Genomic DNA, 71,337 nt, shown 5'->3' with positions numbered 1-71,337 from the left:
AAGAGTGTGCTTCCACGGAGCACCCAACAAGGCATCTCTCCCCAGGAACCTCCTGCGGAGGCTTTTCGAGGACCTAAATGAGACCTTTCTTGAATTGTCCCTGGAGGATTATTGTTCAATCCCTATATGTGTGGACCTACTTTTCATATAGTTTTTCATTGAAAATTTTATATATAGTATTTCTATTTTTTTAGACCTGTTTTATAAAAAATAAATGTTTACATGTTTATAGCACTTACCGCCTGATCCTTCCCCTGATTCAGAGTCCGGGTTAACGGCCGGGGAGGGTTGGTAGGGGATCTCTGTGAGGGTGATGAAGAGATCCTGGCTGTCAGGGAAAGCGGTTTTGTGTTCGCTGTCGCCTGCGCCGTCCTCCACAGACCCTTCCTCATCTTCACCATCGGCGAACATCGAGGAGGAACTGTCCAGGTTCACTATGCCATCCACTGAGTCCACGGTCACTGGTGGGGCAGTGGTGGCAGACCCACCTAGAATGGCATGCAGTGCCTCGTAGAAGCGGAATGTCTGGGGCCGGGCTCCGGAGCGTCCGTTTGCCGCTCTGACTTTTTGGTAGCCTTGTCTCAGGTCCTTGATTTTCACGCGGCACTGCATTGCATCCCGGCTGTATCCTTTCTCTATCATTGCTTTGGAGACCTTCTCATAGGTCTTTGCATTCCGTTTGTTGGAGCGCAGCTCCTACAGCACAGACTCCTCGCCCCACACACTGATCAGATCCAGGACTTCCCGGTCTGTCCATGCTGGGGACCTCTTTCTATTCTTGGATTGGCCGGACTCCTCTGCTGGAGAGCTCTGCATCGTTGCAGGTGCTGCGGAGCTCGCCCTGATGTCCAGCCAGGACGTCAGATTCAAAGTGCCCAGACAGGAAAATGAATTCAAATTTTCCCGGGTCATTTCCTGTGTGGCTGGTCAGAGAATCCAAGCTCGGACTGCTGTCCAGAGCGTCAACAGAGTGGTGCACTGTGGGATAGCTCCCGGAGCTACTAAGTTCGATTTGCATCCACACCTAGCCTAATTCGAGCTAGCCATGTCGAATTTAGCGTTACTCCACCTGTCGGGGTGGAGTACCAAATTCGAACTAAAGAGCCCTCTAGTTCGAATTAAATGGCTTCCTGGTGTGGACGGTTGAGCGGTTAGTTCGAATTAAGGCTGCTAAATTCGAATTAAAGTCCTAGTGTAGACCAGGCCTAAGTCCAGCCCCCTGCCTTCACTAGCAAGACCAAGTACTGATTTTGCCCCAGATTCCTAAGTGGCCCCCGCAAGGATTGAACTCACAACTCTAGATTTAGCAGACCAATGCTCAAACGACTGAGCTATCCCTCCTCTGAAACAGCACATGTGGCCCCGAAGAATTGCTGGAAGTCTCCCCAATGCTGGAGCGGGAGCTTCACCTTACCCTTGAAATTGCAAGTGTCCACCATAAAATGGTGAAGCTCATCCCGCAGCACAGTGCGGGATGTTGTTGTGGACCTATAATAATCCTCAGACTGGGGCCCCGTTACAACCCTGTAGCCCACGGTGCTTCGTCTGTACTGATGGTGATGCACAGCCTGTCTCTATCTCCAGAAAGGGAAAGAGAGCTGAAGGGAGAAGAGCAGCCCCTAAACGGTCAGGGAGGGGAGACAAAAAAAATGACCCCCTGAGATTCGTCCAAGAACAGGGGAAATGAGAAAAACCCTGGGTGGGAGCAGTATGGAAGATACAAAGGTGAGTAGGGCTTCTCTCCCCCTGCAGCTCGGTCTCAGGGCAGCCTGAGCTCAGGGCTTCTTCTCCCATTCCACCTGGGGGTCTTCCCTTCCCCGGCAGCTCCTACTGGGCTGGAGACTTGAACTCCTGCTAGCTGAAGCTAAGCAGTCTGGATTCAGGGCTTCTGCTGAGATGCATCAGATGCTGATTGCCATGTTCTGTTCATTCCCTCTGAAGCACCTGGCACTGGGCACTCTCAGAAGACAGTCTTGCTAATGGGCTTGCAATTTCATGTGCCAGTTCCTTTAATATTTTTGGATGAAGATTATCTGGGCCCCCCAATTTAGTCCCATTAAGCTGTTTGAGTTTGGCTTCTACCTTGAATGTGATAATATCTACCTCCATATCCTCATTCCCATTTGTCATCCTACCATTATCCCTAAGCTCCTCATTAGTCTCACTAAAGATCGAGGCTTTTACCCGGTATGGCCATTCTGATCGTCTTCTTTAGACTCCAGATGTATCTGCCTCCTGCTGTAACCCACTATACCCCATCCCCCTCTCAGAGCTGAGATAGATCCCAGGAACCTGATGGTGCCTCTCTCTCCACAGAGTTAGTAACAAAGTAAGAATAAATATTAAAATATTAACACTAACCAGTGTCCTTAAGTGACTTGCCATAAGATGTGAGAACACATTGGTTTTAGAGATGACTGGGTCGCAGCTGTCTGTCCAGTAAGAGATTCAGGGAAGTGGCCTCATCACCAGCTCTGCACAGAGCTCAATCTGAGAGCCAGAGCACAAGGAGGAAACATTTAAGTCTCTTTATGAGTAAAGAGCTGGAGCAGCCTGCCCCGGATCTGTTTGGTCCTCGCCCCGTAAATGATGGGGTGGAGCACAGGGGGCACCAGCAGGTAAACATTGACAATAAGAACAAGGAAGTTCCGGGGCACATTGTGGCCAAACCGCTGCGTTAGAGAGGAGAAGAAATCTGGGATGTACAAAGCTGAGATGGCACAAAGATGAGAGATGCAGGTCCCAAAAGTTTCCGCCTGGGGAGGCGGAAGATGGCCCGGAGGATCAGAGTATAGGACACGGTGATAAAAACCACGTCCATTCCAATCTCAGAGAAAAGATCAAACAGGCCATAGTAACTACTGATGCTGATGTCAGCGCAAGCCAGCTTCACCACAGCCATATGCCTACAGTAGGAGTGGGGGATGATGTTGGTTCTGCAGTATGGCCACCGCCTCGCCAGTAAGGGATAGGGTAATGTGAGTATGCCACTGCGCAGCACCACGGCCAGGCCTATCTTGGCCACAACAGAGTTTTTCAGGATCATAGAATGTCTCAGGGGATGGCAGATGGCCACATAGCGATCAAAAGCCATGGCCACAAGGATCCCAGACTCCATCGCTGAGAAGGAGTGAACAAAGTACATCTGGGTGAGGCAGGCACTGAAACTGATCTCCCTGGAATTGAACCAGAAGATGCTCAGCATTTTTGGTACGGTGGATGTGGACATGACCAGGTCAGTGATCGCCAGCATGCTGAGGAAATAGAACATGGGCTCATGGAGGCTCGGCTCCCTCTTCACAATGAACACGATGGTGAAGTTCCCCAACATGGCTATGGCATACATGGCACAGAAGGGAATGGAGATCCAGATATAGGCTGCCTCCAGGCCAGGAATGCCAAGTAGGATGAAGGTGGAGGGGTTGGTGAAATCGGTTCTGTTAGAATCTGACATGGCGTAAGAGAGAAGGTGTCCAACTCTGAGGCATAAGGGTGTCTTCTGCATGTACTGTATGTTTCCCTGACTTTCTGTGTGTTCCCAGGGTCTTGGGTGATGGTTACAGTAGAAATGCCTGAATGGAGAGAACATTAATATGAGAGACTGCATGCAGTAGTGGAGACTGTTCCCATGGGAGAAGCAGATTGATCGCTCTTCACACACTGAAAAATTACATTTTTATTATTCAGAAGAAATAAGTATGAACAATGACCCTACTCAATCTAATTCCATATTTTATGGTGCTCCCTGAGTTAATAAAGAATCCTGTGGCACCTTATAGACTAACAGACGTTTTGCAGCATGAGCTTTCGTGGGTGAATACGAAAGCTCATGCTTTCTTCGGATGCTAGTGGAAATTTCCAGGGGCAGGTATATATATGCAAGCAAGAAGCAAGCTAGAGATAACGAGGTTAGTTCAATCAGGGAGGATGAGGCCCTGTTCTAGCAGTAGAGGTGTGAAAACCAAGGGAGGAGAAACTGGTTCTGAAGTTGGCAAGCCATTCACAGTCTTTGTTTAATCCTGAGCTGATGGTATTCACCCACGAAAGCTCATGCTGCAAAACGTCTGTTAGTCTATAAGGTGCCACAGGATTCTTTGCTGCTTTTATAGATCCAAACTAACATGGCTACCCCTCTGATACCTGAGTTAATAGTTCCTACACTTTGTGGTGGGGGAACCTGAAGAGGGACCAACAGGAAACACAAGTGTGGATACTGGTTATCTATCATTGTTCCTTTATGTAATGAGAGCCAGGCTAGGGAGTCCATACTATAGTGAGTTCTCCATTCATCCAGTTGCTCGAAATCTGAGAGTGGAAAAAACCAAACTTTTGGGATGACATGTGCTGAGAGAAACATCCCAACTAGAACATACCTCAGGGAAAAGACCTGGGCCCCATTGACAGCAGCTCAAGAGAAACACCTGCTCATTCGCAGCAGTGGACAAAACAAAAGAATGTTCAGATCCCTAAGATATGGGATGGAGCATAACATATTTGGGAATGTGCTCAGTTTTAGTCACCCAGTCTCTATTAAGGATATAGCATATATAAAAGGGATTTCCAAGACAGGCTTTGAGAAGGCTGCCATATGCAAACAGATAGAAAAGTCGGGGACTCTTTAGTTTACACAAGGGACAAAGATGAGAGCATATGCTATAGGAGAGGAAAATAAAAATCGAAACTGATTTATGTTCAAATGGACAGTTCCCAACCAATACTATCGATAGACACTTAGTGCTCCAAGAGGACTAATTCCCCAAAGCTGAGGAAAATTGTCAACAAAATTGTCTGGGAGGAAAAATTTAGACAGAAAAATATGAATGAAAATTGGTGATTCTTTGATGACAGTTTATTAGATAATGGAAAACTCATGATTCCACAGTCAACAAAGTGAGCAACTTTGGGTAAAACCCAGTTCAGTGGGAAAGTGAAGGCAGCAGTTGGGAGGGGGAAAATAATACGTAACAAATTGGAGAAAGGGAAAATAGATAGCTAAAAATAGAGTTCGGAAGTTATGAAAATTGATCAGGGACGTTAAGACATCAGGGAAAACTCCATGTTTGGCATGGCTCTGGATCACAAAAAGGAGGTTATTAGGTATGTTAACAACAAGAGAAATCCTAGAAAAGTTTTATGTCAATTCCTGTGTTAAATGTAAAGTATTAAAAAAAAAGAGAAAGTTTTTTTTATAAAAGAATTTACAAGATTAAGAAACAATGGAAAAGATGGTATGGGATTAGTTAAAAAAAATCTAGAAATGCAAGTAATGCCAGTCACCAACAGAGTTTCTGCAAAACAGGTCTTGTCAAATAAACCTGATTTAATCCTTTTATGAGAGTACGCATTGATTGATCAAGGGAACAACGCAGAAGCAGCACACCTTGATTTCTCAGAGGCATTTCATTTAGTAGGGGAAAATATTGAGTTAATAATATTAACACTCTGCAATATCATGTAAAACATGGACTGAAGGCTGGTTAACTGATGGATCTCAGAAAGCTGTAGTCAACAGGCCTTTTTTAAGTAAATGTGGCTGTTTGTAGTGGGGTTCTGTAGGGATCAGTTCTAGGCCGGATGCTATTCAATATTTTCATCAATGATCTGGAAGGAAATAGAAAATCTGTGCAGATGACCCAAAGATTAAACCCAAAGATTGGAGCATTTGGAAAGTGGGTCCCATGTAAACAAAATGTTTTAATACAGGCAAATGTGAAATGATCCTCCCAGAACAGGCAATGCAGGCCCGACCCACAGGCTAGGGCACTGCATAATGGAACTCAAGGACCCTGAAAAGGATTTAGGGGGCATTGTGGACAACGAACTCATCATGAGTGTAGAGCAGGACACTGTAGCATAGAGGGATGATGTGGTGCTCAGATGCATAAAGAGGGAGTGGTGAGTTGGAGCAGGGGAAGGATTTTACTTCTGCACATGGGATTGGTGGAACAAACTGCATCCAGTTCTGGGGTTCACATTTGAAAAAAAAAGATGTTGAAAACTTAGAGACGGGGCAGAAAAGAGCAACAGAAATGATTGGAGGATAGAGAAAAAGCCAGAGTGTTAGACATGAAGGTGTATATCTCTTTAACTTATCAAAATGATGATCAAGCGGAGACTTTCATGGGGAAGAAACCATGGATAATAATGGGCTCTATAATCTACCAGAGAAAGGCTGAACAAGATCAAAGGGCTGGAAGCTGAAGCCAGGCAAATTCCATCTAGAAATTAGGGCCAAATATTTAGCACTGAGGGCGATTAAACATTGTCAGGGCCGGCTCCAGGCACCAGCCAAGCAAGCTCGTGCTTGGGGCGGCAGATTCCAAGGAGCGGCTTCCGCCCAATCTTTTTTTTTTTTGCTTCGTCGCTTCGGCCGCCCCTGCAGGTTTTTTTCTTTTTGCTTTGCTGCTCCAGCCGCCCTGTAGGGGGCGGCAGCGCAGAGGAGAGGCGCGCCCTGCTGGGAGCGGTGCCAGGTCTGTAGCAAGCTCTGCAGGGCAGACCGCGTCCTTCCCTGCCCGCCCACCGGAGCACCGCAGAGCCCTCTTGGCAGGCGGCGTGGCGGGTGCCCTGCTGAAGGAAGCCCTGACTGCCCCCCTGCTCTCTCTGCCCCCCGCTGCCCAGGGCACATCTGCAGGGCTGGGAGTCCCCCGGCACCTGCGCTCCATCTGCCCCGCAGGTTTGTTTCCCCCCCTGCCCCCTTCGCCGCTCCGGCCGGCCCGCAGGTTTGTTTGCTTGGGGCGGCAAAAAAGCCAGAGCCGGCCCTGAACATTGGGACACACTGAGAAGGGAAGTGTTGGATTCTCCAATTCCCCATGTTGGCAGATCCTGACTGGATGATTTTCTGGAAGATCTGCTTGAAGGTGTTGTCAGAGCGGTACCGGTGTGGTGCTCTGCTGTCTCCTTGTTGATATCACTCGGCTGCGTGTGTGAGTCCCTCTGTGTGCTGTCCCAGCTCTGCAGAAGCTGACACAGCAGACCCGACGAGAATCCCCAATGACCACAGAGTCCAGTAAGATGCAAAGCCACATCGGGCTAGGTTTATTGCGACCTCGGACACAATTGCAGTTCCCTGTAGGTTTCTTAGCCTAACTCAGGGCATACTACGAGAAAGTGCCTCTTGGCAAGGACCCGGCTTAGTGGCGGGACTTTCCACTCCCCCTACGGCCGGACAAAGGCACCTCCCCAGGGATGCATTCTTATACACCGATACAAACAAGTTACACATCACACCTGACGTATTGAGGTACAACCTCTCTACGTAGCAAGTTACAACCCTTCTACGTATTAAGGTGCCGCCTTCTACCTTGTACATGTTGGTTCAAAACAACTCTATTCATCATTTTACCCTTTTGCCTCTGTCATTGGGATGGGTCGGCCTGTCCTCCTGTTATCTATGGAATGTTTTAGTATAATATGTTCTAGTACTATGTTTATTTTTTGGTATGCTAGGTGAATATGTATTTCAGCATCAGCCCTTTTCGTGCCAGCTTCTGTGAACCAAGCCGGCCTCTGGCTCACAGCTTAACTTTGCTTTTTGTTAGCAAAGTCTTGTTCATTACTTCAGTTCAGGCCTCAGGCCTCATACTAGGCCTTTATCAGGGCCTGCACTTACTACAGAAGGGTTGTTTACACTTAAAATGCTACAGCCATGCTGCCATAGTGCTTCAATAGAGACACTAATTACAGGGATGGAAAGGGGTTCTCCCTGAGCACAGGTACTCACCGAGAGGTGGTAGCTAGGTCGATGGAAGAATTCATCTCATGCTGTCTACACCAGGGCACAGATTATCCAACAAGTTCTTGGAATGTATTGGAGACAATTTTTTGTTGCAGAAGCTGGAGAAAGCAACTAGGACAGATGCTGTTGTAAACCTGATTTTGACATATAAGGAGGAACTGGTTGAGACTTTGAAAGTGGAAGGCAACTTGGGGGAAAGTGATTGTGAATTGATAGAGTTCATGAGTCTAAGGGGAAAAACAATAGAAGACAGACATTTTTTTTTAATTGGAGATAAACCAATCTCCTAGAACTGGAAGGAACCTTGAAAGGTCATTGAGTCCAGCCCCCTGCATTCACTAGCAGGACCAATTTTTTGCCCCAGATCCCTAAGTGGCCCCCTCAAGGGCTGAACTCACAAACCCTGGGTTTAGCAGGCCAGTGCTCAAACCACTGAGCTATCCCTCCCCCATTAGTAATATGGAGCAAGAGCAAACTATCTCACTATGTAGGAAAGAGAGGCAGTATGGCACGGGACCACAGTGGCTTATCCAGGAGATCTTGAATGATCTAAAAAACAAAAAATGATCCAACAAAAAGTGAAAACAAGTTCAAATAACAAAGGAGGAATATAAACAAATAACACATGTTTGGAGGGGCAAAATGAGAAAGGCCAAGGCACAAAACTAGATCAAACTAGGTGGAGACATAAAGGGTAACAAGAAAACATGCTACAAATTCGTTAGAAGCAAGCGGAAGACTAAGGACAGGGTAGGTTTGTTACTAAACAAAGAGGAAAAACAATTAAAAAATGTGGAAATAGCAGAGGTGTTTAATGGCTTCTTTGTTTTGGTTTTCACCAAGACAGTTAGTGGTGTTTGGACACCTAACATAGAGAATGCCGGTGAAAATGGGTAGGTTCAGATGCTAAAATAGGAAAAGAACAAGATAAAGGTTACTTGGACAAGTTAGATGTCTTCAAGTCACCAGGGCCTGACAAAATGCATCCTACAGTACTCTGAAGGAACTGACTGAGGAGGTATCTGAGCCATTAGCTTTGAAAAGTCATGGTAGACAGGGGAGATTCCAGAAGACTGGAAAAGAACACATATAGTGCCTATCTATAAAATGGGAAATAAGGGAAACCCAGGCAATTACAGACCAGTCAGCTTCACTTCTGTACCAGGTAATATAATGGAACAAATAATTAAGGAATCAGTTTGTAAACATCTAGAAGACAATAAGGTGATAAATGACAGTCAGCATGGATTTGTCAAGAACAAATCATGTCAAAACAACCAGATTGCTTTCTTTGACAGGGTAACAAGCCTTGTGGATGGGGGCAAGCAGTAGATGTATTATATGTAGACATTAGTACGACTTCTGATACAGTCTCTCATGATCTTCTCATTAAGACACGAGGGAAATACAACTTAGGTTGAGCTACTATAAGGTGGGTGCATAACTGGTTGTAAAATCACTCCCAGAGAGTAGTTATCAATAGTTCACAGTGATGCTGGAAGGACATAACAAGTGGGGTTCCCCAGGGATCAGTTCTGGGTCCCGTTCTTTTCAATGGCTTATTCAACGGTTTAGATCATGGCATGGAGAGTACACATTAAGTTTTCAAATGATACCAAGTTGGGAGGGATTGCAAGTCTTCTTGAGAATCGGATAAACATTCAAAATGATCTGGAAAAACTGGAGAAAAGGATGATTAGGGGTCTTGAAAAAATGACCTATGAGGGAAGACTGAAAGAAATGTGTTTGTATAGCTTGAAAAAGAAAAGTCTGAGGGGGGACATGATAACTGTTCTCAAATACCTACAAGATTGTTACAAGGAGGGAGAAAAGCTGTTCTCCTTAACCTCTGAAAGAAGACAAGGAGCGATGTACTTAAACTGCAGAAAAGGCAGTTTAGGTTGGACTTTAGGAAAAATTTCCTAACCGTCAGGGTGGTTAAACACTGGAATAAATTGCGTTGGGAGGTTACGGAATCTCCATCATTGGAGATTTTTAAGAGCAGCCGAGACAAACACCTGTCAGGGATGATATAGATGGGGCTGAGCCCTGCATGAGTGCAGGGAATGGACTTGATAACCTCTTGAGGTCCTTTCCAGTTCTATGATCCTATGAGTCTATCGTATAGCTATATCTCTCTGGGGTGTGGATTTCTTTTTTTGCTGTTTCAAAAAATGGAAATGCAATTTTAACTTATATCAACAGAAGTACAAGAAGCAAATCACGGCATGTGATAGTATTTCTCTACTCTGTGCGGGTTAGGTCTCAATTGGAGTAATGTGTTCAGTTTTGCTCACCAATGTATTGAAAGGATGTAGAGAAAGTGGAAAGGTTCCATAGACAAGTAACAAATGTTATGCAAGGGATGGAATGCAAACTGTGTGAGAAAACCTAAGAAACCAGTATGTTTACTTGGAAAAGAGGAGATTACTGGGGGACAGGATAGTGGTCTTCAAACACTTGAAAGGCTGCCATAAAAAGGTGGCGGAAAGTTTTTCTTTCTTACCACAGAGGGTCAGGACAAGAGGCAATGGGTTCAAATTCCAGCACAGCAGATTTAAATTAAATTTCAGGAAAATCTTCCTAACTTTAAGTACAGGACGCAAATGGAACAGACTCCCAGGGAGTCATGGAAGCTCTTTCTGTGGAGGTTTTCCAAAGTCTTGTGAATAGCCATCAGTCTTAGATGACTAAGACAAAACAAATCCTGTATCTTGTCAGGGGGATAGACTAGTTGTCCTTTGCGTTCCCTGATAACTCTATAGCTCTATCATTCTATGATGTAAAATCCTAGTGTAGACCCGGCCTTAGTCACACATATGTCTTTTGGCTCAATCCAGAGGTAACTGAGTGAAGTTTAATGGGCCTGTGTTTTACAGCAGGTCAGACTGGATGATCAAATGGTCCTTTCTGACCTTAAAGCCTATGGATCTATTGATAAAGAAAGTAGATCAGGCATTTATATTTAATGTGTCTCATAAATGAACAAGGGAATATTTAGTTAAACTGAAAGTCTGAACATATAACACTGAGAAAAGGTAATTGCTACCATAATTCCTATTTGGCCTGTAGCACTCCTTGCTACCGGCATTATTGGAGTGAAGAGCATAGAAGAATGGGATTCACAAAAGGATTGGCTTTGTAGATGGTGCTGGTGGCATCACCTATAGTTAAGACTGTCTGACACCTTTCATTAGAAGACCTCTTTTTAAGTTGCTTATACGTTTGCCAAATTTTAGGTATTTAGACTGAAATTTCCCTTGCTGGGGTCTGCTTCAATCAGAATTGTTTTTTTGAAAGTTTCAGGCATAACAGTTCAGCCAACTTTTCGAATGAAGTTAGGAGAAAGTATGTGTTACCCATGTTTTTAAAAAATCTCATTATTGTTCAAGTGAGAAGCCCTAGTACCTCCAAGCTTTCTAGCAGATAAAAGTCAGGTAAAACCCCCGGTCTCTCTGCCCCATTAACAGACAGAGCCCTGAAATGCAAGAGGAGGGGGTGACAGTGTCTGTGCATTAACACACAGTTGGTTTCTGACATCTGTACTCAGTTCTTGCTCCAAGGGGAATTTTGCCTCACTGGGGCCTGAGCAAACTATGGTCTATTGTATTGCACATCTACTAACATCTTTCATACTGAAGGATTCACTGTGCCACTGAAATGCACCACCTTGGGTCTGGAGGCCATCAGGCAGGATGAGGAGGGGTGCACAGAAATCAGTGACATTTGGCCAGTGATTCTTTAGCAAACTCATCACTTATGGCAAGGGCCCTGGGATGTGTCACAGTTGTGCAGAGCGGAAAGGACCACAGACTTACTCTCTATCCTACCACATCAACATTGCACAGGGTTTGTCAATCAGGTGAGCTCCTCAGCGAGAGATGGGTACCTGTGAATTCTGAGATGGAAGTGTCCTTCCTAGGAATCGCCCTCAGGTATCCGTGACCCACACCTCTCTCAACCCAGCTTCATCAGCAACATCCCATGCCAGGAGCCGACATAGGCGTGTGCACAGTTTCTAATATAGCTCTGTGCAGTCCCAGGGGGTTCGTTCAGCCTCTAGAGGACAAGGGAGCATCTGAATGTAAACAGGCTGTAGACAAGCATGTCTCCACTTCTATGCTAATTATCCAGCTTTAGGAGTAAACAGTAATTAAGGAACCTTCCCAAAGGGAGATGAAAACTCATTGGCTCTGTGCTGAGTCAGAGAGGAATTGGCTTCTGTGTACATTTGTGTGCATATATTTAAAAATTATAATTGATGAGTAAGAAAACTAGGGATAATGCCTAACTCTCCAGAGGATCTGATATCCTGTAAATTGTCAGGATTCAGAGAGATCTGGAGAAAGTTGACTAAGAGGAGACACAAGCGATTACAGCAAACACATGGGGCTCTCGCTAAGGGATCAGAGATCAGTACTTCTCATCAGTAACTATCATTATACTGTGCAGCACTTTTTATTGATAGATCTTCAAAACACCTAGCAAAGGAAAGTCACTATGAACCATCCCCATTTCACTGAGCAGTAAACTGAGGCACGGGGAGACATGACTTGTCCAAGGTCACACAGACACTGACTGACAGAACCCAAGTGTCCTGACTTCCCTTCCATACCCAGGGTCTCTCTGTCAGTAAGTGACCACATGACAACAGGGAAATGGACTCCCAGTCTTGCAGAGCCTGTTCACTGGGGCAGAGGGGGCGGGGAAGGAATTCCCTGGGTGTAACCTGGAACTGGGGACCACCAAGCCCTCTGGCAAACCAGTCTAGGCCTCCTCTCACAGTGTGAGGCTGTGACAACCTGCAATCCTCTCAGGTCTTGCACTTACACAGCCATACACAAATGAAAAAACAACGGAGAGTCTCCAACCAGTTCCCCTCAGCTCCCCAGCCTAGGACCCAAGAGTTGTTCTGTTTTGCCCGGGCCAAAAGCCTGAGTGGTATACATTTATTTCCCAGTCTGCCCCTCCCTCAATGTGGAGAGGACAATACATCAGCCGAGCAGATTTCCCTTTTACATTTCAAACAACATCATCTAGTAAGTAAAAAAATATCAAACAGATTTATTAATTACAGAAAGATTGGATTGTTTACGTGATTGTAAGTAATAGTGTAAAGAACAAAGTTGAAATCTGGGAAATAAACAAAGTCACAATCTAAGTCTATACACTAGAAAGGCTTTGAATCAAGCAGTGTGTCACCCTGATGGTACAAACAATCCACCAATCTTCCATGCACAGGCTGGAAATCCCTTCAGCCTGGGACCACAGCCCCAGTTCAGTCCCAAGTTCTAACGTATTTCGTGTTGAATTGTTTGGGGAGTGAGGCCAAGTGAGGATGTCGCTTCCACATTTTATAGTTTCTGCCAGGTAGAGGGAGCTTCATTATCCCAAGCAAAAGCCCCCAGGACAGTTACTGGAAAAGAACAGCCGCAAGATGGAGTCCAGCGTCACAGGAGCTGGTCACATGCCCTTGCATCCTTTCAGAACTTTAGGAACAAAAATGATATATGCATACAATTAAGGTAATCATAGTCAGCAAATCATAATTTTCCATTGACATCTTACATGACATATTTTATATACTTTGTAAAAATCACATCATAATCATATCACCATGGTAAATATGGTGAAGGCAGGATGTTGCTTTGGGGAACAGAGAATCACACCTCCCCCCTTAGTTTACTGTAGGGCTATTAGTCACTGACTGATTCAGAAGCAGTATGTTCAATGCTCCTCACTTTTTGACCCTACAACTCCCAAGTTTTGCAAACATAGTCGGGGCGGCTCCAGGCACCAGCACACCAAGCGCGTGCCTGGGGCGGCAAGCCGTGGAGGGGCGGGGGGGTGGCCTGCCAGTCCCTGTGGGGGCGGCAGTCAGGCTGCCTTCGGCGGCATGCATGAGGGAGGTCTGCCGGTCCCGCAGCTTTGGCAGTAATTTGGTGGCGGGTACACCGAAGGCGCGGGACTGGAGGACCTACCACAGGCATGCTGCCAAAAGCCGCCTGCCTGTCGTGCTTGGGGCAGCAAAATACATAGAGCCACCCCTGATTATTGTGTTATCCACAGGTGTTCTTGCAAACTTTCATGTGCCTTTCAACACTTTGTACATGAGCCTGTGATCTCAAAAGTCAGCTAGTGTGCTTTCTGTGAAGCATTGTTAACCATTGTGCTTTTTTGACTGGTGATAACTCAATACAGATATTCATCAATGCCATAAGGTGTTGGGCCTCAGTTTCCCCCTCCAGACAGCAGACCAGGTTTATTATCATTTCCCTCCTCTGACAAGCTTGGAGCCTGTGAACTCCTAGTATGGCCAAAAGCTTTCCTCCAAAATAATGATTCAACTTTTCATATGTTTACCATCAGTACTAATTTTTTTGTCAGAAGATTTACCATTTGAATTTTGAGATTTAACAACACCAAATCTTTTATCACAAGTAGGCATTTCCAAATATTTTTTATATCTAACGCCTTGTGTTTGGATAGTTTGGTTTGTTCAATACCCGTTGTGTCTTCCAACTCCTTCCTAAACCTTAACATGTGTTTAGCTACTGGTTTTCCTTTCCCCTCAGTGTGTCCTTCAGTAGGAATCTCAATCTAAGATCATCTTTGGGGTCTTGGTATGCCAGGGTCCGACGAGATAAAGATGTAAGGGGACTTCCCATGTTGGCTAGCCCCGTGTGGCGTTCCCTCCCAACCCCAGGGTATGGCCATGCAAAAAATCTACCCTTTCTTCACTTTGGTCACTGACTAACGTGGAGGCAGAATGTCGAAGACCCTCCTTAGATTTTGAACATATAAATCCCAAGTTGCAAATCATTGTAATTGAAGTGTTAGCCACAAGTGTTTTTGTAAAGTTCTGTGTACCTTTTAACACTTTGTAGATCAGCCCTGTGATCAAAAGTCTGAAAATGTGTGTGACGTTATTAATATAACCTGTGACCGTATAAGTCATTGTTGCAACCACTGTTTGTATATTTGCAGCAAATATTGTACAAAGGTCGTTGTGTGAGGTGTCTATGGAAAGGTTATGATTTGCTAATTATGATTATGATATCTCTCTGTGTGTGTATCATTTTTGTAGTTGATATTATGAATATTGGCTCTGTACTTGTATATCGGTGTGTTTTAATTCTGAAGGAGCCTTGGTAAAGCATTTGGTCAGTTTCTTGATAAAGGAATGTGCAAATTAAGTGCCCAGTCAAGAAACACTTAACTGACAATGGGCCCTGGAAGACTTCAATCCACATAAGAAGTCTTCCTGGGGCTATTCAAGATAGCACATGAGCAATGGCTGCTGCCTGTAAAGAACTGAGTCATGCACGGACATGTGACTTGCCCACGTGACTCCAAACTGCATTTTCCTGTAATTTTCCACAGTAAGAACAAAGAGGTTGTTACACCTGGAAGAGGCTATAAAAGGCTGATGCCTCATCTCCATCTGGTCTTCAATCCTGCTTCTGACCTGCGGAGGGACTTTGCTACAAACTGAAGCTCTGAACAAAGGACTGAATGACCCATCCCAGCGGGGGATGTTCGAGAGACTTGATTTGAACCTGCAGTTTATTCCATCACCGCTACAAGCCTGAACCAAGAACTTTATTTATACAGATGGTTCATACAATCAAACGTGAGTTAATAGGTTTTCCACCCATCTGAGTTTTACCCAGAGAGTCGACTTTTTGGCTTCTGTGTCTGGGTGCCATTTAGGGTTGCCAGGTACCCGGTTTTCAACTGGGAAGTCCAATCAAAAAGGGATCTGGCAGTTACTACTGGGACGGCAATGGTTCATTAATCCACTGCAGCTCGTGCTCACCTGTGGCCACCTCGTACTGCAGGCCCTCTCCTTGTCAGACAGCAATAGCTTCTGTCCCAGCCCCGGAGCAGAGGGATCTCAGCTGGGCAGAGGCACCATTTGGGAAGTTAGGGGTCTCTAGCCCACCTGAGTTTCATACCTGCGGCCTGCTCACAGCCCAAGCCTTAGCCCCAGATGAAGCTGTTCCTTGCAACACAGCTTGAGTGTGATATGGGATGAGTTCTGTGCTTCTCCCAGTTTCTGCCTTTGGGGCAGGGAGTTTGTTTATAAACAGAGGCAGGGTGATTACAATAACAAAAGGCTCGTCATTAAATTAAATTAAGGCCCTTTATATAGTCCTGAAAGTGTTACCAGGCACTCCCACTAAAAGAAAGGAAACAAAGGGTAGCAATAAATCTTGAAAATGGACAGAGGTATATAGTGGTGTCCCCCAGGGTCTGTACTGGTCCAGGGCTGTTCAACACATTCATAAATGATCAAGAAAAGTGGTAACTAGTGAGGTAGCAAAATCTGCAGATGGTATAAATTAATAAAGATCGTTCATTCCAAAGAAGACTCTGAAGAATGGCAAAGAGATCTCACAAAACTGGGATAAGGGGGAACTGAATGGTAGATGAATTTCAGTGTTGATAAATGCAAAGTAATGCACATGGCTAAATATAATCCCAACTATATACACCAAATGATATTGTCTAATTTAGCTGCTACCCATTAAGAAAGAGATCGTGGAGTCATTGTGAATAGTTCTCTGAAAACATGTGAGCAATGTACAGTGGCAATCAAAAAGCTATGAAAATGTTCAGAATCATTAGGAAGGGGATAGATAATAAGACAGAAAATATCATACTGCCTCTATAAATCCAATATACATCCACAGCTTGAATACTGTGTGCGTATCTGGTCCCCCCATTTCAAAAAAAGATACATTGGATTTGGAAAAGGTACAGAAAAGGGTAACAGAGATGATTAGGGGTATGGAACAGCTTCCATATGAGGAGAGATTAAAAAGACCAAGGCTCTGCAGTTTGGAACAGGAATAACTAAGATGGAATATGATAGAAATTCTGTAAAATCATGAATGGTGTGGAAAAATTAGATAAGGAAAAAGTATTTACTCCTTCACATAACACAAAAACTAGGGTCACCCAATGAAATTAATAGGCAGCAGATTTAAAACAAACAAAATAAAGTATTTCTTCACAGTCACCCTGCGGAATTCTTTGCCAAGTGATGTTGTAAAGGCCAAAACTATAACAGCGGTCCAATAATAACTATATAAGTTCATGGACAATAGGTCCATTAATGGCTATTAGCCATGATGGGCAGGGATCCAGCACCATGTTCTGAGTCCCTAGCCTCTGTTTTCCAAAAGCTAGGAGGGGATGACGGGATGAATCACTTGATGATTCCCTGTTCTGTTCATTCCGTCTGAAACATCTGCTATTGGCCACTGTCGGAAGACCGGATACTGGGCTAGATGGACCAATGATCAATGGCCGTTCTGATGCTCTTATACAGACCCCACATTGCAGCCCAGTGGGCTAGCTTGTTTTATTGTATTCACTGCTTTGCATTATATTCAGCAGCTTTGATAACTGAAGGGGGGGGGGGGGACGTAGCTCCCTTTTATGGACATCCAGCCAGCCAGTAGCTATAAAATCCCTCTCAGTAGTTGTTCTGTACTTGTTTCCTGTAAAGGGTTACAAGTCTCACTGCTGTGCATAGGAACAAGGAAGTGAGTGGGCACCTGGCCAAAAGAGCCAATGGGAAGGCTAGAACTTTTTACAATTGAAATAAGACTCCCCTTTTGTCTGTCTGTTGTTGTTCTCGGAGAGAGGCAGATAGGGCTGCAGTTATACTGTAAGAAGCTTTGGGCCAGGTATAAAAAATCATCTGTATCATACCTGGAAACTCCTCATCTGAAATCCCAGATATGTAAGTAGATCAGGAAATGTCTAGGAAGACGCGATCGGATTTCTATCCTTTTATTTCTTTATGGTTTGTGGACTCCTCTGTGCTAACTCCAAGTGCTTTTGTTTTGCTTGTATCCTTTAAGCTGGACCTCAAGAACATTATTCTTGATGCTTAATCCTTGTAAGTGCTTTTTTTTTAATTTAGCAATAGCCTGAGTTTTCAGATATAATTACTTTATTTTTGTTTTTAATAAAATTTACGTGTTTTAAGAACAGGATTGGATTTTTGTGTCCTAAGAGGTTTGTGAACATGTTGTTTAATTAGCTGGTGGCAACAGCTGATTTCCTTTGATTTTCTTTCTCAGCTCTTCCCTGGGGGGTGGGGCGGTGAAAGGACTTGAGGGTACCTCACAGTGCAGAATTCCCAAGTGCGCCTTCCTGGGTTCTCAGAGGGACTTTGCACTTGGGTGGTGGCAGCATCCACCAATCCAATGTCAGGAAAAGCTGTAACCTTGGGAGCTTAATACAAGGGTGTGACGGGTTGGATCATGGAACCCCGCCCCCCCCTTTGGAGCTGCCAAGACTACCTCTGCCTCTGCTTTCCCTGCCAGCTTGGGGCCCCAGCACCCTGCCTTGCTGAGCCAGACACGCCCGCCTGCTCCAACACAGACCCAGGGTGTTTTAATACCTGGGGGAAGCAAACAGCCGTGCATCTCTCTCTATCAGTGTCATAGAGGGCGAACAATTAATGAGTTTACCTTGTATAAGATTTATACAAGGTACAACGGATTTATTTGGGTTTAGACCCCATTGTGAGTTAGAAATCTGAGTGTTAAAGACAGGAACACTTCTGTGAGCTGCTGTCAGGTAAACCTGCAGCTTTGGGGCGAGTAATTCAGACCCTGGGTCTGTGTTGGAGCAGACGGGCATGTCTGGCTCAGCAAGACAAGGTGCTGGGGCAGAAGTAGTCTTGGCACATCGGGTGGCAGTTCCCATTGGGGGTTCTGTGATCCAACCCGTCGCACAGGGAAATAATTTTTAGAATCCTTGTGGGCCCCCACCTTCTGCACTCGAAGTGCCAGCGTGGGGATTCAGCCTTGACAGCAGTAATGCATAGAATCATAGAATCATAGAATCTCAGGTTTGGAAGGGATCTCAGGAGGTCATCTAGTCCAACCCCCTTCTCAAAGCAGGACCAAACCCAACTAAATCATCCATGCAAGAAACGGACAAACCCATATCCTGTAAGGCATTAGTTTCAGCTAATTAGCATACAGCTTGAAGCCTACAAACTTTAAACTGATAAACTTTGCACAGATACACGGCCCCGCAGAAAATCTCAACTATCTGGGGAGCTGAAAATAGAGTTTAAGGTGAAGTTTGGACCACGGATACATGATTCAACCACAGAAGTGTCCTGGAAATGAACTGACATACATAACAGGTATATGAGATACATCTCAGGCTAGCCTGCTTGCTTGCTGATATATCTTTTCGTATAAGTTTCTTATGGGTTTGATTCTTTGTATCATTATTATAGATTTATAGGTCTATTTTAGAGTATATTTTGGCTGTAACACAAGGGACCTGCAGTGTGGTGAGCTAAGGCAAAGTTAGGGTACATATGTTTCGGACCTTTCACCAAGATAGATAATGATGAGCTAAAGCATAAGGTCCATATTATGGCTGTGACCTTTAAAATAGAGGATGCTTTGAAGTAGGCTGGCAGTAGGATGGGCTTTCCTAAATCCATACGCTTTTAAACTTAACAGATACACTACAAGCTGGAACTTAGAAAGAACTGAAAAAAACACTTAGGACAAAAATAACAAATGTAATACGAAACCACAAAACGGCCATGGTAACAAACTGACATCTGCGATAATAAGTTAAAATCATTAATATACTAACCTTTAGGAAAAAGACACCCCAACGTTAGTAAGATGAGGAAATACAAACACAGAAAAAGAAAAAAATCCCCAACTGAATATGCATCAAACAGAATCACATCAGCGTAACATATTGTAAAAGTGGCGTTACAGCCTAGGCCGGTAGGAGAAGGAGATGTTGTCCGTAGGAGGTGTCAGAATGATAGCCACTGGCCATGATGGGGAAGCTGATGGTAATGAGGAAGGTGATGGCCAACATTTCAGGTTGTTGTACAGGAGAAGGTGTGAGTATATGGATGTGCAGATGTACATTCTGTAGTGTCTCTATCTACCTTACTGAGCCGGGGTGTTTGTGACTGTGCTAAATGTATTAATAAAGAATATTTGTAAAAAATAAAGAATTCCTATAGCTTGAGTGTTGCAACTGCGCACAACTGGGTTCTTGACAATATAATAATTTGAATAATACCGGGCCTGATCTTGGGGCAAGAATCTGTCAACCCACAAAATGATATTTGGGGACTCTTAAATAATCAATATTATTAATATATAATCCAGAGATCAGGCAACAAGATGTATCTGCCCCTTGCTGTAACCAACTTGTCCCCACTCTCCTCCCAGAGCTGAGATAGAACCCAGGAGTCCTGATAGGGTCACTATCTCCACAAAGTAACTAAAGAAGTAAGAACTTACATTAACATTTTAAAGCTAACCAATGTCCCTTAAGTGATTTGCCACAGGATGTGAGAACAACTTAGTACTAGAGCTGAGTGAGTGTAATATATATTTTATTTTATTTCTTTGTTACAGGAATTAGACACAGTGCTCCTGTCAGCTGATTGCTCAGCTATCTGCCAAAAAACTAGAGTTTTCAAAGGTCTAAGTAGCCCCTGGAATCACAGCTAAAGTTGCCACCCCCACCAAAATCTGAAATGGCTCCTTTGTAGCTGGGGTGGGGGAGGGAGGTGGAAATGATCCAGCGAGTGACAGGGGGGAGGGGAATAGAGGAGCAAGTGATAAGCGTGGGGGCCTTGGGGTGAAGAGGAAGAGCAGGGGCAGAGCCTTGGGAGAAGAGGTGGGGCAAGGGGTGGGTCTTCACGGGGTCCAGTTACCAGCAATTAGAAAGGAGGCAACCCAGTGAATTGTAAATGGGCTGATTCCCCAGTCTGTCATGCTGACACAGCACAGTAGTATCAGGAAAGGGTTTACTGTCTCTCTGACTATTCAACAAGTGATTCAGGAAGAGGTCCCAGCATCATGTCCCTTGTGAGCTCTGCACAGAGCTCAATCTGAGAGCCAGAGCACCAGGAAAAAGGTTTAGGTCCCTTTATGAGTAAAGAGCCGGAGCAGCCTGTCCCGGATCTGTTTGGTGCTCACACCATAGATGATGGGGTTCAGCATGGGGGGCACAAGAAGGTACACGTTGGCCATGAGAATGTGGAAATGCAGGGGCACGTTGTGGCCAAATCGGTGCGTGAGGAAGGAGAAGAGACCTGGGATGTAAAAGGCTAAGATGACACAGAGGTGGGAGCTGCAGGTCCCAAAAGTCTTGAGCCGGGCGTCCTTTGTGGGGAGGCTGAAGATGGCCCTGAGGATCTGGATATAGGAAACAGTGATAGAAAACACATCCAGACCCATCACCAAGAATGCCACAGAGAGGCTGTAGTAACTACTGACGCTGATGTCGGCGCAGGCCAGCTTCACCACGGCTATGTGCTCACAGTACGAGTGTGAGATGATGTTGGTTCTACAATATGGCCACTGCCTCGCCAGGAAGGGATAGGGCAGTATGAGCATGCCACCACGCAGCACCATGGCCAGACCGATCTTGGCCACCACAGGGTTTGTCAGGATGGTGGAGTGTCTCAGGGGATGGCAGATGGCCACGTAGCGATCCAAAGCCATGGCCACGAAGATCCCAGACCCCATCGTTGAGAAGCAGTGAATGAAGTACATCTGGATGAGGCAGGCACTGAAATCAATCTCCCTGTAATTGAACCAGAAGATGGTCAGCGTTTTGGGCACGATGGATGTAGAAAGGACCAGGTCCGTGACTGCCAACATACAGAGGAAATAGTACATGGGCTCATGGAGGCTTGGCTCCATCTTCACAATGAACAGGATGGTGAAGTTCCCCAACACGGCTATGGTGTACATAGCACAGATGGGGATGGAGATCCAGACATGGGCTGCCTCCAGGCCAGGAATGCCCAGCAGGATGAAGGTGGAGGGGTTGGTGAAGTCAGTCATGTTGGAATCTGACATAGAGTAGAGGAGAAGGTGTCCAACTCTGAGGCAGAACGTTGTCTCCTGCATGTACCCTATGTTCCCTGGATTTCCTGTATGTGCCCAGGCTCTAGGGTGATGGTCACAGTACAAATACCTGGATGGAGAGACAATGTTAATGTGAGACATGACATGCACAACTATAGGCTGCTCTCATGGGAAAAGCAGTTTGGTCACTGTTCACACACTGAAAAAATGACATTTTCATTATTTAAAGAAATAAAATATGAAAAATTGACCCTACTAATGCCAATTCCATATTTTATGGTGCTCCATGAGTCGATAATTCCTACACATCTGGGAATGTTTAGTTTAGAGCAGAGAGAAAGAAGGGGGTATATGATTGAGGAGAACAAAGTAAAAGAATGGAACATATCACATTCCAATGGAGAAAGAGAAAACAGTTCCCAACCAGTGCTATCTATAGACCCTTACTGCTCCGAAAGGGCTAACTCCCCAAAGCTGGGGCAAATTATCAGCAAAACTGCCTGGGAGGAAAAATTTAGACAAAAATTTAGAATGAAAATTCTTCAAGAAGAGTTTATTAGATAGGTAAAATGCCACATTTCCACCGTCAAGAAAGTGGACACCTTTACCTAAAAACCCAGTTCTGTGGTAAAGGGAAAGGAATAGTTAGGGGGGAACAAACAGTATATACAAATGGGGAAAAGGGAATAGAGACAGCGAGCAATACAAATTGGATGTTATGAAAATTGATACGGGATGTTAAAGACATCAGGGAAAATCTATGCCTGGCAAGGCTAAGGATCACAAAACGGAAGTTACTGAAGTACATTAAGAACAAAAGAAATTCTTGAAAAAGTTTAGATCAATTCCTAGAGAGTGAAAGGAAACTTTTTAATGTAGCTGAAAAGTTCGATGTGTTCATGAAATAGCTGTGTTCTGCATTTGGAAAGAAGCGGTATGTGGTACCCATATCACATGAGGTGATGAAATACTTTCCAGTCCATCAGCTGTCAGGGAGGATGTTTAACAGCATCTACAGTAGGACTTCAGAGAGACGAACACCAGAGTTATGCACTGACCAAACAACCACACATCTCACTCGGAACCGGAGGTACGCGAACAGGCAGCAGCAGAGCCAGAAAAAAAAAAAAAAAGGCAAACTCAAGACAGTTCTGTGTTAATTTTTTTTAATACTTTAAATTTAAGGGCAAATTTTAAAAAATTGAAGCTTAGTAAACAATGAAAAAGCTGGTAGGGGATTTTTTTTAAAAAAAGTCTAGGAATATGATTAACGCCAGTCAACAACATGGTTTATGAAAAACATGTCTTGGCATATAAACCCAACATTGTCCTTTAATGAGCGTATATGTTTGGTAGATCAAAGGAACCATGTAGATGCAAGAAACTTCAATTTTTCTCATGCATTTGATTTAGTAGTGGAAAATATTTAGATAAAAACTGAACACTGCACAATATCAGTAGGGCGCACATAAAATGGATTAAAAATGGGCTGACAAATCTCAGGAAGCAGTTGTCAATGGGCCATTGTCAGTGAATGTGGCTGTTTCTAGTGGGGTTCTTCTAGGTCTGATGCTATTCAATATTTTCATGAAAGATATGGAAGCAAATATAAAATCACTGCAGATAACATTTGTGGACAACTCAAAGATTGGCAGAGTGTGTGCAATGAGGAGACCAGGGCAGGCAGACAGATTTATCAGGAATATTTGGTAAGCATGGCCCATGCAAACAAAATATTTTAATACAGTCACATGCAAAGTGATCCTCTGGGAACAGGGAATGCAGGCCCGAACCACAGACTAGGGCACAGTATTATGGAACGCAGGGACCCTGAAAAGGATTTTGGAGTCATTGTGGACAATCAACTCAGCGTGAGCTACCAGTGTGATGCTGTGGCCAAAAGGGCTAATGCGATCCTTGGATGCATAAACAGGGGAATGGTGAGTTGGAGCAGGGAAAGTATTTTACCTCTGCACATGGCATTGGTGAAACCGACTGTGTCCAGTTCTGGGGTCCACATTTCAAAATGGATGTTGAAAAATTGGAGAGAGTGCAGACAAGAGCCCCCCAAATGAGTGGAGGCTGGAGAAAATGCCGGACAGTAAGAGACTTCAAGAGCTTCATCTATTTATCTTTAAAAAAAAAAAAAACAATCAAGCGAGATGTTCCTGGTCAGAAACAAATGGGTAATAAAGGGCTCTTTAATCTAGCTGAGAAAGGCAGACCAAGACCCAGGTGAAAATGACGGCCAGATTTTTAGCACAGAGGGAGATTAACCATTGGAACAAAATGCAAAGTGAAGTGGTGGATTCTCCATCTCCTCATGTCTGCAGATCCAGACTGGATGCTTTTGTGGAAGATTTGCCTGAGGGCTCGTCTACACTTAAAATGCTACATAGTGTTTCAGTGTAGACACCACTTACACAGACAGCAGGGGTTATCCTGTCAGCATAGGTAGTACACCCCCCCCTGAGAGGGGGTAACTAGGTCAATAAAAGAATTATTTCATTTACCTCATGGTGTCTACACCGGGGTTAAGTTGAAATAGCTTCACCTCTGAGGGGTGTGAATTATTTTGCTGTTGCAAAAAAGGAAAAAGCAGTTGTGGGTTGCATTAACAAAGGCATAGAATGTAAGTCACGGGAGGTGAGAGTATTCCTCTACTCAGTGTTGGTTAGGTCTCAGCAGGAGCATTGTGTCCAGTTTGGGTCACCACTATATAGGAAGGATGTAAAGAAACCGGAAAGTATCCAGAGGTGGCAGCCGAAGATGGTCCAAGGGATGGAATACAAACCAGATGAGCAAAGACGGAGGGAACTGGATATGTTTAATTTGGAAAAGGGGAGATTGAGGGGGACATGACAACAGTCTTCAGCTACTTGCAAGGCTGCCATAAAACAGATGGAGAAAAGTTGTTCTGTCTCACCACAGTGGGTGGGACAAGAGTCAATGGGTTCAAACTACAGCACAGCAGATTTAGATGAAATCTGAGGAAAAAACTTCCTAACTTCAAGAACAGGAGTACAATGGTACAGATACCCCAGCAGGCCGTGGAAGCAGCTTCACTGGAGCTTTTCCAAAGGGGTGTGGAAAGCCATTAGTGTTGGATAACTAAGACACAACAAATCCTGAATCTTGGCATGGGGCTAGAGTAACTGACCCTTGCCATCTGTTCTCTTTGCGTTCAATATTCCTCTGCTCAGTCCTTATTAGGTCTCCATGCTTTCCATCAAGTAACAGTCAGAGCCCTGAAATGAAAGAGGAGGAGGTGACAGTGTCTGTGCATTAAAACACAGCTGGCTTCTGCGACGTTTACTTATTGGCTACTCCATGGGGAGATTTACCTCTGTGGGGCCTGAACAAAGTATGGGCTACGGCCTCTGAATTTGGTCTTGTGTCAGTGGAATGCAGCCACCTCGAGCTGGAGGCCATCAGACAGGGAGGAACAAGAAAGAGGGACATATTTCCTCATGATACTGGTGCAAACTCATCCCCTGTGGCCAGGGAACTGGGATGTTTAATGGCTGTGCAGAGCAGAAAGGACCACAAAATTACTCTCTATCCCATCATTCCCACCTTGCACTGGGTTTGTCGAGCAGGTGAGCTCCTCAGCAAGAGATGGGTACCTGTGAATCCTGCGACGGACGTGTCTTCCCTGGGAATCCCCCTCAGGTAGCCGTGTCCCACACCTCTCTCGCGAGCACATCTGCAGCCACATCCCATGCCCAGAGCCGACACAGGGGCGTGCACCATTTATAATATAGCTCTGTGCAATCCCAGTGGGATTCGCTCAACCTCTAGAATGTAAACAGGCTGGAGACAAACATGTCTGTGCTGCTGCATTCTGAATCCTTCTTTAGGAGTAAACAGTAATTAAGGGACTTTCCCAAAGGGAGATGAGAACTCTTGGGCTCTGTGCTGAGTCTTAGAGGAATTGCCTGTGTATCTGTGTACATTTAAAAACTAAAGTTCACTAGTAAAAAAAACCTGTGGATAATTCCTGGATCTCCATAGGGTCTGAATCATGTAAATACCCAGGATGACTCGGGTGATAGTAGACAGACAGATCTGGAGACAGATGACTGAGGGGAGATGTGAACACTTTCTGCAGGCACACAGGGCTGTCAATCAGGGATCAGAGATTAATTATGCTCAGGAGTAACTATCATCATATTGTGCAGCACCTTCCACTGAAGGGTCAAAACTCCTATCAAAGGAAAGTCCCTATGAACATATCCCCATTATACAGATAGGAAAACTGAGGTACAGGGAGACATGACTGGGCCACGGTCACACAGAGATTGAGTGGAAGGATGCAAGACAGAACCCAGGAGTCCTGACTTCCCTGCCATAACCATGGTCTGTCCATCACATCAAGAGGGAAAGTGACTCCTGCTCTGGCTTGGACTGTTCATTGGGGTGAGATCAGGGCTGGCTCCAGGCACCAGCCGAGCAAGCTCATGCTTGGGGGGCAGATTCTACAGGGAGGCATTCCGCCCAATCCTAGGGCGGCACAGCCGTTTTTTGTTTTGTTTTTTATTTGCTGATCCAGCCGCCCTGTAGGGGGCGGCGGCGTGGAAGAGGGGAGCTGCGAGTGGGCTGCCCACTCCATCTGGCCCAGCCAGGGCAGCCCACGTCCTTCCCTGCCCGCTGACTGGGGCGGCCCCTGGCTGAAGCCCGGGCCGCCCCCCTTCTCTCTCTGCCCCCGCTCTCTCCTCCACCCCCCAGCCCGCTAGCCAGGGCATGTCTGCAGCGCAGGGAGTCCCCCTGCCCCCTGGCTCTGGCCGCCCCACAGATTTTTGGGTTTTTTTTGCTTGGGGCTGCAAAAAAGCCAGAGCCGGCCCTAGGTGGGATGCAGAGGAAAGGCTGGAAAAAGGAGCCTGAGCCTTCGCCATAGTCTCAAGGTGAATCTGAGGCTTTCAGAACTAGCTGGGGTTTGTGAGCTCCCCGTTCCTGTGAGGTGTGAACTCCGAGATTCCACTTCTGCTGCCCCTCAGAAACCTGCCAACACATCACAGTCACTGGGGTCGCTTTGGGGGAACAGACTCAGTCAAAGCAACACCAACAAAATGTTCCCGTGGACAGAGGGCAGCCGGGGGCCTGTCCTGGGGACAAAGGCCTCACCCTCCACCCCAAAGCTGCTCCATGAAAATGGGGGCTCTTTAGGCAGGATAGAGACTGGATCAGTGTTTGCACTGGATTTCTTCTCTCCCTCTCGGTTCATATCCTCCCAGTCTCTCCCAGGTGGAATTGAAATCGAATGTTCCAGGCTGAGTCAGACTTTCCAGCACTGCCCCGGCTGGAGGGCGCTTGGATTCCCATAGCTGAACTCTGTGCCTGCTCCCCTGGCTAATTGAGGGCATTCCTCCCATGCGACCCACCTGGGCTTTTAAGCCCTGAAAGGCGACTGAATGAATTCTCCTGTCTGAGCCAAACAGGGGCACCTTGTCAACCTGTGTATAACAAACCAGAAAGGAAGTAGGCAGGAGATGGAGCAGAAACAGCAGTAAGAACGGCTGGTTCCATGGGGTGCTGGGTGGGTCTGAGAGAGGTAAAATGCACAGCCCGGCCCTGGCTCTGAGAAGCATGTCCTGGGCCGTTAAGAGCAGAGTGCATGTTCCAGGACACTAGCTTAGGGTCAGGCATGAGCGCTGTTTTAAGCTGCTTAAAGGCCTTCTGACACTCTTCAGTCCAATGAGCTGCATTTGGCTGTGTCTTTCTGGTCAGGTCTGTCAGTGGGGCAGCGATTTGGCTGTAGTGTGGTACAAATCACCTGTAATATCCGGCCAAGCCTCAGAAGGATTGGACCTGTTTCTTTGACTTTGGACAGGCCACGTTTGCATAGCATCTACCTTGGCCAGTAGGGGGTTGATAGTTCCTTGAACCACCTGGTGTCCAAAGTAAATCACTCTGTTTAGGCCTATTTGACACTTTTCAGCCTTAACAGTGAGTCCTGCCTCCCTTATGCACTCGAAGACTTTCCCGAGATGTTCCAGGTGTTCTGCCAATTAATCAGAAAATATGGATGTAGCAGGGCAGTCACCCCGCTCCAGATCAGAAGGAGTTAAAATCCAGCCCTTGGAGAGGGCTGGGGCTGAGAGTAAAGGCGAGGCTACTGGGAAAGCAGCCACAGTTGGGCTGTGAACCAGCAGCTGAGTCAGTCTCTCTCCAGCTCTTGAGAGAGAGGGACCAGGCTGCCGGGGAGAGAAGGGTACTTGAGACAGAGCAGGGCTGAGGAAAGGGACGGGGAGCTGGGGAGCTCCAGCCTGGGAAATGCCCAGGCTGTGAGCCTGTTTAAAGGCCAAACCAGGTACTGGAGTTGCAAAGGTGCAGCCCAGGGTTAGGCACAGGCAGCAGGTCCAAACCCTCCTTGCCAGTGATGAGTGGTTTACAGACCCCAGTCTGCCCCAGTAAGCGGGGGCTGGGTGCTGACTGGCAGTAGCCACTGAGGCAAGGTGTTACTGCTAGGGACAGAACCCTGAGATAAAGAGGCACCGGGGTCCGGGAAGGACACAGGGGCCAGAGGCAGGCGAGACACCAGCCAGGATAACTCCCAGAATAATTCCCAGGATAACCAGCAGGAGGCACCCCACTGGTGAGTCTCAACTTTGCTACGTTGGCCACATCATCAAGACAGGTGACTGCAGATTCTCCCAATCCCGCTAGGAGACCATCTACATGTTTCTGGAAGGTGGCGGGTGCATTTTGCAGCCCAAAAGGGAGCACATTAAATTCATACACCCCTGCATGGGTGATGAAGGCTGACCTTTCCTTGGCGGGTTCATCCAGCGGTGCTAGCCAGTACCCCTTGGTTAAGTCTAAGGTAGAGATGAACTGGGCACTTCCCAGTTTCTCCAATAGCTCATCTGTGCGTGGCATTGGATAGTTGTCTCAGCAAGTCACGGCATTTAGCTTACGATAGTCTATGCAACAGCGTATTTCCCCATCCAGTTTGGCAACTAGAACCACTGGAGATGCCCATGCACTGTTAGAGGTGTTGATTACACCCATTTGTAGCATGTCCTGAATCTCCTGTTTTATAGCAATTTTGGCTTGAGGAGTCACCTGGTAAGGTTGGGCTCTAACTGGGTGAACATAACCTAGGTCAATGGAGTGGGAGAGGGCTGGGGCTGCGAGCTAGAGGCTAGGCTGATGGGAAAGGCAGCCACAGATGGGGCCACAGCTGGCCTTATAAAAGCCTGTGAGCCAGGAGCTCAGACATTCTCTCTCTAGCTATTGAGAGAGACGGGCCTGGCTGCTGGGGAGCTGACCGGGGTACCTAGAGTGGAGCTGGGCTGGGGAAGGCCAGAGGAGCTGGGAAGCTCCAGGCTGGAAAACCCCCAGGCTGCAGGCCTTGCTGATGGCCTAAAGCGGGTACTGGGGTTGCAGAGGGGCAGCCCAAAGGTAGGCAAGGGCAGTAGGTCCAAACCTTTCTTGCCGACGATGAGTGATGCGGACTGCAGTCTGCCCCAGTGTGCGGGGGCTAGGTGAGGACTGGCAGGACAGGCTGAGGCAAGATGGGGATAGAGGGAGGGGATTCCCTGGGGAAGGGAGACCCAGACTTCGGGGGTATTGCAGGGGGCAGAACCCTGATGTAGAGAGACACTGGGGTCCGGGAGGGATGCGGGGCCTAAAGCAAGCGAGACACTGGACACCAGAGGGTGCTCCAGAGGCTGGAAAGCTAATTCCCAGGACAACCAGCAGGAAGCACCGTGCCGGTGAGTCGTTGCTACACTACAGTACTGCTTTTCTCTGGGGGTCTTTTTCAGAAAAGAACTCCGAATATCCACAGCTACTCGCTGAAATGGAACCTCAATTATGGGGAGTGTCTGGAGATGGGCTTTGACCTGGTCTTGGGGCTTCCCCACTCGTTGGCACACCTCACAAGACTGGACAAGAGTAGAAATGTCCTTGCCCATCCTCTCCCAGTGGAAGGACTTCCCCAAACGGTCTTTGGTCCTGTTCATCCCACCATGGACACTAGGATGATCATGGGATAAACTCGAGAGCTAAGCTGGAACTTCCAACTGTCTCTGAGGATGCCAGTCTTCCTGGTGCCCACCAGAAAGAGTTTCCTTGTATAAAAGTCCTTGTTCGAGTTTTAGACAGGGTTGCAAGCGCTGGATTCAGTGCTGGCCATGGTTTTGGTGTTGGTTGCTCCACCAGTTCCAGTTCCAGGACTGGTTCTGGCTGAGTCTCTGCAACTGGATCCACTACTGCTGTCACAGATGTTGGCATGGGGTCTGGTTCCACCACCTCCGTCTGAGTCTCTGGTAACACAGAGGGGGCCCTGGTGGACGGCTCAGGAACAGGGATAGGAGTGAAGGGTTGCTTAGCCTGGCTGTGGGTGACCATTTCCACCCTCTTGGCTAACTTCACATGGTTGGCTAAGTCTTCCCCCAGCAGCCTGGGAATGGGATAATCTTCATAGACCGCAAAAGTCCACGTTCCTGACCAGCCCTTGTACTGGACAGGCAACTCGGCTGTAGGCAAGTCAAAAGAGTTTAACCTGAAGGGTTGAATCATCACTTGGGCCTCTGGTTTGATGTATTTGGGGTCCACTAAGGATTGGTGGATAGCTTACACCTGTGCTCCAGTGTCCCAGGCTTCCCGCCCACGCTCACAGTTTCCCTTCGCTCTGAGGATATCTGGGAGGCATCTGGGCCTGAGGACCTTTGGCATGACCCCAGTGCAATGAACTGTAATGTGTTGGGATTCTTGAGGCAGTTGGCCTTTACATGCCCCAGCTTGTTACATTTAGGACATCGCCCAGCTGACTGGTCACTGGGGCAAGGTGAGTTGCTGGAGAATGGTGTGCTGGGACGATAAGGTGTCTGGGTTTTCCTTGGGGTGTAGGTGGGGCCTTGGGCTGCTCCCGGTGGTAGGGTGTGGTCTGGAGGTGTCCCTTCCGGTAATCACACAAACTGCGACCCGGGTCGTTCCTCCTTGCTACTTCCACCCGTTTTGTTCCAATTTGCTCCACCCCTCTGGCGGTCTGGGACTGGTCATATTGATCAGCATAAGAAGCAAGACTTTCTGCTGAGTCCATTTTCTTATCCCACAAACACTGTTTTACATCATCATTGGTCATAGTCAGGAACTGCTCCTGGACAACCAAATCAGACATTCCTGCAAAGCTAGTTACACCCCTTCCTTTGACCCATTTATCCAACAGACCCTTCATCTGGTTGACATCAGCCACATTACTTAATACAGCCCCTCTCTGAAGGGTTCTAAATTTGACTCTGTAAGTGTCAGGTGTAACTTGAAATTGTTCTAAAACCAAATCTTTAAATCTACCATCATCAGAAGCATCCTCAATAGGCATCTTGTTGAATATATCCAGAGCTCTTCCAGTCAATTTTGCTACCAATGTGGTCATCTTGTGATCTTCAGTCATTGCATGGAGGGTGCACAGTCTCTCAAAGGTGATGAAATATTTGGCAGTATCACTGGATTCATCATATTGTGGACATAGTTGCTCCCATTTCTGGACTTTTGGGGAAGTGGAGCCAGCTGCTGAAGGGTTCCGTCTTTTCAGCTCCATAACAGCAAGTTCAGGCTTCTGGGCCTCAGTCTGGGCCTGTATTACTCTGTCTTTGAACTCCAGGGCTCCTTTATGGGCAGCCTCTTCCCTGGCTGCCTCTGCCTCCAAGTGCTGCTCTGCCCTCAGACAGAGAAAAAAACCTCCAGCTGCTCTCACCTAAAAAAAAGTATCCTTTAAAAAAACACCTCCTTGTTTTTCAAGCAGTCAAAAGGAAAAAAAAATGTGTCCTTTTAAAATCCTGCGGTCTTTGCTTCTGGTTCAAAATGATCCCACCGCGCTGCCACCATCTCACGGTTCCTCCCCACTCTGAACTCTGGGGTACAGATGTGGGGACCCCCATGAAAGATCCCCTCAGATTATATTCCACCAGTTTAGGTTAAAAACTTTCCCAAGGCACAAATTCCTTTCCTTGTCCTTCGATGGTATTGCTGCCACCACCAAGTGATTTAAACAAACATTCAGTGAGGGACCACTTGCGGCCCTATTCCCTCTAAAATATCCCCCCAATCCCCTTCACCCCCTTTCCTGGGGAGGCTTGAGAATAATATACCAACCAACAGGTTAACAAAGTGAGCACAGACCAAATCCCTGGTTTTTAGGACACTGAAAATCAATCAGGTTTTTAAAAGAAGTTTATTATTTAAAAAAAAAAAGTAAAAGAATCACACCTGTAAAATCAGGATGGAAGATAACTTTACACGGTAAATAAAAAGATTTAAAACTCAGAGGATTCCCCTCTGACTCTGCTTCCGAATTACAAAACTGGAATAAAATTACCTCTTAGCATAGAGAAAATTTACAAGCTAAAACAAAAGATAATCTAGTGCATTTCCTTGCCTTCCTTACAATTTTTGTAATCTTAGATGCTTATTTCAGGTATGTTTTTAGATTTTTTTCCCCGCTCTGGTTCCTCTCTGTCCGAGAGGGAACAAACAAAGAGAGCACAAACAAAATCTCCCCCACCCACCAGATTTAAAAGTATCTTATTTTCCCATTGGTCTTTCTGGTCAGGTGCCAGCTAGGTTAATTGAACTGATTAACCCCTTACAGGTAAGGGGATTCTTTATATTTGGCCAGGATAGATTTTATGTTACTCCATACATAAAGGTTGTTACACTACCCTTTATATTTCTGACAGCATATCTGGTCACCACATTTCAAAAATATATATTGGATTTGGAAAAGGTACAGAGAAGGGCAACAGAAATGATTAGGGGTATGGAACACCTTCCATGTGAGGAAAGATTGAAAAGACCGTGACTTTGACGTTTGGAAAAGGTATGATTAGGGGGAGAGGGGAGGTATTATAAAAATTCTATAAATCCATGAATGGTGTGGAAAAAATAAATAAGGAAAAGTTATTTACTCCTTCACATAACACAAAAACTAGGGGTCACCCAATGAAATTAATAGACAGCAGGTTTAAAACAAAATAAAGTATTTCTTCACAGTCACCCTTTGGAATTCTTTGACAGGTGATGTTGAAAAGGCCAAAACTATAACAGGGGTCCAATAATAACTATATAAGTTAATGGACAATAGGTCCATTAATGGCTATTAGCCATGATGCGCAGGGATCCAGCACCATGTTCTGAGTGTCCCTAGCCTCTGTTTTCCAAAAGCAGGGAGGGGGTGACAGGGGATGAATCACTTGATGATTTCCTGTTCTATTCATTCCCTCTAGAACACCTGCTATTGCTCACTGTCGGAAGACAGGATACTGGGCTAGATGGACCAATGATCATACCCAGCATGGCCAGTCCGATGTTCTTACATAGACCCCACTTTGCAGCCCAATGGGCTAGCTTCCCTTTATTATATTCACTGCTTTGCATTATATTCATGAGTTCTGATAAATGAAGGGGGTGGGGATAGCTCCATTTTATGGACCCAGAAGCTAGTTAGCTCTAATATCCCTTTTTTGTAGCTGTTCGCTAAATTTCCTAAATTCATACCCTTTTAAATTTAACAGGCACACTACAAATTGGAACTTGGAAAGAACCCAAATAACCGCTTAGGACAAAAATGACAAATGTAATATCTAACAACAAAAGGGCCATGGTAACAAACTGACATACATGATAATAAGTTAAAATCATTAATACTTTAGGAAAAAGACACCCCAACATTGGTAAGATGAGGAAATACAAAAAGCGAAAAAAATCCCCTACCGAATATGCATCAAACATAATCACATCATAATCACATCAGCATAACATATTATAAAAGTAGCATTACAGCCTAGGGCCATTCTTGAGAAGGAGATGTTGTCCTTAGGAGGTGTGAGAATGATGGCCACTGGTGATGGGGGGAACATGATGGTGTAACAATGCTGGTTCTGTCGGGACCCAACTGAGAGTGCCAGTTCAGGACAAATTGCTTAAAGCAAGGCAGTTAAAGCCCAAGGTTGGGGTTTTTCCACCTCAACCAGCCAGACAAAGAGGACTTCGGTCTCACCCCACTGGCTAACCACAAGTCACACAAGCAATTCCTTCAGACACTCCAGTTTCCCAGTATCACCACTAGTGCCACTCGTTATGGGGATGAATGGGTATGAAACCCAATACCTCAGTAAAAGAAAAAAGTTTCTCCTGATCCCAAAGGACCAAGCCCCAGACCCAGGTCAATATACAAATCAGATCTTGCACATAAATCACACTGTTGCCAATCCTTTAGAATCTAAAATCTAAAGGTTTATTCATAAAAGGAAAAAGATACAGATGAGCGCTAGAATTGGTTAAATGGAATCAATTACATACAGTAATGGGAAAGTCCTTGGTTCAGGCTTGTAGCAGTGATAAAATAAACTGCGAGTTTAAATTAAGACTCTGAAGTACATCCCCAGATGGGATGGGTCCTTAGTCCTTTGTTCAGAGCTTCAGTTTGTAGCAAAGTCCCGCCAGAGGTAAGAAGGAGGATTGAAGACAAGATAGAGAGGAGGCATCAGCCTTTTATAGTCTTTTCCAGGTGTAAGAACATCTCTTTGTTCTTACTGTGGAAAATTACAGCAAAATGGATTCTGGAGTCACATGGGCAAGTCCCTGCATACTTTGCTGAGTTACAAGGCATATCTGCCTTCTCTCAATGGGTCAGTTGTGTAGCTGATGGTCCTTAATGGGCCATCAAGCAGGCTAGGCAGAGCTAACACCAACTTGTCTGGGGTGTTACCCAGAAGCATAGCAGAAGTTTGAAATACAGACAGTAATTTCAACTAGAAAAATGACACACATATAAAGATAGCATAACCATAACCAGCAACCCATACCTTCTCTTAGACACCCTATTTGACCCTCTTTATAGAAGATTTGGTGCCACTACAGGACTTTGGTTGCAACAATGATCTATATGGTACCAGATTAGACCAATAACATCACAAATGGTAATGAGGAAGGTGATGGCCAACATTTCAGGTTGTTGTAAAGGCGAAGGTGTGAGTATATGGATGTGCAGATGTTCATTCTGTAGTATCTCTATCTACCTTACTGAGCTGGGGAGTTTGTGACTGTGCTAAATGTATTAATAAAGTATATTTGTAAAAAATAAAGAATTCCTATAGTTTGAGTGTTGCAACTGCGCACATCGGGGTTCTCGACAATATAATAATTTGAATAATACCGGGCCTGATCTTGGGGCAAGAATCTGTCAACCCTCAAAATGATATTTGGGGATTCTTAAATAATCAATATTATTAATATATAATCCAGAGATCGGGCAACAAGATGTATCTGCCCCTTGCTGTAACCAACTTGTCCCCACTCTCCTCCCAGAGCTGAGATAGAACCCAGGAGTCCTGATAGGATCACTATCTCCACAAAGTAACTAAAGAATAAGAACTTACATTAACATTGTAAACCAAACCAGTGTCCCTTACATGATTGGCCACAGGATGTGAGAACAAGTAAGTACTAGAGCTGAGTGAGTGTAATATATATTTTATTTTATTTCTTTGATACAGGAGTTATACACAGTGCTCCTGTCAGCTGATTGCTAAGTTGTCTGCCAAAAAACTAGAGTTTTCAAGGGTCTAAGTAGCCCCTGGAATCACAGCTAAAGTTGCCACCCCCACCAAAATCTGAAATGGCTCCTTTGTAGCTGGGGTGGGGGAGGGAGGTGGAAATGATCCAGCGAGTGACAGGGGGAGCGGAATAGAGGAGCAACTGATAAGCGTGGGAGCCTTGGGACGAAGAGGAAGAGCAGGGGCAGAGCCTTGGGAGAAGAGGTGGGGCAAGGGGTGGGTTTTCCGGGTCTCCAGTTACCAGCAATTAGAAAGGAGGCAACCCAGTGAATTGTAAATGGGCTGATTCCCCAGTCTGTCATGCTGACACAGCACAGTAATATCAGGACAAGGTTTAATGTCTCTCTGACTATTCAACAAGTGTGTCAGGAAGAGGGCCCAGCATCATGTCCCTTGTGAGCTTTGCACAGAGCTCGGTCTGAGAGCCAGAGCACCAGGAAAAAGGTTTAGGTCCCTTTATGAATAAAGAGCCGGAGCAGCCTGTCCCGGATCTGATTGGTGCTCACACCATAGATGATGGGGTTCAGCATGGGGGGCAGCAGGAGGTACACGTTGGCCATGAGAATGTGGAAATGCAGGGGCACATTGTGGCCAAACCGGTGCGTGAGGAAGGAGAAGAGACCTGGGATGTAAAAGGCTAAGATGATACAGAGGTGGGAGCTGCAGGTCCAAAAAGTCTTGAGCCGGGCGTCCTTTGTGGGGAGGCTGAAGATGGCCCTGAGGATCTGGATATAGGACACAGTGATAGAAAACACATCCAGACCCATCACCAAGAATGCCACAGAGAGTCCATAGTAACTACTGACGCTGATGTCGGCGCAGGCCAGCTTCACCACGGCTATGTGCTCACAGTACGAGTGGGGGATGATGTTGGTTCTCCAATATGACCACCGTGTGCCCAGGAAGGGATAGGGCAGTATGAGCACGATTCCACGCAGCATCACAGCCACAACAAACTTGGCCACCACAGGGTTTGTCAGGATGGTGGAATGTCTCAGGGGATCCCAGATGGCCACGTAGCGATTGAATGCCATGGCCACGAAGATCCCAGACTCTATCACTGAGAAGCAGTGAATGAAGTACATCTAGATGAAGCAGGCACTGAAATCGATCTCCCTGTAACTGAACCAGAAGATGCTCAGCGTTTTGGGCAGAATGGACGTGGATAGGACCAGGTCAGTGACTGCCAGCATGCAGAGGAAATAGTACATGGGCACATGGAGCTTTGGCTCCATCTTCACAATAAACAGAATGGTGATGTTCCCCAAGATGGCTATAGTGTATATGGTGCAGAAGGGGATGGAGATCCAGACATGGGCCATCTCCAGGCCAGGAATGCCCAGCAGGATGAAGGTGGAGGGGTTCTTGAAGTCAGTGGTGTTGTAATCTGACATGGAGTAGGGGAGAAGGTGTCCAACTCTGAGGCAGAACGGTGTCTCCTGCATGTACTGTATGTTCCTCTGACTTCCTGTATGTGCCCAGGCTCTAGGGTGATGATCGAAGTACAAATGTCTGGATGGAGAGACAATGTTAATGTGAGACACTATATGCCCAAATGGAGGTTGTTCTCATGCGTAAAGCAGTTTTGTCACCTTCACACACTGAAAAATGACACTTTCATTATTCAGAGAAATGAAATATGAAAAATTGACCCTACTAATGCCATTTCCCTATTTTATGGTACTCCTTGCATTAATAATTCCTACACATCTGGGACTGTTTAGTTTAGAGAAGAGAGAAAGAATGGAGTATATGATAGAGGAGAACAAAATAAAAGAATGGAACTGATTACATTGAAATGGAGAAAGAGAAAACAGTTCCCAACCAGTACTATCTATAGACCCTTACTGCTCCGAAAGGGCTAACTCCCCAAAGCTGAGGCAAATTATCAGCAAAACTGACTGGGAGGAATATTAGAGAGAAAAATGGGAATGAAAATTGGGAATTTTTCAAGAAGAGTTTATTAGATAGCTAAAAATCCATGATTCCACCATCAAGAAAGTGGACAGCTTTACCTAAAAGCCCAGTTCTGTGGCAAAGGGAAAGCCACAGTTTTTTGGGGGTGGGGGGAAGCAGTATATAAAAATGGGGAAAAGGGAATATAGACAGCAAGCAATACGAATTGGAAGTTATGAAAATTGATAAAGGATATTAAAGACATAAGAACATAAGAACGGCTGTACCGGGTCAGACCAAAGGTCCATCTAGCCCAGTATCTGTCTACCGACAGTGGCCAATGCCAGGTGCCCCAGAGGGAGTGAACCCAACAGGCAATGATCAAGTGATCTCTCTCCTGCCATCCATCTCTATCCTCTGACGAACAGAGGCTATGGACACCATTCTTACACATCCTAGCTAATAGCCATTCATCGACTTAGCCACCATGAATTTATCCAGTTCCCTTTTAAACATTGTTATAGTCCTAGCCTTCACAACCTCCTCAGGTAAGGAGTTCCACAAGTTGACTGTGCGCTGCATGAAGAAGAACTTCCTTTTATTTGTTTTAAACCTGCTGCCTATTAATTTCATTTGGTGACCCCTAGTTCTTGTATTATGGGAATAAGTAAATAACTTTTCCTTAGCCACTTTCACAACATCACTCATGATTTTATATACCTCTATCATACCCCCCTTAGTCTTCTCTTTTCCAAGCAGAAGAGTCCCAGCCTCTTTAATCTTTCCTCGTATGGGACCCTCTCCAAACCCCTAATCATTTTAGTTGCCTTTTTCTGAACCTTTTCTAGTGCTAGAATATCTTTTTTGAGGTGAGGAGACCACATCTGTACCACAGTATTCGAGATATGGGCGTACCATGGATTTATATAAGGGCAATAATATATTCTCAGTCTTATTTTCTATCCCCTTTTTAATGATTCCTAACATCATGTTTGCTTTTTTGACTGCCTCTGCACACTGCGTGGACATCTTCAGAGAACTATCCACGATGACTCCAAGATCTTTTTCCTGACTCGTTGTAGCTAAATTAGGCCCCATCATGTTGTATGTATAGTTGGGGTTATTTTTACCAATGTGCATTACTTTACATTTATCCACATTAAATTTCATTTGCCATTTTGTTGCCCAGTCACTTAGTTTTGTGAGATCTTTTTGAAGTTCTTCACAATCTGCTTTGGTCTTAACTATCTTGAGTAGTTTAGTATCATCTGAAAACTTTGCCACCTCACTGTTTACCCCTTTCTCCAGATCATTTATGAATAAATTGAATAGGATTGGTCCTAGGACTGACCCTTGGGGAACACCACTAGTTACCCCCCTTCATTCTGAGAATTTACCATTAATTCCTACCCTTTGTTCCCTGTCCTTTAACCAGTTCTCAATCCATGAAAGGACCTTCCCTTTTATCCCATGACAGCTTAATTTACGTAAGAGCCTTTGGTGAGGGACCTTGTCAAAGGCTTTCTGGAAATCTGAGTACACTATGTCCACCGGATCCCCCTTGTCCACATGTTTGTTGACCCCTTCAAAGAACTCTAATAGATTAGTAAGACACGATTTCCCTTTACAGAAACCATGTTGACTATTGCTCAACAGTTTATATTTTTCTATGTGTCTGACAATTTTATTCTTAACTATTGTTTCAACTAATTTGCCCGGTTGCTGACGTTAGACTTACAGGTCTGTAACTGACGGGATCACTCCTAGAGCCCTTTTTAAATATTGGCGTTACATTAGCTAACTTCCAGTCATTGGGTACCGAAGCCGATTTAAAGGACAGGTTACAAACCTTAGTTAATAGTTCCACAACTTCACATTTGAGTTCTTTCAGAACTCTTGGGTGAATGCCATCTGGTCCCGGTGACTTGTTAATGTTGAGTTTATCAATTAGTTCCAAACCCTCCTCTAGTGACACTTCAATCTGTGACAGTTCCTCAGATTTGTCACCTACAAAAGCCAGCTCAGGTTTGGGAATCTCCCTAACATCCTCAGCCGTGAAGACTGAAGCAAAGAATCCATTTAGTTTCTCCGCAATGACTTTATCGTCTTTAAGCGCTCCTTTTGTATTTTGATCGTCAAGGGGCCCCACTGGTTGTTTAGCAGGCTTCCTGCTTCTGATGTACTTCAAAAACATTTTGTTATTACCTTTGGAGTTTTTGGCTAGCCGTTCTTCAAATTCCTCTTTGGCTTTTCTTATTACACTCTTGCACTTAAATTGGCAGTGCTTGTGTTCCTTTCTATTTGCCTCACTAGGATTTGACTTCCACCTTTAAAGGAAGTCTTTTTATCTCTCACTGCTTCTTTTACATGGTTGTTAAGCCACGGTGGCTCTTTTTTAGTTCTTTTACTGTGTTTCTTAATTTGGGGTATACATTGAAGTTGGGCCTCTATTATTGTGTCTTTAAAAAGGGCCCATGCAACTTTCAGGGATTTCACTTTAGTCAATGTACCTTTTAACTTTTGTCTAACTAACCCCTTCATTTTTGTATAGCTCCCCCTTTTGAAATTAAATGCCACAGTGTTGAGCAGTTGAGGTGATCTTCCCACCACAGGGATGTTGAATGCTATTGCATTATGGTTACTATTTCCAAGCGGTCCTGCTATAGTTACCTCTTGGACCAGCTCCTGTGCTCCACTCAGGATTAAATCTAGAGTTGCCTCTCCCGTTGTGGGTTCCCATACCAGCTGCTCCATGAAGCAGTCATTTAAAGTATCGAGAAATTTTATCTCTGCTTTTCGTCCTGAAGTGAAATGTTCCCAGTCAATATGGGGATAATTGAAATCCCCCACTATTATTTTGATAGTTCTTAATTTTGATAGCCTCTCTAATTTCCCTTAGCATTTCATCATCACTATTACTGTCCTGGTCAGGTGGTCGATAGTAGATCCCTATTGTTATATTTTTACATAGCATGAAATTTGTATCCATAGAGAGTCTATGGAACATGCGGATTCACTTAAGATTTTTACTTCATTTGAGTCTACACTTTCTTTCACATATAGTGCCACTCCTCCCCCTGCACGACCTATTCTGTCCTTCCGATATATTTTGTACCCCCCCAAGCCCTACACCCCCTTTCCTGGGGAGGCTTGAGAATAATATCCTCACCAATTGGTACAGTTGAACACAGACCCAACCCCTTGGATCTTAAGAACAATGAAAAATCAATCCGGTTCTTAAGAGAAGAATTTATTTAAAAAAAGATAAAAGAATCACCTCTGTAAAATCAGGATGGAAGGTAACTTTACAGGGTAACAAAAAGAATCAAAACACAGAGGATTTCCCCTCCAGGCATAACTTTAAAGTTACAAAAACAAGGATCAACCTCCGTCTTAGCACAGGGAAATTCACAAGCTAAAACAAAAGATACTCTAACGCATTTCCTTGCTATTACTTACTATTTCTGTAACATTAGATGTAGCATTTCAGTGGGAGCTGGATTACTTGCTTAGTCTCTCCCTTTGTCTCCAAGGAAAACACACACAGAGCACAAAACAATGCCTCCCCCCTCCAGATTTTAAAATATCTTCTTTCCCCATTGGTCCTTCTGGTCAGGTGCCAACCAGGTTATCTGAGCTTCTTAACTTTTTACAGATACAGAGGGATTTTATGCTACCCTTGGCTGTATATTTATGACAGATGTGTTGGCAGGTCTCTGAGTGGGAGCAGAAGTGGAGTCCCGGAGTTCACACCTCACAGAAGCGAGAAGCTCACAAACTCCAGCTGTTTCTGAAAACCTCAGCTTCACCTTCAGAGGATGGCGAAGGCTCAGACTCCCTCTGCCAGATTTTCCTCTGCATCCCACCCAATGAACAGTCCCTACCAGAGAAGGAGTCCATTTCCCTCTTGGTGTGACAGAGACCATGATTACAGAAGGGGTGTCAGGACTCCTGGGTTCTATCTGTCATCCTGCCACTCATATTCTCTGTGACCTTGCCCAAGTCACTTCTCCCTGTGACTCATTTTGCCTATCTGTATAATGGGGATATGTTCACAGTGGCTTTGCTTTTCTAGGACTTTTCAAGATCTCACATTGAACGGTGCTGCACAGTATGAGGATAGTTATGGAGGAGAATTATTGATCTCTGATCCCTTTGCAACAGTCCCGTGTACCTGCAGAGTGTTCGTGTCTCCCCTCAGTCACCTTTCTCCAGATCTGTCTGTCTACAATCTACCTGGGCATTTACAGGGTATCAGACCCTATGGAGACCTAGGCATTATCTCTAGTTTTTGTTTTTTCCCTAATAAACTATAATTGTTAAATATACACAAATGCACAGAGCAGCCAACTCCTCTCAGACTCAGCACAGAGTTCCAGAGTTCTCATCTCCCTTTGGGAAGGTTCCTTAATTACTGTTTACTGCTAAAGCTGGATAAAGAGCACAGACACCCAGACAGGCTGGTGTGCAAATTGTTTACATCCAGACACTGTTTCTCCCTAGAGGCTGAGCGAACCCCAGTGGGATTGCTCAGAGCTATATTATAAACAGTGCACGCCCCTGTGTCAGCTCTCGGTGTGGGATGCTGCTGCAGATGCTGGGGTGAGAGAGGTGTGTGACACGGCTACCTGAGGGGGATTCCCAGGGAAGATGCTTCCATCTCAGGATTCACAGGTACCATCTCTTGCTCAGGAGCTCACCTGCTTGACAAACCCAGTGCAACACGGACATGATGGGAGAGAGAATAGGTCTGGGGTCCTTTCTGCTCTGTGCTGCCACTAAACATCCCAGGAACCTTGTCACAGGGAATGAGTTTACTCCGGTATCATGGGCCAAAATGTCCCTCTTTTCTGTGCATCTCTGCCCACTCCACACCAAGGTGGCTGCATTTCAGTGGCAAAACTCACCTTGGAGTAAGAAGTGAGTAAAGAGCAAAGAATCCAGCTGTGTGTTAATGCAGAGACACTGTCACCTCCTCCTTTTGCATTTCAGGGCTCTGGCTGTGAACTGGGGGGCGGAGGTGTTACCTGACTTTTACCTGGTGGAAATCACAGAGGTGGAAGGACTTCTTATTTGAACAACATGGGCAAGACATATATTTTCCTAGCTTCATTGAAGAAGTCAGCTGAGCTGTTATGCTCAGTTCAGAAGTTATGTCTGAAACTTAAAAAAAAACAATTCAGGCAGATGCAGACACTCAGCATAGGAAATTTCACTCTGAATGCCTAAAGTTTGGAAAATTTACAATTGTTAATGGGGGTGGGGGGCTGTTACCTGATTTTTATCTGCTATAAGGTTTGGGGGTGCTAGGGCTCCTTACTAGCTTCATTCGAGAAGTTGAGTGAAATGTTATGTCTGAAACTTTCATAAACTTTCATTAAACAATTCAGCCAGAAGCAGATACCCAGCATGGGAATTTTCAGTCCAAATGCTTAAAGTCTGGCAAATGTATAAAGAACTGAAAATGAAAACCAGGTCCCCTAACTGAAGGTGTCAGACAGCCTTAACTAAAGGTAGTGCCTTAATGGCCAACCCATTTGTGAATCCCATTCAGCTAAGCTCTGTGCTCCAGTAGTGTCAGTGGCAAGGAGTTCCACAGGCCAAATATGGATTATGGAGACAATTTTCTTTTCTCAGTGTTATATGTTCAGACTTTCAATAGAATTGGATGTTCCCTTGTTTGTGTGTTGTGAGACACAGTGGATATAAATGTCTGTTCTACTCCCTTTATCGATGGGTGCAGAGGGATAAGGTGAGAAGGGACCATCCAGTCTGACCTACTGCATAACACAGGCCATTACATTTCACCAGTTACCCCTACACTGAGCCCCTTGACTTGTGTGTCTCCAAGGCCTGGTCTGCACCAGGATTTGACATTGGAGAACCATAGAGCCACAGGGTGAGACGGGACCAAAGGTCAGCTAGCCTGACCCCCTGCCATGATGTAGGATGTGTCGGGCTCAACCATCCCGGCAGATGGTTTCCTGCCTCATTTGAAAAGCTTCCTGTAAAGGAGCTTCCAGAACCTCCCAAGTTGTCTGGTCCATTGTCCTGGTATTACAGGTAGGAAGCTTTTCCTGAGAGTTCATCTAAATCTCCTGTGCTGGAGTTTGACCCCACTGACTCTTTGTGACGGAGCAGGGAGGGGGGATGATTGACCTGGCGATGTCGCAGGGGAGTTTTACTGGGTCTGCCTGCATGGGAGATAGGAGAGCAGGGGGTGACTTCACTTGAGGGATGATACCTGAGCCCAATGATGAGCTGCCAAAATATTAACAACCAGTTCCCTCCTCCTCACCCCATGAGGGGGTCGTGTCCCCCCGCCCCCGGGACTCCTGCCCCGCCCCCAGGACCCCTGCCCCATCCACCCCCCTTCCCTGTCCCCTAACTGCCCCCTGCTGCCCCATCCAACCCCTTCTCTTATTCCTGATGCCCCCTGGAACCCCTGCTCCTGACTGCCTCCCACCGCCCCATCCAACCCCTGGTCCTTCCTGACTGCCCCCCCCCAGGACCCTTGCCCCCATTCAATTCCCCTGTTCCCTGCTCTCTGACGGCCCCCAGTCCCGACCCTAATCCACCCCCGCCCTCTATCCAACACCGTCTCCCTGCCCCCCTTACCGCGCTGCCTGGAGATGGGGGCCGTGCCACCCAGAGTCGGGGCTGGGAGCCGCGGGTGCTGGGCTGGAGTTCAGGGCCGGGCCAGAGCCACTGGTCAGGCCAGAGTTGAGGGTCAGGCCAGAGTCGGGGATCGGGGGCTGGCCCGGGGCTGGGGCCTAGCCCAGAACTGGGGGCCTGAGCCGCGCCGCCCGGCCGGAGTTGGGGTCCGGGTCAGGGCCGGGGGCCGGCCCGGAGCCGCGCCGCCCGGCCGGAGTCGGGTTCGGGGTCGGGGCCGGGGCTGGGGCCAGGGACGCACAGCACCTAGAGCCCTCCTTGTGCCCCCCCCACCCCAGCTCACCTGCAGGAAGCTGCTGCTTCCTTCTCAGCCCTCCCAGGCTTCCCGCGCTAAGAGCTGATTGGTGGGAAGCCCGGAGTGGGAGCCTTCAGAGGAGGAGGCAGAGCTGGAGCCAGGTGAGCTGGGGCCGGGGACAGGACAGGGCAGGGAGCTGCTGGAGCTTTTTGTTAAATTTAAAAGCCCTTTACAACCGGTTCTAAAAGGGTTTCTAAATTTAACAACCGGTTCCCACAAACCGGTGCGAACCGGCTGCAGCTCACCACTGCCTGAGCCTGTAACCTGAGCCAGGAAGGGGGTTGGGCCAGGTGACATCTTTGCCCAGGAAACTGGACAAAGGCTGGGGGAGGAGCCGGGGGGTGGCTGGGTGAGACGGCTGGAGGGGGTTTCAGTTTTGGAGCTGGCTGGGGAAATAGAGGGAATCCCCCAGGACTTGGGGTCTAAGATCCCTGTGAATGAGCAGCTGTTTCTGTGGAGCTGCTATCAATGATGCCCAGGTCCTTTCCCTGAGGTGTGTTCTAGTTGGGCTGTTTGCCCCTGGCATGTCTTGGAAAAGGTTTGTTCTTTTTCCACTCTCAGATCTCCCTAGGCATGTGCACGCAGTTTCTCCTAATGACTTTATCTCTCCATCCAGATATTTGTCCTGCAATGAACACCCTAGACGATGGGCACATTGAGGAAGTCAGGGGAACGTACAGTATATACAGGAGACACCGTTCTGCCTAAGAGTTGGACACCTTCTCCCCTACTCCATGCCCAATTCCAACACAACTGATTTCACCAACCCCTTCACCTTCATCCTGCAGGGCATTCCTGGCCTGGAGGCTGCCCATGTCTGGATCTCCATCCCCTTCTCCGCCATGTACGCCATAGCCATCTTGGGGAGCTTCACCATCCTGTTCATTGTGAAGAGGGAGCCGAGCCTCCATGAGCCCATGTACTATTTCCTCTGCATGCTGGCTGTCACCGACCTGGTCATGTCCATGTCCATCATGCCCAAAATGCTGAGCATCTTCTGGTTCAATTCCAGGGAGATCGATTTCAGTGCCTGCCTCACCCAGATGTACTTCATTCATTGCGCCTCAGAGATGGAGTCTGGGATCTTTGTGGCCATGGCTTTGGATCGCTATGTGGCCATCTGTGATCCCCTGAGACATTCCACCATCCTGACAAACCCCATGGTGGCCAAGATTGGCCTGGCCGTGGTGTTGCGCAGTGGTTTGCTTGTATTGCCCTTGCCCGTCCTGATAAGGCAGTGGCCATATTGCAGAACCAACATCATTCCTGAGCCGTTCTGCTTACACGTAGCCATGGTGAAGCTGGCCTGCGGCGATACCCGCGCCAGTAGTTACTACGGCCTCTTTGTGCTATTCTGTGTGATGGTTCTGGATGTGATTCTTATCGCTGTGTCCTATACCCAGATCCTCAGGGCCATCTTCAGCCTCCCCATAAAGGACGCCCGGCTCAAGACTTTGCGGACCTGCGGCTCCCACCTCTGTGCCATCTTAAGCTTTTACATCCCAGGTCTCTTCTCCTCCTTCATGTCCCGGTTTGGGCAGAATATGCCCCTGTATTTCCACGTTCTCATTTCCAACATGTGTTTCTTGCTCCCCCCCATGCTGAACCCCATCATCTATGGGGTGAGGACCAGGCAGATCCGGGACAGGCTGCTCCAGCTCTTTACTCATAAAGGGCCCTAAAGTTTTCTCCTGGTGCTCTGGCTCTCAGACCGAGCTCTGTGCAGAGCTGGCTGGTGACACGGTGCTGGGCCCCCTTCCCGGAGTTACTCACTGGGCAGCCAGAGAGACATTAGACCCTTCCCTGACCTTACTGTGCTGTGTCAGTGTGAGAAACTGGAGAATCAGTCTGTGTACAACTCATTAACTCATTGGGTTGCACCTTTCTAACTACTGGTAACTGGACCCTGTGACTTCACCCTCTGCCCCATATTCCCTTAAGACCCTGACCTCTGCCCCACATATTTCCCCTAGACCCCTTCCCATGCCCCACTTAGTCCATCAAGACCCATCTCTTTCTTGACTGGACTTTCTAGTTCAAAACCAGGCACCTGAGAACCCTGCATGGCACCTAGACACAGAAGCCAAAAAACGGAGTGTCCGGATAAAACCTAGATGGGTGGAAACCCCATTAACTCACCCTTTGTTATAGAAACCATCTGTATCCCCTATGTCTTTGGGCTTTTCCTGTACTCTGCTCTCACCCACCTTGTATGAAGGGGGTGAAGGCTGAGGCAGAGACATCTCTCTGTGAATAGGTTGGTCATTGACTCTCAGCCCCAGCAAGAGCTCGCCCAGTAGAAGGAGGGAGTAACTGAATTCTAGATAAAAGCAGTTTTCTCCAGCTTCTCTGCAGAGGGGCGGGCGTGGAAGGAATGGAACCTCCCCAGAAGCAGGAACAGAGAGAGAAAGTGTTGGTCCAGCCCTTCAGAAATACAGAGACTGGATGAGCCAGAAGAAGCTGGGGCAGGAGAGAGGCACCAGAGGAGACTCTTTGGTTGCAGGGCTCTGGCTGCAGCAGAGATGAGTTCCAGCTGGAGGAGAAGCCAGGAGTTCCAGGCCCCTGAACACCCTGGAGAGCTCCGACCAATCCCAAAGATGCTCCAGGATGATGTGGACAAAGTAATGCATATTGGAAAACATCATCCCAACCAGATATATAAAGTGAGGGTCTAAATTGTAGCCAATAATTTTAGTTCATTATTCATTTATTTTATTGTGCTATGATTAATCAATATGTTATACTATATTTTCACTGTATGTTAATTAGGGTTAAGTTGTGAATGATAGAAGTGTGGGACTGATCCATATTTAGAGGAACCAAGTACTAGACGTGAGTAAGACAGGCTGGAAGGCAAGAAGCTGTAGGCTGAGGCCTGGGAGACTTTAGTTTAGCTATTGTAGGCTTTGGGGACAAGAAATGATGACATAAGTGACTGGAAAATAACCCGATGCTCTAAGATTATGGGAAAAGAAGCACTAAGTGATAATATTGCACAAAATTACCCAGAAGTTTAATATTAGATCATAAAAACACTGTAAAAGCACGCCTTTCTCAGACCTGTGTCTTAATCACAGCATACAGGTTGTGTGTAAGTGGTAATGAGAATAAAGGGAACTTACCCAACCTCTAGAAGATTGGGGTCCCTTAAGTTTTCAGGGGACACAGGGAACCACCCGTCTGCTGATGATCGAGCTCTGAGAGACCCATCAGACCCTAACACTATTGTTAAGGATGGGAATAGAACTAGAGTTGTAACTGGTGCAGAGGTGTGTATAGAATTGCTATAGGCTTGGGTAATTGTAACTTTAATAAAACTTATCAAGTAGCCTAGGCCTTGTATGGATGAATGTATGTGTGGTCACTACCTTTGGTCTTTACGTGTTCCTAGAGACTCTAAATTTGAAGCAAGACTGAAACTGTCACCAGAGCCGAAGCCACGGTGGTGTAACACCAGATTACAAAATTTACTTTAAATAAAATAAAAGGCTACAAAATCAATGTTCTGTCTTGTTTTTTTTCCCATCCATTTGCAGAATGAATTTTGTTATTTGCACCAATATCAAGGAAATGTGTGGATGTGCGCCACCAGTAGAAACAGCAAGGTAAATATATATCTTTATATATATACACACCTCTACCCTGATATAACACCACCTGATATAACACGAATTTGGATATAACGTGGTAAAGCAGTGCTCCGGGGAGGGGGCTGCGTGCTCCAGTGGATCAGTCACTACTCAAAGAATTAAATTTAAGCGTAAGAGAGAAATAAAATTTGAAATGCACCAACCACTCAAAACCCTAAATAACAGCACTTGGGAAGAATAAAATTACAGAGCGTAGATGTGCACTGCAGGGAGTATGAAGTAAGAACAACAACAACACATGTATGTATTTGGAAATGACTGTCAAAGGGAGAGAATGTGTGTGCATGTGAGACTGAGGGTAGGTCCACACTAAAAAGGGGGGTCGAACTAGGGTACACAAATTCAGCTACGTGAATAGCGTAGCTGAATTCAAAGTACCCTAGTTCGAACTACTCACCCGTCCAGACACCGCGGAATCGAAGTCCACGGTTCCAAGGTCGATTCCGCCACCGCCGTTTGCAGTGATGGAGTACCGGAGTCGACCGGAGCGCGCGGGGAGTTCAAACTATCGCGTCTAGATTAGACGCGATAGTTCAAACTCCGAGAAGTCGAACTCACCACGTCGACCCGGCAGGTAAGTGTAGACTAGCCTTGAGACAGTGTGTGTGTGTGAGAAAGAGAGAGAGAGAGTGACAGAGACACACAGACATGTATGTACACACACGTATACATGTAAATGCATGTAAACACATGGATGCACATGCACACACACATTCCCAATCTGCAAGGCCCCATCCAGGAGGTGTGGTCTGAGAACCCTGAACAGATCAGTCCTGCTGGGGAGATGAGGGGGCGCAAACCTCACTGGAGAATCCCACCAGAATGGAGGCCTGAGAGAAGACTCTGAGGAGCTCGTTAGCTGTGGAGCAGCATCAGTGCTCAGGTTGCTTTGTGCAGGCTACTGACGGAGCCCTAGGCTCCCGCTGGGTCAGGCAGGAGATGAGCCGGGTTTGAGAAAGGCGACGGTGCCTAAGTTCAGTATTTCCCTGAGTGCCTTTGTGGATCTAGCCCTGGACACCTTTCTGGAAGATGCTTTAGTCAAACACAAGTTAAGGTTGTTCAAAGCCAGGGGGGCTGGCTGGGGACGCTTGGAGGAAACAGCCAAGTTCCCGGACGTCCAGCTCTCCCTTTTAAAGACCCTTTTCCTCCTGTCTTTGTACCAGGACCAGGCTCCCTGGAGGAAAACAGGTTTTTATCTGCTCTTCCCGTCCTCCAGTGGCTCTAGTGTTCCAGCTGCTTCCTCTGCTAGATCCCGGGCTACAATTTTTGAGAAGTCGTCTGCTTCAGAGATAAAATGTGCTATTTATTATGTATTTTGATGCCAACCGCCACCCAGCGGTTGAATCCTTGCAGCGACTGATCCAGAAGTGGCTTTGCAAAATAGACATGTGTTAGATGCTATGAATGCTGAAATAAGGGGGGCTTGTGCTTGTGCATTGGAGAAAAATGTTACTTTTATGTTAATCACTCTGGCTTAATTGAAAAGGATTTACAAGCTTTAAGAATGCTGCTACATCCTGACTACACCCTGAGCTACACCCTGCCCGCATACAGCCCCGAGCTACCCCCTTCCTCCACGCTAAGCTACCCCCTTCCTGCACACAGTCCCAGCTACCCCCTCTCTTCACCCTGCCCTACCTGTGCCCACGCCCAGCTCCAGCCACCCCTCTCTCCACCCTGCCCTACCTCCTGCCTGCACACAGCCCGAGTCACCCCCTACCTGCACCCCAAACGCAGTTTTCAAACTTCTGGAGCTGAGCCCCCTGCCTCTGCGTTCCCCTCCCAACTGCCCTGATATCTTGCTGCCCCTGTACAGTCCGAAGCCAGAAGGGGCCATTCTGATCACCTCGTCTGACCCCCTGCACAACCGAGGCCAGAGCTCTGCCCCCAAACAATCCTCGAGCACAGCTGTTAGAACGACGTCCAGTTTGGATTTAACAATTGTCAGTGATGGAAAATCCACCAGGACCCTTGGGAAATTGTTCCCATAGCTAATCACTGTCCCTGTTAAACACATATTCATTATTTCCAATCTGAATTTGTCAATCTTCAAATTCTACCAGTGGATCATGGCAGCCCTTTTTCAGCTAGACTGAAGAGCCCTTTTTAAAATATTGGTCCCCCATGTCCATACTTATAGACCGTGATCAGGTCACCCCTCAACCTTTCCTTTGGTAAGCTAAAGAGTTTGAGTCCTTGAGTCTGGCCCCATCCTGAACTGGACACAGGATTCCAGCAGCGGGTGCACCAGTGTCAGATACAACGGGAAAATCACCTCTTTACCGCTCATGCAGATTGGATATCAGGAAACACTATTTCAATAGGAGGGTGGAGAAGCACTGGAATGGGTTCCCTAGGGAGGTGGTGGAATCTCCATCCTTAGAGGTTTTTAAGGCCCAGCTTGACAAAGCCCTGGTTGGGAGGATTTAGTTGGGGTTGGTATAGATGACCTCCTGAAGTCACTTCAGATATGTAGAAATAATAGTAAATAGTAAATATGGCAGGCGACCAGCTTGGCTTAAGAGTGAAATCCTTGCTGATCTTAAACACAAAAAAGAAGCTTACAAGAAGTGGAAGCTTGGACAAATGACCAGGGAGGAGTATAAAAATATTGCTCAGGCATGCAGGAGTGAAATCAGGAAGGCCAAATCACACTCGGAGTTGCAGCTAGCAAGAGATGTTAGGAGTAACAAGAAGGGTTTCTTCAGGTATGTTAGCAACAAGAAGAAAGTCAAGGAAAGTGTGGGCCCTTTACTGAATGAGGGAGGCAACCTTGTGACAGAGGATGTGGAAAAAGCTAATGTACTCAATGTTTTTTTTTGCCTCTGTCTTCACGAACAAGATCAGCTCCCAAACTGCTGCACTGGGTAGCACAGCATGGGGACGAGGTGACCAGCCCTCTGTGAAGAAAGAAGTGGTTCAAGACTATTTAGAAAAGCTGGATGAGCACAAGTCCATGGGGCTGGATGCACTGCCGGGTGCTAAAGGAGTTGGCGGATGTGATTGCAGAGCCATCGGCCATTACCTTTGAAAACTCATGACAATCAGGGGAGGTCCCGGATGACTGGAAAAAGGCTAATGTAGTGCCCATCTTTAAAAAAGGGAAGAAGGAGGATCCGGGGAACCAGAGGCCAGTCAGCCTCACCTCAGTCCCTGGAAAAATCACGGAGCAAGTCCTCAAGGAATCAATTCTGAAGCACTTAGAGGAGAGGAAAGTGATCAGGAACAGTCAGCATGGATTCACGAATGGCAAGTCATGCCTGATTAACCTAATTGCAGTCTATGAGGAGATAATTGGCTCTATGGATGAGGGGAAAGCAGTGGATGTGTTATTCCTTGACTGTAGCAAAGTTTTTGATATGGTCTCCCACAGTATTCTTGCCAGCAAGTTAAAGAAGCATGGGCTGGATGACTGGACTATAAGGTGGATAGAAAGCTGGCTACATCATCGGTCTCAATGGGTAGTGATCAATGGTTTCATGTCTAGTTGGCAGCCGGTTTCAAGCACAGTGTCCCAAGGGTCACTGAACATGATCAATGGTTTCATGTCTAGTTGGCAGCCGGTTTCAAGCACAGTGTCCCAAGGGTCGATCCTGGGGCCGGTTTTGGACAGAGAGTAAGACTGTGCTCCTTTCTGCTCTGCGCAGCCATTGCATTTTCTTTTATCAGTGTTATCTGTTCAGACTTTCAGTGCAACTGAATGTCCCCTTGTTCATGCATGGTGAGACAGAGTCAATATAAATGCTTCATCTAGTTTCTTTATCAATAGATTCATAGGGTTCATGGTCAGAAGGCACCAGGAGATCACCCCCTATTACCTCCTATATAATACAGGGTGTTACATTTCACCCAGGTTCCCCTATACTGAGGCCAAAGACTTGTGTTTATCGAAGACCTGGTCTACGGTACATTTTCACATACATAGTGTTTTTATCTGCATGTTTTCCCCAACTACATCAAATGCCTCAGAGACATCGAAGTATATTGTACATGTGCAGTTCCCTTGGTCAACCAAACATGTACAGCCATTAAAGGATGAAAACTTATTTATCAAGACCTGTTTCCATAAACCCTGTTGGTGACTCACATTAATTATATCCCTAGACTTTTTCTTAACTAATCCTATGCCAGATTTTCAATTTTTTCCTAATCTTGTCAAATCTTTTTTTTTTAAACTTTCCCTTTAATTTTTAATAGTTGATGTTTCTGGTTTTCATAACTCTCAGGTTCTACTGTAGATGCTGTTTAACATCCTCCTTGACTGCTAATGGACTAGAAAGTATTCCATCACCTCATTTGAGATGAGTTCTCCACTTTCTGACTGTGGAATTGTGGCTTGTTAGCTATGTAATAAGCTCTTCTTAAAGAACTCCCAATTTTCATTCCCATTTTTCGTAATAATTTTTTCCTCCCAATCGATGTTGTGGATAATTTGTCATTTTTGAGGAATTGTACGGGGAGACTTTGGCAAAGCAGTAAAGTGCCTGAAACCACTATGGCTTATTGTTAAAGACAGCCTAGTCAGCAAGCTGTTAAAAGCAAGTCTCTGCTTGACCAAGGCAGGAGGGGAAGGGGATTTAGGGTGCCACCAAAAGGGCAGCTTGACCCTGGGTCCTCCCTGATAAGAATTGTGTTAAATTTGCTGATACATGCATTTGAAAAGAGTAGGATATGCCCCAGGAATGTTTATTGGGGTCTCAAGGCTGCAGGCTCTGGAAAGACCCACACCTGGTTAATCAATAATTAGAATGAACCTCTTGCTCAATCATTAAAACCGCTTACTTAACAAGGTTTCTTTAATTCCTAAAGTATAAATAAGGGGAAAAAGCTTGAGATAGGTGGGACTCGTTTCAGGACTGGCCTCTCCCTGTGGATGCATCTTGTGTTCCCCACCAGCAGATAGGCTGCCGCTATATCACTCGAAAACCACACTCAGCTTTGGTAATAATCAAGGGTTGGGGGTGTTTTACTAACTTGTTGTGGACGTGTGTAAGTTCTTGAGACTAGTAAAGTTTGCTTTAAGTGAAAGCACTCTTGTGTTGTCCTGTTTGTGCCAGCCATAGATCGGTCGGACGGCCATGTCTCCCATGATTATTTCATGACACTTCCTCGCACAGAGTAAAGTTACCAAGACCTTTGGTTTGAAAGAACCCCAGGTAACAGAATCAGCCCTTTTGAAGCACTAAGTGTCTATAGAAATTACTGGCTGGGAACTGTTCTCTGTTTGTCCATTGGAATGTAATCAGTTCCATTCTTTATTTTCCTCTACTCTATCATATGCCCCCTTCTTTGTGGCTTCTTTAATCTAAACAGTCCCTGACTTTTCAGTCGGTCGGCATAGGGCAGCCTCCTTAGAACATAAGAACCTGTCTTAGAAGGTTCTCACAGCCTGTCTTAGAACATAAGAACGGCCGTACCGGGTGAGACCAAAGGTCCATCTAGCCCAGTATCTGTCTACAGACAGTGGCCAATGCCAGGTACCCCAGAGAGAGTGAACCTAACAGGCAATGATCAAGTGATCACTCTCCTGCCATCCATCTCCATCCTCTGACAAACAGAGGCTAGGGACACCATTCCTAACATCCACTAGTTACCCCTCTCCATTCTGAGAATTTACCATTAATTCCTACCCTTTGTTCCCTATCTTTTAACCAGTTCTCAATCCATGAAAGGACCTTCCCTTGTATCCCATGACAGCTTAATTTATGTAACAGTCTTTGGTGAGGGACCTTGTCAAAGGCTTTCTGGAAAACTAAGTATACTATGTCCACTGGATCCCCCTTGTCCACATATTTGTTGACCCCTTCAAAGAACTCTAATTGATTAGTAAGACACAATTTCCCTTTACAGAAACCACGTTGACTATTGCTCAACAGTTTATGTTTTTCTGTGTCTGACAATTTTATTCTTAACTATTGTTTCGACTAATTTGCCCGGCACCAACGTTAGACTTACCGGTCTGTACTTGCCAGGATCACCTCTAGAGCCCTTTTTAAATATTGGCATTACATTAGCTAACTTCCAGTCATTGGGTACCGAAGCCGATTTTAAGGACAGGTTACAAATCTTAGTTAATAGTTCCGCAACTTCACATTTGAGTTCTTTCAGAACTCTTGGGTGAATGCCATCGGGTCCCGGTGACTTGTTAATGTTGAGTTTATCAATTAATTCCAAAACCTCCTCTAGTGACACTTTAATCTGTGACAGTTCCTTAGGTTTGTCACCTACAAAAGCCAGCTCAGGTTTGGGAATCTCCCTAACATCCTCAGCCGTGAAGACTGAAGCAAAGAATCCATTTAATTTCTCCGCAATGACTTTATCGTCTTTAAGCGCTCCTTTTGTATTTCAATCGTCAAGGGGCCCCACTGGTTGTTTAGCAGGCTTCCTGCTTCTGATGTACTTAAAAAACATTTTGTTATTACTGTTACATGGTTGTTAAGCCACAGTGGCTTTTTTTTAGTTCTTTTATGGTGTTTCTTAATTTGGGGTATACATTGAAGTTGGGCCTCTTTTATGGTGTCTTTAAAAAGCGCCCATGCAGCTTGCAGGGATTTCACTTTAGTCACTGTACCTTTTAACATCTGTTTAACTAACCCCCTCATTTTTGCATAGTTCCCCCTTTGGAAATTAAATGCCACAGTGTTGGGCTGTTGAGATGTTCTTCCCACCACAGGGATGTTGAATGCTATTGTATTATGGTCTCTATTTCCAAGCGGTCCTGCTATAGTTACCTCTTGGACCAGCTCCTGCGCGCCACTCAGGATTACATCTAGAGTTGCCTCTCCCCTTGTGGGTTCCCGTATCAGCTGCTCCATGAAGCAGTCATTTAAAGTATCGAGAAATTTTATCTCTGCATTTCGTCCTGAAGTGAAATGTTCCCAATCAATATGGGGATAATTGAAATCCCCCACTATTATTGGGTTCTTAATTTTGATAGCCTCTCTAATTTCCCTTAGCATTTCATCATCACTATTACTGTCTTGTTCAGGTGGTCGATAATAGATCCCTAATGTTATATTTTTATTAGAGCATGAAATTTCTATCCATAGAGATTCTATGGAACGTGTGGATTCGCTTAAGATTTTTACTTCATCTGAATCTACATTTTCTTTCCAGGGCCGCCCAGAGGATTCTGGGGGCCTGGGGTCTTCGGTGGCGGGGGGCCCCCGCTTCGGCGGTAATTCGGCGCTGGGGGGTCCTTCCGCTCCGGGACCCACCGCCAAAGTGCCCCGAAGACCCGCGGCGGGGACCCCCCCCGCCGCCGAATTACCGCCAAAACAGGACCCACCGCTGAAGTGCAGCCCGGTCTTTGGCGGTAATTTGGTGGCGGGGGGTCCCCACCGCGGGTGTTCGGGGCCCTTCGGTGGCGGGTCCCGGAACGGAAGGAACCCCCCACCACCGAATTACCGCCGAAGACCAGGCTACATTTCGGTGGCGGGTCCCGCTTTGATGGTAATTCGTCGGCGAGGGGTCCTTCTGCCCCGGAGCGGAAGGACCGCCCCCCGCCACCGAAGACCCAGAGAGGAAGAAGCTCTGGGGACCCAGGCCCTGTGAGAGATTTCCGGGGCCTCCGGAGCGAGTGAAAGACCCCGCTCCAGGGCCCCTGAAAAACTCTCCTGGGGGCCCCTGTGGGGTCCGGGGCCTGGGGAAAATTGCCCCACTTGCCCCCCTGTCTCTGGGCTGCCCTGTTTCTTTCACATATAGTGCCAGTCCTACCCCTGCACGTCCTGTTCTGTCCTTCCGATATATTTTGTACCCTGGAATGATTGTGTCCCATTGATTGCTCTCAGTCCACCAGGTTTCTGTGATGCCTATTATATCTATATCCTCCTTTATCACAAGGCACTCTAGTTCACCCATCTTATTATTTAGACTTCTAGCATTTGTGTACAAGCACTTTAAAAACTTGTCCCTGTTTATTTGTCTGCCCTTTTCTGATGTGCCAGATTCTTTTTTATGTGACTATTTATCATCTGACCTGGCCCTTACATTATACTCTTCCGTCCTCTGCTCCTGACTATAACCTGGATATTTTCTATCATCAGACTCTCCCCTAAGAGAAGTCTGTGTCCGATCCACATGCTCCTCTGAAGCTCCTCTGCAGAAATCTACGTTCCATCTCCTGTATCCTTTATAGAGACTGGGTGATCAAAACTGAGTGCGTTTCCAGAGCAGGTTGATCTCTCCCCATTCCTTAGGCATCTAAACGTTTTCTTTGTTTTGGTGACTACTGTGAATGAGCAGGTGGAACAGCTATCGATGACACCCAGGTCTTTTCCCTCAGGTGGTTCTACTTGGAATGTTTCCCCTTGATACATGGATTGGCAAAGCTTTGGGGGGAAGGGGGCCTTGGTTTTTTTTTACACTTTCAGATTTGGAAAATGAAAATGTGTGTGAAGAGGAACCAATCTGCTTCACCCATAAGAACAGCCTCTAGTAGTGCATGTAGTGGCTTATATTAACATTGTATCTCCATCCAGGCTGTTGTACTGCAACCATAACCCTGGGCCCTGGGAATGCCTCAGAGTTGGACACCTTCACCCCTACTCCATGTCAGATTTCAACAAAACCGACTTCACCAACTCCTCCACCTTCATCCTGCTGGGCATTCCTGGCCTGGAGGCAGCCTATGTCTGGATCTCCATCCCCTTCTGCACCATGTACATCATAGCCGTCTTGGGGAACTTCACCATCCTTTTCATCGTGAAGATGGAGCTGAGCCTCCATGGGCCCATGTACTATTTCCTCTGCATGCTGGCTGTCACCGACCTGGTCATGTCCACGTCCATTGTGCCCAAAACGCTGAGCATCTTCTGGTTCAATTCCAGGGAGATCGATTTCAGTGCCTGCCTCACCCAGATGTACTTCGTTCACTGCTTCTTAGTGATGGAGTCTGGGATCTTCATGGCCATGGCTTTGCATCGCTACGTGGCCATCTGCCATCCCCTGAGACATTCCACCATCCTGGCAAACCCAGTGGTTGCCAAAATTGGCCTGGCCGTGGTGCTGCGTGGCAGCATGCTCATACTGCCCTATCCCTTACTGGCGAGGCAGTGGCCATATTGCAGAACCAACATCATCCCCCACACATACTGTGAGCACATTGCCGTGGTGAAGCTGGCCTCCGCCGACATCCGCGTCAGTAGTTACTACGGCCTCTTTATGGTATTCTGTGTGAGGGGTCTGGATATGATTTTTATTGCCTTGTCCTATATCCAGATCCTCAGGGCCATCTACAGCCTCTCCACAAAGGATGCCCAGCTCAAGGCTTTGGGGACCTGCAGCTCCCACCTCTGTGCCATCTTAGCCTTTTACATCCCAGTTATCTTCTCCTCCCTCACACACCGGTTTGGCCACAATGTGCCCCTGCATTTCCATGTTCTCATTGCCAATGTGAACCTCCTGGTGCCCCCCGTGCTGCACCCCATTATCTACGGGGTGAGGACCAAACAGATCCGGGGCAGGCTGCTCTGGCTCTTTATTCATAAAGGGACCTAAAGTTTTCTCCTGTTGCTCTGGCTCTCAGACCGAGCTCCGTGCAGAGCTGGCTGGTGACATGGTGCTGGGCCACCTTCCCTCAATCACTGACCAGGCAGCCAGAGAGACATTAGACCCTTTCCTGACCTTACTGTGCTGTGTCAGTGTGAGAAACTGGGGAATCGGTCAGTGTAGAACTCACTGGTTTGCCACCCTTCTAGTTACTGATAACTGGACCTCTGAGAATATAAGAACATAAGAACGACCATACTGGGCCGGACCAAGGATCCATCTAGCCCAGTGTCCTGTCTGCCAACAGTGGCCAGTGCCAAGTGCCCCAGAGGGAATGAACAGAATAGGAAATCAAGTGATCTATTCCCTGTCACCCATTTCCAGCTGCTGGCAAACACACACCATCCCTTCCCATCTTGGCCATTGATGGACCTTCACAACATCCTCAGGCAAGGAGTTCCACAGGCTGGCTGTGCGTTGTGTGAAGAAATACTTCCTTTTGTTTGTTTTAAACATGCTGTCTATTAATGTCATTTGATAACCCCCAGTTCTTCTGCTATGAGAAGGAGTAAATGCCACTTCCTTATTTACTTTCTCCACACCAGCCATGATTTTATAGACCTCTGTCATATCCCCCCGTAGTTGTCTCTTTTTCAAGCTGAAAAGTCCCAGTCTTATTAATCTGTCCTCATATGGAAGCCGTTCCAGACCCCTCATCATTTTTAATACCCCCTTTTGCACCTTTTCCAGTTCCAAGAAATCTTTCAGCCACTTCTGCACCTATTCCCCCAAGGCACAGCCCCTGCTCCAGCTCTTGCCTCTGTGCCCCACCCCCCTCTCCGCCTCTTGCCCCAAGTCCCCATCACTGCTGCTCGCTCTTTTTCCCCCTCCCCGTCACTCGCTGGATCCCCTCCCCCTCCATCTGCTCCGGGGCTGTGACAGGAGCTGCTGCAGCCTGACAAGGAGCCTGCAGTGAGGGCAGCGAGGATGCAGCGCTGGGGCTGACAGGCCAGTCGGGATCGGAGAGGGAAGCTGGGAAGTTGTAGAAAAGCAGCTGAGGGTTGGGAGCAGGGCTGTGCTGCAGGTGGGTGAGACTGTGCATCCTACAGCTTGTGGGCCCCGGAGCTCAGCTACAGAGTCCTGAGCTTTCAGCTCCCCTTTGTTCCTCCTGGTGGGAGGCCTGTAGCAGGCAGAGCCCTGCAGTGGGGATGGGCTGGGAGCCCTTTGCCCTGAGCCAGGCCTCGGGGCAGGGCCAGGGATCAGCTTTGGCGCTAGGAGGACAACAGCTGAGAGAGGCGGAAGGATCAGCCCCTGAATTAGCTGGGAAGGCAGGATGCTGGGCAGAGTCCAGGGTGGCTGCGGTAGCTCACAGGGAGGGAGATCAGTGGCACAGCTGCCATTATCCGGCTATTTCCACACGTACACGGCACCTTATCTGGAACTACAGGGCCCCCGTTGCCCAGAGGCTGAAGCTGGACAGTGTAGCTGAGTCTAACGGACACTCTGCGTGACACTTTTGATCACTAGATATAGAAGCTCTGTAGTTAGGCTGCTCGGCAGCGTTATCCCCGTGTCATGGGGATGGACTGAGCCACACAGAGGTAAAGTGATTTACCCAAGGCCACACAATGAGTTGGTGGCAGAGCTGAGAATAGAAACTGGGAGTCCCGACACCGCAACCCCCCCTCCATCCAGCACCACTGCTCTGGCCACGAACAGGCATTGCTCCCCTGGGTTGTATTAGACACACCGAGGCTATTTGTGTCTTGTGATCAGTGGAGTTGCAGCTCTTCAACAGGAGGAATTTATCAAAGAAACAGCTAAAAACTCTGGCCACAAAACAGGTTTCCACACAGCTCAGTTTTCAGCCTTGTCTTGCTTGTTTACCAGGAACGACACACTACCTGGAACTCTGCACAGCGCATAGAGCCCAGTGATGTGCTGCAAGGAACCACATCAGTGCAGTGTGCGACTCAGCAGCCCTGATTAGGGCCCTTTGGTAGCAGAACACGAAACCTAATAAATAGGCATCTTCCCTCCCAGATCACCGGTCTCTGCTGATGCCTTATCTCTAGTTACATGACTTGGGCCAAATCCTCAAATGGTGCAAGTGGGTGCATGGCCTGAGCGCGACTAAGCAAGGGATTGGCAGCTAGGGACTTGTGGGCTGTTCTTGGCTCAAGAAACTTCCTTTCATGCTGCCTCAACTCCCTCGTCTGTAGGAGAGGGCTACCTCCTGATAGTCTGTGAAGCACCTGTCAGTGGTGTCCATGTGTCACCGTCCCTCAGTAGGATGCCAGATTCAGAACAATCTGCTGACAAATCGGGCAGATTCACCCCAGACTGGTGGTTGTACACAAAGCAAGGAACAAAAGTAAACTTCTGTCTCACCGCACTGGTTAACTAGAAGCCAAAAATGCTGTGTCCTGACCTGAGGCATCCAGCCCTTGGCTCACCACCCGGCAACCTTGGCTATTTCCGCCAAGTGTCCCCAGCCAGCCCCCTGGGCTTTGAACAATCTTAACTTGTGTTAGACTAAAGCATCTTCCAGAAAGGCGTCCAGGGCTAGATCCACAAAGTACTCAGGGAAATACTGAACTTAGGCACCGCTGCCTTTCTCAAACCCAGCGTCAGCACTCGGGTTGCTTTGTGCAGGCTACTGGTGGATCCCTCGGCTCCTACTGGGCCAGGCAGGAGATGAGCTGGGGCACCATCAGTGGGGGCCAGGGAAAGCTCCTAGGGCAGCTCCTGGGAACCCCCCGAGGGCCAGTCATACCTGGGGCAGCTCCCGGGGATCCCCCAAGGCCCAGTCATACCTGGGGCAGCTCCTGGGGCAGCTCCCGGGGGCCCCCCAAGGGCCAATCGTACCTGGGGCAGCTCCCGGGGGCCCCTGGAGGCCAGTCGTACCTGGGGCAGCTCCTGGGAACCCCCTGGGGCCTGGCCGTACCTGGGGTATCACGGGGCCAGTCATGGGGACCTCCGGGGCCTGGTCGTCCTGTAAGGATCAGGCCTTTTCCTGTAGCCATATGATAAGGCCTGTAGCCATAGTGTAAGGCCTAAAAGCCTGTGGCCTTTGTCTGCAGCCAGATTGAAAGATCAGGTGGACACGGTGCCCCCGTTGGGCTTGGACACGAGAATCATTCAGTCTCATTCCAGTGCTTAAAAACCCAGGTGCTCCGCACCGGAGAAATACCCGCAATGAGCCAGATGAGCAGGCAGAGAGTTCAGCTGTGGGAATCCAAGTGCCTCCATTTTTTTAGTTTCGGCGTCAGGTGCCATTTAGGGTTGCCAGGTACTGGGCTTTCAGCTGCAACAGCTGCCCTCTGTCCACAGGGACGTTCTGTTGGTGCTTTTTTTCCTGAGTCTGTTCCCCTGAAGTGACCACAGTGACTGTGATGTGTTGGCAGGTTTCTGAGGGGCAGCGGAAGTGGAGTCCCGGAGTTCACGCCTCACAGGAGTGAGGAGCTCACAACCTCCAGCTGGTTCTGAAAACCTCAGATTCACATTCAGAGGATGGCGAAGGCTCAGGCTCCCTCTTCCAGCCTTTCCTCTGCATCTCACTCAATGAACAGCCCCTGCCAGAGCTGGAGTCCATTTCCCTCTTGGCGTGACGGAGAGACCGTGATTACAGCAGGGAAGTCAGGACTGCTGGGTGTAGTAAGAGGAGGCCCTGAGATACAAACCTTGGGATCAGAGGCCCAGTGTGAGGCCTAAGGCCTGAACTAAACTAATGGTCAAGACTTTGCTAACATAAAGCAAAGTTAAGCTGTGAGCCAGAGGCAGGCCCTGCTCACAGAAGCTGGCAAGGAAAGGGCTGATGCTGCAAACAGAGACATACCTAAAAGGTGCTGGACACCAGAGATCAGAACATTCGCATACTCGTACACTCCACACAGATAACAAGGAACAGGCTGACTGTCATAAACAGATAGTTAAAGGTTAATGTCTCTTTTACCTGTAAAGGGTTAACAAGCTCAGTGAACCTGACAGACACCTGACCAGAGGACCAATCAGGAGACAAGATCATTTCAAATTTCTGTGGAGGGAAGTCTTTGTTTGTGTTCTTTGTTTTGGGGAGTGTTCTCTCTTTGGATTTAAGAGGGGCCAGACGTACATCCAGGCTCTCCAAGCTTCCTGTAATATTCTCTTCTATTAAGTATAGTGAGTATTAGAAAGGCGGATTAGTCTTTTGATTAATTTCTGTATTTGCAAATTTGTGTTTGCTGGAACAGTATTTTACCTCTTTGCTGTACTTGTACTTATGCTAGAGTCCCTCTAGTTTTTATAAGCTGTACCCTGTAAACTTCCATCCGGATTTTACAGAGCTAAATTTTACCTTTTCTTTTTTTCTTTAATCAAAAGCTTTTCTTTTTAAGAACCTGTTTGATTTTTCCCTTGTTTGAGACCCCAGGGGATTAGTCTGACTCACCAGGGATAGGTGGGGGAAAGAGAGGAGGGGGGAAGGTGAATCCCTCTTTGTTTTAGATTCAAGGAGTTTGAATCAAAGAAGTTTTCCCTGACGACCAAGGGAGGGAAAGTCTGGGAGGGGGAATGGTTTATTTCCCTTTGTGTTAAGATCCCAGGAGTTTGGATCTGTGTTCCCCAGGGAAAGATTTGGGGGGACAGGGAGTGTGCCAAAACACTATATTTTTGGCTGGTGGCAGTGTTACCAGATCTAAGCTAGGATTTAAGCTTAGAAGGATCCATGCAGGTCCCCATCTTTTGGACGCTAAAGTTCAAAGTGGGGAACAAACCTATGACACTGACCCATCCCAATGACAGGGCCAAAAGGGGAATATGATGGATAGAGTTGTTTTGTTCAAACCAACATGTACGAGGTGAGAGGTGGCACCTTACTGTGTAGAGGGGCTGCTCAGCAGAGAGCCCAAGAGTTCTCATCTCCCTTTGGGAAGGTCCCTTAATTACTTTCTACTCCTAAAGCTGGATAATTAGCACAGAAGCTCAGACATGGAAAGAGAGACATTGGCTAGACTGTCTCTGATCTGTTTACGTCCAGATGCCCCTTCTCCCCTAGAGGCTGAGCGAACCCCACTGGGATTGCTCAGAGCTATATTATAAATGGTGCACGGCCCTGTGTTGGCTCTTGGTGTGGGATGCTGCTGCAGATGCTGGGGTGAGAGAAGTGTGGGGCACGACTCTCTGAGGGGGATTCCCAGGGAAGACACTTCCATCTCAGGATTCACAGGTACCATCTTTTGCTGAGGAGCTCACCTGCTCGACAAACCCAGTGCAATGTGGGCGTGCTGGGATAGAGAGTAAGTCTGGGGTCCTTTCTTCCCTGCACAGCCATTAAACATCCCAGGGTCCTTGCCACAGGGGATGGGGTTGTTCCAGTATCGCTGGCCAAAATGTCCCTCTTTGCTGGGCTTTCCCAGCTGATGGCCTCCAGCCCCAAGGCGGCTGCGTTTCAGTAGCACAGCGGATTGCTCAGGATGAAAGGTGTCAGTAGTTGTACAATACACAGCTAAATTCAGTGGCTCATACTTTCCTCAGGCCCCACTGAGGGAAAACTGCCCTTGGAGTAAGAACTCTGGAGCCAGCTGTCACCTCCCGCTCTTGCATTCCAGGGACTGTTACCTGGCTCTTATCTGCTGCAAGGCCTGGAGGTGCTAGGGCTCCTCACTGGAACAATTCTAAGAATTTTTAAACACGGGCAAGACATCATCTCTCCTGGCTTCACTCGAGAAGTCGGCTGAACTGTTATGCCTGAAACTTTCAAAAAACAATTCAGCTGGAAGCAGACACCCAACGTGGGAAATTTCAATCCAAAGGGTTAAAGTTTGACAAATTTATAAGCAACTGAAAATGAGGTCTCCTAACTGAAGGTATCAGACAGCCTTCAGTAAAGTTGGTGCCACCAGCATCACCAATCTATTTGTGAATCACATTCAGCTAAACTCTTTGCTCCAATAATGTCTGTGCCAAGGAGTTCCACAGGCCAAGTACGGATTACATAAACAATTTTCTTTTCTGAGTGTTGTAAGTTCAGACTTTCAATGTAATTGAATGTTATATTGTTTGCGGTTTATGAGACAGAGTAAATATAAATGCCAGATCTTTTTCTATTGATAGATTCTTAGGGTTTAAAATCACAAGAGACCATTAGATCATCCAGTATGATCTCATGTATTACAAAGGCAATTATATTTCACCCAGTCACTTCTGTATTGACTCTATAACTAGTATTTGACTAAGACATAGTCTACACTGGGATTTTTCATCATAGAATCATAGAGCCATGGAGTGAGAAGGGACAGCAGAGGTCATCTAGTCTAATCCCCTGCCAAGATGCATGATTTGATCTGTGTAAAACATCCAAGATAGATGACTATCCAGCCTCCTTTGGAAAACCCCCATTGAAGGAGCTTCCATGGCCACCTGAGGCATCTGTTTCACGGTCCTCCTGGTCTTACAGTTAGGAAGTTTTTCCTGAGATTTCATCTAAATCTGCTCTGCCTTTTGTCCTGCCCTAAGTGACAAAGAGAACAACTTTTCTCCATCTTTTTTATGGCAGCCTTTCAAGTATTTGAAAAGTGCTGTAATGTCCCCCCTCAATTTCTTCTTTTCCAAATTAACATTCTTAGTTCCTTCAGCCTTTGCTCATATGGCTTGTTTTCCATCTCTTGCATCATCTTTGTCTCTCGCCTCTGGATCCTTTCCAGTTTCTCTACAGAGTGGCGCGGTAGTAACATCTACCATGACTTTCATGTGCTATGTCTCCAGCTGAGGTGCCCATGACTAGCTGGATAGTCTCTTTTTGCCACAGCTAAAAATCCACCCCCTGAGAGATGTAGCTATATCAATCTAACCCCAGTGTAGACAGCATGAGGTCAGTGGAAGAATTCTTTCATCAACCTAGCTACCGCCTCTCGAGGAGGTGGGTTACCTGCACTGCCGGGAGAACCCCTGCCGTCAGTGTAAGTCGTGTCTACACTGAAGCGCTATGGCAGCTCTGCTGTAGAACTCTCAGTGTAGTTAAGCCCTCGAGCAGATCTTCCAGAAATACATCCTGTCTGGGTCGGCAGACATGGGGAGCTGGAGAATCCACCACTTCCCTTCGCAGTTCGTTCCAATGGTTAATCACCCTCAGAGGTAAACATTTGGCCCTTATTTCCACCTGGAAGTTGTCTGGCTTCAGCTTCCACTGATTGGGCCTACCTCTGCCTTTCTCCGCTACATTACAGAGTCCATTATTACCCAAGGTTTTCTCCCCAGGAAGGTCTCTGCTTGATCATCTTTTCGTTGAGATAAAGAGATGAAGCTCTTTAAGTCTCTCTCTGTCAGACATTTTCTCCGGCTTCCGATCATTTTTGTGGCTCTTTTCTGCACCCTTCCCAATTTCTCAAGATTGTTTTTGAAATGTGGACCTCATAACTGGAGGCAGTTGATTTCACCAGTGTCATGTGCAGAGGCAACATCCTTCCCCTGCTCCAATTCATCACTCTCCTGTTTATGCATCCCAGGGTTGCATTGGCTCTTTTGGCCACAGCATCGCACTGGGAGCTCGCGATGAGTTGGTTGCCCACAATGACCCTAAATCCTTTCCCGGGTCCCTGCAGTCCATAAAATAGTGCCTTGTGGGTTGAGCCTCCATTCCCAGTTCCAAGAGGATCACTTTGCATTTGTCTGTATTAACACATTATGTTTGCATGGGCCCAGCTCTCCAAATGCTCTAGCTCAATCGGTGTGCTGCCCTGGATTCCTCGTTGTAATCACTCTGCCAGCTTCTGGGTCATCACACATTTTATCTGCAGTGATTTTCTATTTGCTCCCAGGTCATTGATGAAAATATCGAACAGCATCCAGCCTAGAACTGATCCCTGCAGAACCTAACTAGAAACAGCCCCATTCACTGACAACGGCTTTCTGAGATCTGTCAGTTAGCCAGTTTTTAGTCCATTTTATGTGCGCTCCACTGGTATTGCAGGGTTCATTTTGTTTCTCTCAATGTTTTCCTCTAATAAATGAAATGCCTCCGAGAAATTGGTGTATTGCATCTCCATGGTTCCCTTGATCAACCAAACATGCACTCTCCTTATTTGACAAGGCCGGTTTTCCATAAACCATGCTGTTGAATGGCATTGATTATATTCCTAGATTATTTTTTACACTAATTCCATATCAGCTTTTCCATTCTTTCCTAACCTTGTCACATAATTTTTAAAACATTCCTTTCATTTTGTTAAATCGTTTACTTTTAACCCAGCACTGACCTGTATTTGTCTTTCTTTTCTTTGAGCAGCCAGACACCAAGGCCATTAGAGGGGCACAACAGGAGAAATCTGAATCAGGGAGGCTTTGAGGAAACACTTTGAAGCTGAGAACCAGTAATGTTTGTTGCTGTGCTTGGGACTGTACCGCAGAATGACGTCCAGTGTCAGTAGGGTAGGAAGCAGTTGTGATTGTTCAAGCGCAGGATAAATGATAAAACCACTTGCTTGTTTGCTGCTGCCATCTGCTATCACAACTGGAATGAAAACAAATAAAGAGTGTGTATTATTCAAACAACTTTGCTTTTATAGCCCAAACCCCCACAACAGCATGCACACACACACAGACACATGCACATTCCTGGTGGGGGAGGTGCCAGGGAAGGGCTGACGCAAAGTCCCAGGTATCGGAGAGGAATGTATGCGTGGCATTTTGGGAGATCATGGGAAAGAGTTCTGAATGTGCCGAAGGGGAGGGTGGGTTGCATCTGCTAAGTCTGGAGTATCAGGAGGGACTTCAGGATGACGGGTTGCCACTCCAAAACTTTTATCAGCCTCTCTATCGTGTTTATGCCTCATTTTCTTCTTTCCTGCTTGTCACTTTCCCTCCACTGCCTGCATTCTGTCTTGTGGGTGTTACAATACTGCAGCACCTCCTGGAACATATCTTCCTTCCTCTATCTTGGACACTTTCTTCTCCAGCAGAGATGCTCGGCTGGAATGGAGTGGGAGCCTCCTTCCAAAGACTTGTCTGGTGAAGAACAAGTAACTATAAACAGAAGAATTCTTGTTAAGTGTACATACAGCATTGGAACGATATATTAAAATACACCCTTGGTAACACACCAATCGCTTTCCTGCTGGCCCTTGGGAAGCACACATGCCAGCAAACACCACAAGCATGGTGCGTGCACCCCGGGACAGAGGACATTATGCCTGGGATAAAAGCAATGTGAGAGCGGTGCGGGGCACTTCTCAGGGGGCAATTCTTTCTAGTTTCCCACCCTTTTCCACAGGCAGGGGTGATTGTGGCAGGTATCCCACTTCGGAAGGGAAGCAAAGAGGCAAGGGTGCAGCTACTACATGCTTGTAGCTTCTGCCCCGGTCCCTGTGCTGCTCCCCTGGGTGCTGCTTTGGTCCTGGCCCAAGTAATTACCGAATGGCATGGAAAAGTGTCCCTCAGTGGGGGAAGGAAGAAAGCAGCTCTGCCAAGGACCCTCCGGCAGAGGATTGCTGAGTACCGGCAGGAAAATGTCCTGAAGATCTCTCTGGAGGAATCCTGTGAAATCTCGGTGAGCATCAACAACCTGCCCCACCGCGCTGCCTAGCCGCACGGGGAAATGCCCAGCACACAGAAACCCAGCCAGGGTCTCCTCTTCGCTTCTGACTCGCCTGATTGTGACTGCCGAGACCACCTGGCCACCTCCTGGGCAACCCTGACCTGGGAACCACACCTTCTTCTGCCTCCACCTTTTCCTCGATGACTTCCTCCTTTGGGTTAGGTCCAGCTTCCGCCAGCTCCAGCCCAGCCGAAGCACCCACAGGACTCTTGGCCATGGAGGTGGGGTTGCTGCCAAGGATAACGTCCGACTCCTTATAAAAATTGCAGTTGTGGGGCACTTGTCTCCTTCACCTTTGCTCTGCACTGCAGCATGTCCCGATCAGAGCTCTTTCCCCACAAGCTCCATGAAAACCACCCTTGGTATTGAAATTCCTATGGCTCCAGCACAGCTGGGACCTCGTAGCCTCCTCTCCCCATATTCTGAGCATATCCAGCAGTTCTGCTGTGGTCCTAGCGGGAGAGCATTGTCTGCGTGGAGCCACCATGACCACCGGGAAGATGTGATATGAACACCCCACACTGAGCAAACGGAGGGGGAATTTCAGAATTACTGGGCTTTAAAGGGGGAAGGACGTAAGGTGTTTATCCGGATGCACAGCAGCTGAGTTTAAACTGTGCGAGTGTCTAACTAGGCACTTTGGTGACAAAACTTGTGTGTACAAACCCTTACAACTCTTGCCAAGGTGGTTTTACTACATCACTGAAACTGAGGAGTTGCATCATCGAAAGTGGCTTTGTAGTGTGTATAGCTCCAAGACCTTGAGTAACTTCTGGTTCAATTCCAGGGAGATCAATTTCAGTGCCTGCCTCACCCAGATGTACTTCATTCACTGCTATGCAGTGATGGAGTCTGGGATCTTTGTGGCCATGGCTTTGGATCGCTATGTGGCCATCTGCCATCCCCTGAGACATTTCACCATCCTGACAAACCCTGTGGTGGCCAAGATGGGCCTGGCCATAGTGCTGCGTGGCAGCATGCTCGTACTGCCCTATCCCTTCCTGGCGAGGCGGCGGCCATATTGCAGAACCAACATCATCCCCCACACGCACTGTGAGCACATGGCCGTGGTGAAGCTGGCCTGTGCTGACATCCACGTGAGCAATTACTACGGCCTCTTTGTGGTATTTTATGTGCTTGGTCTGGATGTGTTTTTTATCGCCGTGTCCTATATCCAGATCCTCAGGGCTGTCTTCAGCCTCCCCACAAAGGACTCCCGGTTCAAGACTTTTGGGACCTGTGGCTCCCACATCTGTGCCATCTTAACCTTTTACCTCTCAGCTCTCTTCTCCTCTCTCACATACCGGTTTGGGCAGAATGTGTCCCTGTATTTCCATGTTCTCATGGCCAACGTGTACCTCCTGGTGCCCCCCATGCTAAACCCCATCATCTACGGGGTGAGGACCAAACAGATCCGGGACAGGCTGCTCCGGCTCTTTACTCATAAAAGAACCTAAACCTTTCTCCTGGTGCTCTGGCTCTCAGATTGAGCTCTGTGCAGAGCTCACAAGGGACATGATGCTGGCTGGCGACAGTTTCTGGGCCCCCTTTCCTGAATCAGGGGTTATTTAAGGACATGAAATCTACTCACTGGGCTGCCACCTTTCTAACTGCTCATAACTGGACCCCTGAGACCACATCCCTTACCCCACCTCTTACCCGCCTCTGTCGCTTGCTCCTCTCGTCTCCCTGTCACTCACTCGCTGGATCCTCTCCATGTCTTTCCTCCCCACCGGAAGGGCAGCAATTTTAGATTTTGGTGTGGAGGAGGCAACAATAACTGTGATTCCAGGGGCTACTTAGACATTTGAAAACTATATCGAATTCCCAATATAGTAAATAAATAAATATTAGACCCATTCAGCTCTAGTAGTAACATTTTCTTACATCTTATGGCAATTCACTTCCGGGACACTGGTTAGGCTTAAATTTAAAAATAATATTAATGTGTATTCTTACTTTGCTCCTAACTCTGCAGAGAGAGAGAGAGGCAGTGCTGGGTTCCATCTCAGCTCTGAGAGGGGAGGGGGGTCTAGTGGGTTACAGCAGGGGGAAGATACATCTGCCGTCCATATAAAAACATAAGAACCTAAGGATGGACATTGGTCCATCTAGCCCAGTGTCCTGTCTTCATCAGTGGCCAGTGCCAGGTGCCCCAGAGGGAATGAACAGAACAGGTATAAAAAAATAGATAATAATATATGGAGCTATACCTATCTCCTAGAACTGGAAGGGACCCTGAGAGATCACTGAGTCCAGTCCCCTGCCTTCACTAGCAGGACCAAGTACTGATTTTCACCCCAGATCCCTGAATGCCTCCCTCAAGGATTGACCTCACAACCCTGGGTTTAGCAGGCTAATACTGTAATCATCAAGTCATCCATCCCCTGTCACCTATTCCCAGCTCCTGGCAATCAGGGGTGAGGGACACACAGAAAATGGTTTTGGATCCCTGCCCATCATGGCTAATAGCCATTGATGGACCTATCCTCCATGAACTGATCTAGTTCTTAATGGAATCCTGGTGTAGTTTTGTCCTTCACAACATCCCCTGGCAAAGAGTTCCACAGATTGGGTGTGAAGAAATACTTCCTTTTGGTTGTTTGAAATCAGCTGCTTATTAATTCATTGGGTGGCCAGTGTTCTCTCTATTTTTTTACATCCACATGTGGAATTAATTTTGGTACATGGAACAATATGGAGGTGATGTGTGGCAGGGGTGGGGCCAAGCGGGTTGGAGTGTGGGAGGGGGCTCAGGACTGGGGCAGAGGGTTGGGGGGTTGGGGTACAAGGACTTTGGCTGGGGGTGCTGGCTCTGGGGTGGGACCAGGGATGAGGGGTTCAGGGAGCAGGAAGGGGCTCAGGGATGGGGCAAAGAATTAGCATGCAGGGGGATGCAGGCTCTGGGATAGGGCCAGGGTTGACAGGCTTAGGGTGCAGGATGCCCCGTGTTCCCTAATCTTTAGATTGTGTATTAATTATACTGATTACTTAAGAATCCCCAGTTATCAGTCTAAGGAATGATAGGTTCTTGTCCCAAAATCAGGTCCAGTATTATTTAAATTATTCTATAGTAGGGAACCCTGATGTGCACAACACTCACACTATAAGACCTTTTTTATATTTAATATAATTTATTAATACCTTTTCACAGTCACAAACACCCCAACTTAACAAGCTAGATAAAGAATGTACATCTGCACTTCCATAGACTCACACCATCCCTGAAGTGATAGCCATCCTCTTCCTCATCATCATCACCTTCCCCATCATCACCGGTGGCCATCAGCCTGGCACCTCCCAAGGACGACATCTCCTCCTACTGCCCCTAGGCTGGGATGCCACGTTTACAATATGTTACACTGACACCGTGGTGTTTGATGCATGTTCAGTAGGGGATTTTTCCCTTTTCTTTGTTTGTATTTCCTCACTTTGCCAGTGGTGGAGTGTCTTTTCCTGTAGATTAGTATAGCAATTATCTCAACTTATTATCATATATGTCAATTAATTACCGTGGCCCTTTTCTGGTTAGGTGTCGCATTTGTTATTTCTGTCGTAACCGGATATTTCGGGTTTTTCCAAGTTGTGGTGGACCTGTTACGTGTAAAAGGGAATGAACTTAGGGAAGCCCTTATGCCAACCTGCTTTAACACATCCTATGTGGACCTTCTGCTTTAGCGCATCACCACCTATCTAACTGCCTTAGCTCAACATAGAGGATGTGGCCTGCAGGTCATAAGAACATAAGAAGGCCGTACCGGGTCAGACCAAAGGTCCATCTAGCCCAGTATCTGTCTACCGACAGTGGCCAATGCCAGGTGCCCCAGAGGGAGTGAACCTAACAGGCAATGATCAAGTGATCTCTCTCCTGCCATCCTCTGATGAACAGAGACTAAGGACACCCTACCTTACCCATCCTGGCTAATAGCCATTTATGGACTTAGCCATCATGAATTTATCCAGTCCCCTTTTAAACATTGTTATAGTCCTAGCCTTCACAACCTCCTCAGGTAAGGAGTTCCACAAGTTGACTGTGCGCTGTGTGAAGAAGAACTTCCTTTTATTTGTTTTAAACCTGCTGCCTATTAATTTCATTTGGTGACCCCTAGTTCTTGTATTATGGGAATAAGTAAATAACTTTTCCTTAGCCACTTTCTCCACATCACTCATGATTTTATATACCTCTATCATATCCCCCCTTAGTCTTCTCATTTCCAAGCTGAAGAGTCCTAGCCTCTTTAACCTTTCCTCGTATGGGACCCTCTCCAAACCCCTAATCATTTTAGTTGCCCTTTTCTGAACCTTTTCTAGTGCTAGAATATCTTTTTTGAGGTGAGGAGACCACGTCAATACCACAGTATTCGAGATGTGGGCGTACCATGGATTTATATAAGGGCAATAATATATTCTCAGTCTTATTCTCTATCCCCTTTTTAATGATTTCTAACATCCTGTTTGCTTTTTTGACCGCCTCTGCACACTGCGTGGACATCTTTAGAGAACTATCCACGATGACGCCAAGATCTTTTTCCTGACTCGTTGTAGCTAAATTAGCCCCCATCATGTTGTATG

At 46.8% G+C, this 71,337-nt stretch overlaps 3 protein-coding genes and 2 pseudogenes across 4 annotated transcripts; 2 read left to right on the top strand and 3 right to left on the bottom strand.

Moving 5' to 3' along the window:
* Positions 1-2,519: 2,519 nt before the first annotated feature.
* On the bottom strand, positions 2,520-3,454 carry LOC123375505 (annotated as a pseudogene).
* A 17,219-nt stretch (positions 3,455-20,673) lies between these two features.
* LOC123350901 (olfactory receptor 52L1-like) lies at positions 20,674-25,727 on the bottom strand. 2 transcript variants are annotated; one of them, XM_044989794.1, is made up of 2 exons: positions 25,711-25,727; positions 20,674-21,580 (listed from the first exon to the last, which is right to left on the bottom strand). In XM_044989794.1, exon 2 carries the CDS (start codon positions 21,511-21,513, stop codon positions 20,674-20,676), a length of 840 nt encoding a protein of 279 aa, XP_044845729.1. In that variant the 5' UTR covers positions 21,514-21,580; positions 25,711-25,727. The 2 variants fall into 2 exon arrangements, with proteins under 2 accessions (XP_044845729.1, XP_044845720.1); XM_044989785.1 differs by lacking the exon at positions 25,711-25,727 and having other exon boundaries at positions 20,674-21,627.
* A 9,911-nt stretch (positions 25,728-35,638) lies between these two features.
* Positions 35,639-36,586, bottom strand: LOC123375313 (annotated as a pseudogene).
* Positions 36,587-44,789: 8,203 nt separating this feature from the next.
* LOC123363071 (olfactory receptor 51E1-like) lies at positions 44,790-46,109 on the top strand. The gene is made up of 2 exons (XM_045003782.1): positions 44,790-45,428; positions 46,029-46,109. The coding sequence occupies exons 1-2, from the start codon at positions 44,790-44,792 to the stop codon at positions 46,107-46,109; spliced, it is 720 nt and encodes a 239-aa protein (XP_044859717.1).
* Positions 46,110-56,255: 10,146 nt separating this feature from the next.
* On the top strand, positions 56,256-57,203 carry LOC123374717 (olfactory receptor 52M1-like). The gene has a single exon (XM_045024929.1). It carries the CDS (start codon positions 56,256-56,258, stop codon positions 57,201-57,203), a length of 948 nt encoding a protein of 315 aa, XP_044880864.1.
* Positions 57,204-71,337: the final 14,134 nt, after the last annotated feature.

Source organism: Mauremys mutica, chromosome 1 (genome assembly GCF_020497125.1).
Source record: "Mauremys mutica isolate MM-2020 ecotype Southern chromosome 1, ASM2049712v1, whole genome shotgun sequence".
NCBI lineage: Eukaryota > Metazoa > Chordata > Testudines > Geoemydidae > Mauremys > Mauremys mutica.
Note: the sequence above shows the minus strand (reverse complement) of the source record. Positions and strands in the feature narration are given on the sequence as shown.

What these genes read in the sequence shown, in the direction of transcription:
- LOC123363071 (XM_045003782.1), top strand. Translation starts at nt 44,790, where the DNA reads ATGCCCAATTCCAACACAACTGATTTCACCAACCCCTTCACCTTCATC. An exon ending in TCTGTGTGATGGTTCTGGAT is followed by an intron (nt 45,429 to 46,028) that starts GTGATTCTTATC and finishes TATTTCCCCTAG; the next exon opens with ACCCCTTCCCATGCCCCACT.
- LOC123350901 (XM_044989785.1), bottom strand. Translation starts at nt 21,621, where the DNA reads ATGTCAGATTCCAACATGACTGACTTCACCAACCCCTCCACCTTCATC.
- LOC123374717 (XM_045024929.1), top strand. Translation starts at nt 56,256, where the DNA reads ATGTCAGATTTCAACAAAACCGACTTCACCAACTCCTCCACCTTCATC.